Raw genomic sequence first — 72,089 nt, forward strand, 5'->3', positions numbered from 1 at the left:
CCTCTCTTTCTTGCTGTTACTGTGTATTAGTATAGTGATTTGTTGCACAGTCATTTCCAGCCGGTTGATAGTGACATTGCTCTTCCTATTGCTCTGGATGTAGAGCCCGAGTACTCTAATAGTATCGACTGTGGGTATGGGTAGTCCGTGCAGGCAGACTTTTATGTCTCCTTTGTTTTGCGTTTTCCTTCTGACTGCTAGTAGTTCAGACTTAGGTTGTGAGCATTTCAGCCCAATCTGGCTGGCATATGACTGGACTGCATTCACTGCTTCTTGAAGAGTTTCCTCTATGTGAGCGTCCGAACCCTTTGTTACCTACAACGTGACATCGTCAGCATATAGGGAGCAAGTGTCCACAGAGAAAATGTGACAGATACTGCGCCTTTCCTTTCCTGTGAACCAATTTATTGTTATTGCAATTATTATTATTATTATTATTATTATTATTATTATTATTATTATTATTATTATTATTATTATTATTATTAATACGCTCTGCATCTTGACTTTTCCGCTTGTCATGACGTTCTTCTCTTTGTTGGGGCGCCGCACGTCACTCGTAATGTAGCTGTGGTTTCGCGCATGCGCACTTGCGACCAAACTGACACACGGCAAAATGCGCTGCTGACTAGCGCAGTGTAGCTTTCGCTACAAAATCACTTGATAATATTCATTATTGCGTCCCTGTTATCGCTTGGTTCTTGATTACGTGCTACTAATCAAACATTTGGCTCAGTGGGATCGGTATATGACGCTGACGGCAAACAGCCAGCTGCAGTGCAGAAGCCACGTGAACGGGGGCGTCAGCGATATGGAACCACCCTTGCCTAAGGAGGCGTTGGGAGCCAAGTAGTAGACGTCTCCTTCATCGCAGGCGGAGTGCTTGACTTGGCAGTTGATGTACTGGAGCTCTCGGTTCAGGCAGAGCCGAATCTCAGCCAGGAGAGGCGCTGAATATTTCTGCGACAAGAGAAGACGTGCGCATTAATCCTGCTATGTTCTGCATATCACGTATGGAACTATGTGTGCAGAGGTTCTCTTAATTTCTCAATGAAGTCGGATTCTCGCCATATTATATAACCACATTTTCAAACGTGTTTTTATTAGCAGAATCGAACTATTGAAGCCAGTGGCGCAGACGACGTGGCTTCGAGGTCTCAGAGTCGTTGCAAAGGCCGGTCCTGGCGCGGAGCTGCCTAATGATGTAATAGGCGAATTGCTACAATTAAATAGCCTTGAATTGTGTTGTAAACGTACTGTACGTGATAGTGTGCGCGTGTACAGGTTTATCCTATTCGCTAGCATTTACTTAGGTTACACTTTTTCAGTGAATGAGTCTCCCAGTCTCTTTTTCACATACTTTTGCAACGTATGCGACACGTCAAAACGTCGGCCAGCAGCCTACACTTGGTTGTCTACTGTGGAAATACGTGAAAGTCATTCGCCAGCCGATCTAATATTGGAACATGGACCGCATTCCTTTCTTGCATGGGCACATTAAAAGGGAAGACTTTAAAAAAATTAAAGAGCACTGCAGAATCTGCATTGCAGTAATGCGAAAGCGCGGATGCTGCTGTTGTTTGCTTCTGGTTTGCTTCTAGTTGTTCAGTTCACTTCTCGTTTACCCATTTTAGTCTTTGTTACTTTCGAATTGCGCGCCAATCCCTTCCTATGCCCTTTTTAGGCTCTACTTCCGTTTGCGTGACGTTACGTCCTTGACGTCACCCTAATTGACTGATTTAATTAACCATTTTAGTATTTGATAAATACAAATGTGGCGCTAAGGCATTGGCTATTGGGCCCATTTTTGCCTTTACTTTTACATGTTTTGCCTCCAATTAATTACCTAATTAACACATTGGCTTAATTATTTTTCGGACGCAACATTACGTCATGCTCTATCGATTGACACCACTCATTAACCTCTAACACTTCTCAATTACAAAACTGCTGCGGTGACGGTTTTGCTTGTTTTGCCTGTAATAATTACCTAATTAACTTATTTGCCTAATTTTTTTTGGGCAAGCATTGCGTCACCCTCTACCGATTAGCACCACTCATTAACCTCCTATGGGGCTGAAACGTGGAGGCTAACCAAGAGAGTCCTACTTAAGTTGAGGACAACCCAGAGGGCTATGGAACGAAAAATGGTAGGGGTAACATTAAGAGATATAAAGCGTGCAGAGTTGGTCAGAGAAATAACTCAAGTTACCGACATTCTAGTAGAAATTAAGAAGAAGAAATGGACATGGGCAGGACATGTAGTGCGAAGAGAGGATAACCGATGGTCGCTGAGGGTAACAAACTGGATTCCAAGGGAAGGAAAGCGTAGCAGGGGGCGGCAGAAAGTTAGGTGGGCGGATGAGATTAAGAAGTTCGCAGGGGTCAAGTGGATGCAGCTAGCACAGAACCGGGTTAAGTGGAGAAATATTGGAGAGGCCTTCGCCCTGCAGTGGGTATAATCAGGCTGATGATGATGATGATGATTAACCTCCACCACTTCTCAATTACTCACAACTGCTGCGAACAGCTTTTGCATTTTTGCCTGTAATTGCCTAACTTGTTGGCCTAATTATGTTTGCGGACACAACATTACGTCACCCACTTACGATTGACACAACATTACGATAGACCCTAATCAGTAGCCTCTACCACTCCTCAATTACTCACAACTGCTGCAGACACGAGTTTGCTGACGCGGTCTGCGGACGTGGCCTGCGGACGCGGCCTGCGGACGTGGCCTGCGGACGTGGCCTGTGGACGCGGCCTGCGGACAGAAATCTGTGAACATAGCGACGGATCGCTTTCGCATTAATAACGCTGGGGTGCGCTGGGCAGCCGCTTGAGATTAGCTTGAGATAGCGTCATATTTGACCTCTAAGAAGAGACATGAGCTCTTCCCGTTACTCCTGTTTCCTCTCCATCATGATGGTCTTTAGTCCTCTCAGTTGGATGACCGCACCACCATGTGCTAGAGGACTGCCGTTCAGTATAACTTTTTTAGGGCAAGGCTCCGTTTATAACATCGGTTGGAGGAAATCCGTCTCTCTGACAGCAATATGGCTCTATAGGTCGTGGCGAGATTGAAATTTAGTTGTGGAGGACCCGTTAGGTGAGGTTAATGGTGGCCCTTTAGATGCCTGGTATAGTTACGCGGCCATATACAGCACGTAGCTTTTGCTTTTATTACCAGATTTTGAACACTTTGGCTCAGAGTTTGAACATACGCGAGAAATCTTCAGGTGCTCGCGCTCTGAAGCGTCACCTATGAGCGTTAGCTGCATGCCTCGAGCGGTAGTGACGTGCGCTTCAAAAGCAAAGCGGTGCAGGCGAAAGAAGCTTTTCAGCCACATATGTTACGGAAATCCAGCGTTATCTAGGCGAAGGTTTTTGCGACAGCACGCCTTCAGGGATGCAATGCTGGCAAGATTTATTAAGGGCAGCGCGGATGGCATTCATGTTGATAGCTCTCTTTACAACTTTACAAAGCATCGATTGATAGCTGAATATTTTGTTCAGTTTTCTGCTGATACAACCAGCAAACAGGTTCCCTTTCGAATTTTATGCATATAATAAGAAACTGCAGCCTATCATCCCCTGGCATTTCAATTGTTAAGGTTGAACCTATTGGAATTGAACATATCAAGCACATTCCCACCATATCTTCCCTTTTGACTAACTTCTGCTGGTTCATTACTACAAGGTAGTCGTCAATTCATATCTAAAGATGCATTTTACTTTGTCAGTGTTCATCCGCGCAACAATACGTTGGCCGGCAAGGCAGCCAATTTGTACTACAAACCACCAAACGCAGTTCGTTCCATGTAAAGTCAGTGTCGTTTGTGAAATCCCATTCACTTGTGGTATGTTATATTTGGATAATCAGGTGGATGCTTAAATACAAGGCTGAGCGAGCATCGCGTGGAAGCGGGATCCATATCAGCTATGGTGAATCTCGCTGATCAGTGCAAACCGTGTTTTATTAAAAGATACCCTGGCGACCCAAACCTGCACGCCGGCCTTTCAGAATACAAGCGTACTGGCAACATTGAAAACGCAAACATAACTCGATAGTTTCGAAGCACTGCGTATAGATAAAGAAGGACCAAACTGCGTCAGCACTTCGTCTGTGAATCTATTTAAAAAAAGAGAGATCGCACTTTAAGCTGGACCTCCCCACTGCGCATGTATGATTGCCAGCGTTTAGAGAAGACTTATGCTCCACGCGTTTCCATTAAACGACAATTGAAGACTATCGCCTGTCCTGTTCGCATGTGTTCTTTCTGTTCGTTGTGTCCTAATAAGCGCCAGCAAATGTGATTTCGAATGCTTTCCAACTCGCCTTAATGAATGGTTCGCTTGGTCATGTTGGAAACCGTGCTGAGTCAGGTCTGTTGCGTCTCGGCCGAGGTGTCCATTAAGAAGGAGAGACGGAACTCGCGTGTCAGCTGCCCATGTTGAGAAGCCCGTTTATTGACGACGTGCCTGATATTTATAGAACACAGTCTACGCCACAGATGAGGTCACTATCTATAGACGAAGACACAAGTACAGTCACAATGCATAGAGCAGAAACCGAAACCGGACGAAGGAACACAGCATAGGCGGCGATCGTGAACAATCCCGACGGACCACTACATATTTGAGGTTCTATTGCCTACAGCAGGTGCCTGCCTCAGCAGTTGCTTTACTTCCAACGTTTGAGCCAACCAGCGAAACACAGTTCAGGGATTTCGCATGTGGGGTTGCAAAAGAGCCCTAGAGGTCTTACCTGACTGTTGCGACACACAAAATTGGCCGCTTCTTTGATATCGCGATGGAGGGCGTCCTTGATTTGTTGTAGCTGAAAGAAAAAAAGATTTATTCAGGTGCTGTGCATATTTTCCTTTATTAATACTGGAATATTCTGAGTCGGCGTACCGTGTATGTTCTTTCAGAGGTAGGCAATATAGCGCCTCTTCGAAGGTATCTGAAACACGCACAAACGCCGTAATTATATTCCTCACGGAGAAATTTAGAAGGGCTTCTTTTGTGGCTGCTACCCTTCGTTTTTTTTTTCCTGTTCTTCCCCCTGATTACTTGTAAAGTAGAGAAAACTTCACCAAGTGTTAAATATGATTCGCAATAGTATATTCTGGAAGGTTCACAGCTTGTACCGAGAAGCGTTTTTCATCTTCGACCTCAAAATACTTCCTCTGACACGTAGCCACGTATCCAGGCTATGTGGATGTTCATAAATATTGCCTTAATCTCGTCTTCCTTGATTGGCAACCAGCTTTGCCGAGAACGATATCGGACACGTGCCGGGTGCTCTACCGCGAATCTAAATTGTATAAAACGTCCGAGCTGTCCCTGAAGCGTGCCCAAGTTTTGGAGACAATAGGTGAACGCTTAGAATTGCTTTCCGCATTGCGATCCGCTACGAAACTCGCTTTTTGGAGGCGTCAGTTGCGCATGCACAGATAGTACTGAGCGGAGCTGCTCAGACGCACCTTGGACGCTACGGAAGCGGATTATGACAGCGGTTCAACCTTTGGTTTTACTCTCTCTCTTCTCGGTAGATGCTTGGACGGCGCCGTAAGGAGTAAAGAAAGAAGACTTCGTAGGGGAGCTGCCGCGCCGAGTTGGAACCCGGCCACGGTGAACGCGTTTCGGTTTCGACGGAGACTCAAGCCGTGCCCAGCGGTGTCAGTGGACGCTAAAGATCCCCAAGTGGTCGAAATGGATCCGGAACTACGACACCTCTTGCTCTCTTTTTTTACAATCACCTTCCCCTTACGGTGTCCGGCGAGAAGTGCGACGCGAATTGGTGTACAAATTAACGAACCCTTCTTCTGAGAAAGTGTGTCCGCGCATTCCTTAAAGGGCCACTGTCCAGGGAAGGCCCTTTTAAAGGGCCACTGTCCAGGGAAGGCCCTTTTAAGAAAAGTAGCCCAGTGTTTCGATCAGGTACCCGAGATAGTCTGTGCAAAATTCTACAGCGACACGCGCGCCGCAAAGCATCGAAAATACAATTCAAAGCTCCCTCATGCTCTCCTTTGAGAAGCCAGCTTCACCGCTTCCTGCGCTGGCCCGACGGGCCCCGATAATGACGTACGTACCGGGAACGACGTCCATTGGTCCCTCTCGCTGACTGACGGGAGAAGGATGGGTGTCTACCGCTCGCAGCGCGCTTTTCCCTCGCCACGGCCAGACTGAATCCAGCGACGCGCGCTCCCTCGACCGCTTTTTTTTTTTCGCGCTCGCGGAGAGCCACGCCCCACCTCCCGCCAAACGCGGAGGAGGAAGGGGAATTTGTATTGCGGAGGCTAGACGACCTCGGGCAGGAGAGTGAAAAACCTTTGCGAGGGAACGGAAGGAGAGAGGCAGGATAGAATCGGGTGATTGCGGTGGCTGTAACTGCGTTATTAGTTACTCTTTTCAAAAACATTTTGCGGCCTTGCGTTCCAGGGGCGAAGTCTCATAGTCACCGGGGAAGAAAATATTTTCGACCGGAGGGTAGACAGTGGGCCTTTAACTCCCAATGTGGCGAGGTGACCCTTTCTTGGTCTATTCAGCGCGTAGCTATAGGGTGTGCAATAACGAGGGTATGCGAGACACTGTCTGTTTCTTGATTTGGCTCTGCGCCTTAGGTGGCCTGTTTGATACGTTCCAACTAAAAATTTCATTTCCGCGCTGACCTGTAAAAAGCCGAGCAGATTCGGGACTACAGCTGATTTCCACGCTATTAATATGAATATTTGTCAATACTGGGACACATGTATATTTGAAATATTTTGAGCTGCGTTCTGTACAGCAAAACTGAGACTTGTTTGCGGCCAAGGTTGCTGAACTTAGCAAAATGTTCATTCCACTGAGGCGTATTAGGAGCAATACTAGAGCCTCATGGTTTATTAGAACGCTCTCCCGAATTTCTAACAAATAAAAACGACTTTTTTGTCTAGCTAAAACTCGAAACACGCCTAAACCGTGGAAGGCCTACTTCTCATTTTCGAAAAAGTCCCCCGACGCGATCTTGAATTCCAAGGAACACTTCTTTAACACAACGTTGCCGAATATGTTAAAGGGGTCATGACACCAATTTTGGAACATAAACTGTTTATTGCATTGTCGCGACGCCGGACGAACAGGGCCGGCCGGAGCCGAGGGTTGACCGGTGAGGCGTCGAGGAATCGCGGCGCAGAGTACAAATAGTAGTTTATTTACATCTTTGGAGATTTCAGAAGGACGAGGTGACAGTTTGCGCACTGCATCACCGAGCCCCGCCCCGCACATTCTTGCACGTGTGCCACTACACTTTAACACACACGTCGCCAGTTCACAAGCGACCCCTCGTCGTTCTCTCCTCACCGCTGAGAGTCAAGTTGCCTCTGTTTTTGTCCGTTCGGTCCGGCGCCCTGGGGTTTCCCCCTCAGCGGCAAACACTTCAGCCAGCAGGCCAGACCTCGCGCGAAGCCGACGACGGCTTCTCCCTCCGCTTTTGTCCATCGTCGAGTACCGCAACCCGACACCGCGCGGCTCCGACGACGGTTTCTTGCTCCGCCGCCGTTCCTCTGTAGGTCATTAACAGGCCAGGCTCTTCTTGGGAAGTCAGGCCGTTTCTTCACAAAGCGACCAAATCGGTGCTTCAGAAAGGCCATGGGTTAGGGCAGCGGTTGTGGAGGCGTGCGCGCTGACCGGGTGGACATCTGCAGACGAAGCTTGCTGAGATGCCCGTGGAGCGAACGCAGACACACCGACGCCTTCTGAGCAATTAATTAGCTCGGACCCAACAGCTCCTCCGCCGACGAGAAGATCTCGGACAGCGAGGAGTTTCCGCTGCTCGACGTTAGAGATCAGCTTCTTCGTACGGTGGTTGGGCCACTCCTAAATCGAAAAGACTGGCGCCACAAACCAAGCAAGCGCCAGCAAAAGCTCTCGATATCCCAGGCTAATGTATGATAAACAAAACTCTCTGCCCAGTATCATACTTGCGGGCCCAGCTGCCACACTACTGTCATCCGTTTTCTGTCTCACTCCCTCTCTTCTGTTCACAAAAAGAACTACAAACTCACTCACTTTTGAAAACTGCTTAGAAACAATCAGTGCAACAATACCTAACCTAAATACTTAGTATAACAGTAAAGGATACATTTGTGCCTTCCTCGTTCACGGAAGCGGTAAAAGGATTAATATCCATCGACGTTAGCTTTTGTCTTTCCCTTTTGTACCGCACGCTAAAGCTGAAATCTTGAAGCGCAAGGCTACATCTCAATAGTCGGAAATTTTTCCCTGCCATTTGCGAAAGCCGTGTTAGTGGGCAGTGGTCTGTCACAAAGACGATCGGGGTTCCGTAGAGATAGCAAGCTAGTTTTTGGGATGCTCAAACCAGGCAAGCACACTCTTTTTCGCATGCGCTATAGGCCTCTCCTCTTGCTGTTAGCTTTCTGCTGGCGAATAGCACGGTATATTCATTTCCGTTCTCATCCACCTGACAGAGAACCACTCCCAATTCAAGGTTACTTGCGTCACATTGAACGACAAAGGGTATGTCATATCTCGGTGCACGCAGTACAGAGGAGCAAGACAGGGCTGCCTTGAGCGCCTGAAACGCACTGTGCATTTCTTCGCTCCAACGTACTCTCTCTGGCGCGTTTTTTTCTTGGGCGTCTGTAAAGGGAGCTGCAAGTTCTGAGTAGCGTTTTACCTCCTCCTTTAGTATCTCCTGCTGGTGCGGAGCCATTCTGCCGCAACCTGACCCGCGGTGGCCTGCTCAATATCATAAGTAACGAGCGCTGTCCGCCTCGGTTTTTCAGAGAATAGGCAGTCGTGCTCGGAGATGACGCTGTGCAAGTCAGCACACTGCGCTTCAGCCAGGCCCTCAGCCGGCGTTGCTACTCTCTCATCAGCCTCAATACTTTCTCTAGGACTGCCCAACTGAGGAATTTCCGTGATTAATTCCTCACTGACGTTAAAAGCCATGTTGACTGCCTGAATCTCGCCCTCATATCGTTTCATGAGGTGATAGATCATGACACCTCGGCACTTTCGTTTCCGCTCGATGGCGTCGTTCGTATCTCGGAACGGCCCATTGAACTTGGAGCTTATTCTCTCGCAATGGGCGCAGGACAAGGACTTGATACGACTGCAACTTTGCATTTCGGTCGTAGTAACTTCTCCCCCTAGTCTGTGCCTCAATGTTGGCTGTGTCCAACACAACTTTGAGACTTCCATCTTCTGTCTGCTCCTTAATGAGCGTTTCTCTGGTCACCTTCCGAGAATTCGATCGAGCGACACTAACGACGGAAGCACAAACAACCCCTTACAATCACTTTCCTCACTTTCCGATTGTCTTGTGTTGTCTGAACTAGCTTCCGTTTCTATCTCATCGGAGTGCGATGGGGCCTGCTTGTTTTCCATTTCATTGAACTGCCTGTATGACACCCCCTGACTGCTCTCTTGTTCACCGCTCCTCTGCAAGGTCGGAGACTGTGCACGCGCGTCATCTCCACCCTCCGGTCGTGAGTCAGCTTCTTTCATCTCTAGCTTGGCAGCAAGGGAACGCCCCTTAGCTCTTGTGAGCGCCTGAACGACTCCCCCTGTCAAGCTTTTACCTTGAGCTCTCAGAAGCTGGTACGTTCGGTTAGAAAACAAGTAAGGGTACTGCGGTGGCAACTTGTTTGAAACTGCAGCCTCAGTACGAACTTCACCGAAAGGCCCAGTGATCACGACTTCCGCTACTGGAAGGCAAACACTACATTCCTCCAGAATCAGCTTTATCCACGCGCATATTTCGCTGTACTGCTTTTCTTCCACGTAATCCGGATGTACAAGGTCGATTGTTGCCCCACTGTCCCTGAGCACTCGGATTTTTTTCCGTTGACAGTCAAATCAAACAAATAAGGACTGAGTAGTTCCTCATTCGTCGCCGAATCGCAAGTGTATGCGAACGTAACTTTCGGTTTCCGACATCTCGCTGCAATATGCCCAGATTCTTGGCAGTTATAGCAGATTGGCGGTTTGCGCGCTTCAAAAATCTTCGGTGACCGGGCATGTGCCCTCTTTTTTTCCAGGCTCACATTCTGACTTTTCAGCACTACTAAGTTTTTTCGTAGCGTCCATTGTACCATTTCTCAGCTGCTTAGATTCCGAACTCCACTGGCGCTTTCCCAGTCCTGGCCCTGTCAAGCTCTCCCTTATCAGTCGGCATATTGGGAGAAAACTCCTCTCGCACCCCTCGGCGAGACGTATTCGTCCGCAGGTTCTGCCGCTGCCTGAACCGAGCTGACAGTCGCCTTGTCCTAAATCCAAATTTTCGTCGCCTCTGGAACTTTACAAAGAAATTGCTCGATGGCAATGATTTCCAAAGCTTTGAGGTACTCATTATTGGCCTTGGCGCCTGCCATCCATTTCGTCAGGTTTGCCTTTAACTCATAGGCAAACTCTGCATAGCTAGCACCTTGCCTCTTTGTAATTCTCCGAAATCTCTGTCTGAAAGCGTCCGACGACAGATGAAATCTCTTGAGAAGGCTCTCCTTAACTTTATCGTAGATGTGAGAGTCCTCCGCAGAGGGTCGAGCAATTACATCCGCTGCCTCGCAAGGCAGTAAGCTTAACAAACGCCGCGGCCAAGAGCTGAGACCAAACTGCCTTTTCGCACGTTCTTTCGAAGTTCACAAGATAGAGGCCTATGCCCTGCCCAACCTTGAATGGCTGCAGTAGCTTTGATAGTTCATACAGATCTTGTCGGACCGCTGCCTCTACTCCTTGGACAACGTTCGTCTTTCTGAGCTCAACTTGCAGGCGGAGTTTCTCTACTTCAAGCTCTAATTGCTTTTTCTCTTCCGCCTGGGCTCTCTGAATCTCCATCCATGTCTCTTCTACTTGCCCTCTCTCAGCATCCGAACTTTCTATTGCCTCAATGATCTCATGCTTTGTCATTTCAGGGCCAACCTTGATGCCTATAGCTCCTCCCCCAGACTCACGAGTTGAGATTTGAGCAGGTTTTTTCAAATCCATGACAGCAGTGTGGCAATGCACTGGCCTCCACCCAGAGGTACTTTAATTTACGCTTCTGCGGCTGACCTCCAAAGAAATAAGATTACACCTCTATCTTATTAGCCTGGGAACTCAAAAGCAATGCCAGCACTCACCAGTCCGCAACTGCCAGTCTCCGTGATCTCGGTGTGCTCTTCTCCATCAGTCAGCCAGGTTCGATTCCACCACGCTGCCAATCAGTTGTCGCGATGCCGGATGAACAGGGCCGGAGCCGAGGGTTGACCGATGAGGCGTCGAGGAATCGCGGAAACGAAGAGCTTTCATTAGAGCAGAGTACAAGTAGTTCATTGACATCTTATTTATTAGCATCTTATTTCTGATGTGCCAAGAAACTAAACCTCAAAGTTTCAGCTGCATCGGAGCTGCAGATATTTTTAAAACTAGCATTTTCGTTTCTTCGGAAAAGCTTGCTGATCTGGCAACCGGCGCAGTCGGCGCAGTCAGAGTGCCAGAGGGGCCAGGTGAACAGGATCGCAAACGGAGTGCTTGCAGAGCCTGGAATGAAGGAGTCCGGCAGGCCTGCTCAGAACTGCGATCCAAGTGCGAGTTTATTAACCCCACAAGGCTGCTTCATGGGCGACTCCATGACCTCAGCTATGGAGCCAAGGGGGCCGAAGAGTTGGGGCAACGCTTAGGGCGACGATTGTGTGCTTTCTTCGGACTGCGCTCCCGCAAAAGATGGATGAAACTGAACCCAGCAGCACCAATCATGGAAGCTCTGGGTCAGGCAATCATGCAGATGTTGGGTTTTCAGAACGTTCCACAGGCAAGGGCGCCACAGAGGTCGTCGCCGGCAACACTGCGAGTCGCAAGACGCAAGCAAGGGGTCGTGCGGGACCCATCAATGCCCAGTGACCATGTGCTTCCTGAACATGCAGGGGGGTCGCAAGGAGCAGAAGTGGGAAGAGCTCCAGGAACAAATGCGCCAACTGGATATAGCAGCATTTGCAGTGGTAGAGACGCACCTCTGGGAAGAAGAAACCCCCCGCATGACCCACGATTTGTGTCGGAGGGCTGCAACCGAGCCAGGCACGAAATACGAGGAGGAATTGGGTGTTTGTGGGGCGTGGCTCAACAATGGGTGCGAGTGCGGCCACACTGTAGCGAACACAGGTGGATAATAATAATAACCACATGTGTTCACTACAGTGTGGCCGCACTCGCACCGATTGTTGAGTCACGCCCCACAAACACCCAATTCCTCCTCCTTGTCTTTCGTGCCTGGCTCGGTTGCAGCCCTCCCACACAAGTCGTGGGTCATGCGGAGGGGTTTCTTCTTCCCAGAGAGGAGCGAACACATGTGGATGACAGGACAGATTTTGGGACAACCTGTGGCACTAGCGATTGTGTATCTGTGGACTGGTGACCAAACAGCAAAGAACACTGAAATGTGTAGTTGCTTGGCTGCAGATGTGGAATTCTTCGCTCAAAACCACGAGGTGCTTATGTTGGGTGACTTTAATGCTCACCTGGATGACCTGGATGGTCGCACGGATGCAAGTGGGCGGCTCTTGCAAAAGCTGGCACGACAGGGTCACCTTATCATAGTGAACCTCTCACAGAAGTGTGAGGGGACGGTGACATGTGCAGTACGGGACCGGAAGTCGTGTATAGACTACTGTCTCATGACAGAGGGCCTGTATGCCAAATTAGAAATGATGATCATTGAGGAGGATGGCACAGGGAACCTTGTCAGTGACCACAATCGGTTGCGGTTGGTCTTTGGCCGGGGCAAGAGGCGAAGGACCATGCAACAGAGCAGCACAAGACGGCCCAGTGATCAAGAACTGCCGGAGCTGGCGGACGACCTGGAGACATCTGATGAGCTCTTACACTGAATTCGTAGAAGAGTGTATCGGGATGCTCAGAAAGGACCCAGGTTAGAAACGAAAGCACATTGCAAAGCCATGGTGGGATGCAGAAGTGGCAGCATCTATTAGACGCAGACGGGAGGCATGCAGGCGCCACAGGCAAATCATCAAGAATGGGGAGATGAAAGATGTGGCACAGGCGTGGGAGTCATATCGGGACTTGAAGCAAGAAGCTGCGCAACTGGTCCAGCAGAAGATACGCAGGATCAATGCACAGTTCATGCGCATGTTGAAAGTAGCTGGTCAGCAGGCTCCTCAACGGTTCTGGCAGCATGTCCAAAGGGGCCGAAAGAACACTACCCAGCTGACACTGCGGAGAGCCCCAGATGCAGAGGAACTGCACGGTGACGACTGCATTTTTTGTTAGAGGAATGGCTGCAGATCCCCCTACAGGCACAGGGCATGACAGCTCCCACTGAGAACGACCAGGGTCTTGTGTTCAAGGGCACATTGGCAGACACAGAAGAGGCTGGGCTCCGTCAAGCCCCAAGTGATAAGGAGAATGAGTGAGCCATGAAGAAGGTAGATGCGGGAACAGCTCAAGGATGTGACGGGGTGTCCATGAGCATGGTGAGGGCTTTGGGACCTCTGATCCAGGCTCGCCTGTGGGAGCTGCTGGCACTGGTGCTGACAGAAGCAGACATTCTAGATGACTGGAAGATCGTGAAGGTGAAGCTGCTGTACAAGGGTGCGGGGGACAGGAGGAATCTGGCTAACTACAGATCCATCACTGTCACCCCAGTACTGTACAGGGTGGCAATGCAGGTCATCAAGACCAGGCTCCAGAGGTAGGCTGAGAAACAAGGAGTCCTGGGCGAGCTGCAAATGGGTTTCCGCACCGGTCGCCGGATAGAGAACAATCTACTTGTCCTTACAGACTGTATAGAAATGGCTATGAGGTACAGTTTACCTCTCTATGTGAAATTTCTGGACATAGCAAAGGCGTATAACTGTGTAAAATGGGACCTCCTGTGGATCATGCTGCAGGAAATGGGGCTGGTGGCACAAGATGTCGAACTCCTCCCGGCCATTTATGCAGCTCCATCAGCAGAGGTGGAGTGAAGCAATATGGTGACGGCGCCCACGGGAATGCATCAAGGTCTGCGGCACGGATGCCCGCTCTCCCCACTGCTGTTCATGCTGTTGTGAGTGGGGTGACACGGAGGCCGGCAGAGTCGGGATGTGGCTACACCTTGGAGCACACCGAGGAAGCAGCGCAGGTAGTTCACCTGATCCCATCTTTAGCATACGCCGACGATTTCGCACTGTTGGCAAGATTCCCCGAGGAGTTGCAGCGGTTGCTGGACTTATGCGGGGTGGAAATGAAATGGCATGGTATGCGCTTTAGCTCAACCAAGTGTGTGGCTATGGTGCGGGGGCCTCACAACCATCAACCAGATCGAGTGTGGGATCTCCAGGGCAACGCAGTGCCGCAAACCAACGTGACCAAGTGCCTTGGCGTTCGACTGAGTGCGGGAGCAGATTATTTGACGCCACATGAGAGATTCCTCAGAGCGAAGGCCACTCGCACGAGAGGCATGTTAGGTCAACGGGCCTTGTGGACCTATAACCGATACGAGGTCACAAGGGCACCCTGGAAGATGGTGACGGTCATGGGCCTCACCTACGCCAATGCCGTGCTCTGTCTCTCGGCGCGTACGAGGGAATTCTTTAAGAGGCGCCGGAGGGAGGCCGGCCGAATGGCACTAGTGATACCCAAACACGTCCCTATCGAAACCATCCAGGGCGACATGGGTTGGTCGTCATTTTACAGCCGGGGAAGCAGTGGCGAAGGCGGCGTTTGAGAATTGCCTGTTCCGTCTTCCCGAGTCGAATGTGGCCCGTCAGACACTCATACACACCATTTTCGCCAGCCGAACGACGAGATGGACGCGCCGAGCACGAACTCTTCGGCAGAGGTACCGGCTCCCGACGGTATCGTTGGCCGCAAAAGCATCGGAGCTGGACAGTACAGCACAGAAGAAGATCGAGATCCAGGTACAGCTGGTCGAGACGGAGGAATGGAAGAAGACTTTCGAGGAAAAAGTGTCATTGGACCTTTACCGGGCGGAGAAGGACACCATCCGAAAGGAGCTGTGGTGTGATAACTCGCGCGGTAGTGGTTTGCTGGCAGAGGCGGGAAGGTATTTTTGCAGGTCGTGAAAGCGCAATCACATGACACAAAAGTGACGTACAGCTACGTCACTTTTGCGTGTCCTGTCGACGTTTTCTTTGTTTTTTTTTATTCTACTGGGACAGTGAGAAAAGCGCTTGGCCGTCGGAGCGCGGCTTCGAGCTGGTGGAGGGAGAGCATCTAGTCGTCCGCACTCAACAGCACGCACGCTTTCTTCTGTATTTCTTTTCCCTATTAGTGGGGAGAGGTTGAAAGGAGGGGCGGGTAAAGCCCCTCAATAAAGGGGCTTTAGGGGCGGTCAGGCTAGCCAACGTAGACAGTGTGGTTAGAGTGGTTTCAAACGAGTGACGGCTTGGAGCTGCCCTTGGTAAAGCTGTATGCACGCTTGCTTCCTTTCTTCTTTTTTCCTAGCTGTGAGGTATGGGCTGGTTTTGCTTGAGCGGCAGCGGAGGGAGTGCTGAAGATTTTCTGTGCCGTTTACTTGGCTCAATCAGCTGCTTTTGCACCTTAAAAGTTACGCCTCAATTATGTACATACAACTATAACTTTAATATATATATATATATATATGTAGTGACGTATCCGTAAGCTAAGTGACATCTTGTATAATTTCACAGCTTAATAACATTACGTTTGGGCGCAAGATGCTGTCATGCAGTGAAAAGTTATTTGCTTTTTGCCACTACAAAACTGCATGTTTGTGGGCGCGCGTGTGTGCAAATAACTCATGCGCAGGTACTCAATATATTTGCGACCACGCATAAGGTCGGTACTCTTGCACGTTTTCATTGTAGCGAGGAAGCAAACTTACAATACCTGCAGCGCGCTGCGAAGAAGCAGGCTCGCGACTCGAAGTCCCTGCGTCGCTTCGAATACCAGCTCTAACCCCGCCGGACTACCGGAAGAAAGAGAAGGAAAGCAAATTTAGACTGCGTACGCACAGAATCTGCACTCAATTCAACGGGGGGGGGGGGGGGGGGTGATTCTGTTTTTCTGCTGCCCATAGTCATGTCAGCACTAGGGAGAAGGCTGTGTTGGAGGAGGAGCCATGGCGTGGACAGAACAAACTGCCGCGAGCGCTTCCTCTTACAAGTAAAACAACAAAAACAAAAAGACTCCGCGAGATACGTGTACGTGACGTGTAGGCTACGTCACCCATGTGTCACATGATTGCGGATCGACGACCTGCAAAAACATTCTCCCCAGGCACGCTCGGGAGCGTTACGTACACGCAGGTGGAGAGTGAGATTCACGGCTGGCCTCCCGACTATGTGCGCTCTCTGCGGGGTGGCAGAGGAGTCAACAGACCACGTGGTACTCGAGTGTCCAGCTATCTCTCCGCCTGCCCGTCCGATGTCACTACCTACAGCACTCGGCTTTAGGCTTGCAAGTGGAGAGGCAGCCTCAGTGGATGCTATCGAGGCTACGAAGAGACGGTTGGAGCTTTGGTGGCGAGCAGCAGGGAGCAACACCCCTGTGACGTAGCCGCAACTAAAGTGATTTTTAAAGCGCAACTCTTTGGCCCCCGTTCCTGGGTATCGCGTCGTCGTCGACGTCGGCCGCGACGGCCACGTAACCAGCTCCGCCCCTCTTTCAGCCCCCCAGTTCGAGCCGGCGCTTCGGCAACCGGAGCCTCGCAGGAAGAGGGGGGCGGGGGGGGGGGCTACACTTAGCGGCGAACGATGGGGGCAGGAGCGCTCGCAGCAACCGGAGAACACGAGGAAAGGAGAGGGGGGCGCTGCCTGCGCGGCGAAGAGATAGCAGCGACCGCTGACGCCGCTAGCAAGTCAAGACAACGTGACTGCGTAGAACACCGTCGCCGCCATGCAGAAAGAGGAGGATGGGTCCCCCCTCTTCTTGCGTGGCGGCGAGGGTGCTCTCTGGTTGCTGAAACGCCGGCTCGCTATCAGCGGATCACGGTGCGTGCATCCCGTTCTTACTCGCTTCACTCGGTAGCGGCGTCAGCGGCATCAGTCAGTCGCTGCTCTGTTCGTCGCGCAACGTTCCTATGGGCCCACGCGATGCCTCCCGCAACCTCCCGATAACTCAATTACTCTCTTCATTTCTCCGACCACGAAGCTTCTTTCATGACAGCCAAGAACTGTTAGTGGAGTGTTTCTTTAAGGAATACGTGTGAAAAATTAAAAAAGTTGTTTGTAACTGTACATACGTGTCTTGCTCGAAATCTTTGCCTCAATAAAGGTGAAGCAGCTGATGAGCTGCGCTCAAATTTCGCATTAGGAAGTAACGTAATCGTGGACAATTTTTTTGTGTGCGTTTATTTCTTTTTTTTTTGGGGGGGGGGGCACGCCTTTAGCTTTATGAAGTTAAACCGGCGACTCGCTGTGAAGGGTAGGCCATCATCACCATCATCACCATAGGCCGCCGCCGCGTCGTCTGCTCCATGTTCTGTGCACGAGAAGCGCAAACCGCGGTTACGCGAAGCCGCGGTAATGTCAGCCAAATAGCAGTCATGCCGTTTATCGAGGTTACCGTAAACTGAGCTTTTCGTCGATCTTTGTTAGTGCTTTTAAACGAGGAAATAGCGGCATCTGCGGGCGGGATTCAGGTGCGCGTCGGCCCCCAGTATACGAAGAGCGCACGAGCTGATCCGGTCGAACAGGGACTGAAACACGCCTGAAAAGCAATACATAAAATGCGAAATGTATAGAGTGGCGTCGGATGGCGCTTTTCTACAATCTTCGGGTACCGCCCGACAGCGCAGCATCGTAACGTATTGGGCGCGGCGCACTACATCGATGCACCCAATATCTTGGCCGTCCTGTCTTAGCAGCATCGTTATACGCTGCTCGTTGACGAACCCTAAGTTAGGCTCTAACCGCCTCATGAAAGGAGACGATAAGCTCTTGAGGCTTACAGCACCGGATGCCGCACGCTTAGAGCAACGGCGCCCGTGAGCGTGAATGATACGAAGGACAACACCGCTGCTGTCTGCTTCTCACTAATCGTCGCTAGGCCTAAATTCGTATCGAAGCTACAGCAGACGGCAGTAGATCAGCGAGGCGTTCTAGTAAGTAGACCACTCGATCATGAAACTTTTTTACTCTCAACTCCACTGTTTCGTAGTAAAGGAAATGATTATTTTCGGCGACGCCTTCAGCGGAGCTAGCGCACAAGAACACGGGCACCGCACCGGCTGTGCAAGAGCTCCCACCGTATGGGTCGGCATTTCACAAGAAGCATTCATTTTTGAAATTCCCTTTTCTGTGGCCTGTTATTATTACGAGAAAAATAAATTTCAGCATGCTTTTCTGACGCTGATGCAAGGGATCTGCCGTATATATTGCTGGCGCGGACGACTTGAGCAGAAGGCACTGCCGGCTCAGCTGGCGCGGTTCTGTTTACAGCGGATAGGAGCAGTACTCGATGGCGGCGTTGCGTCGAAAATGGATGCCTGGCCATGAACTAAATCGCGCTTCGCTGCAGTCTGTGTTCTTTTTTTCAAAATCGTACTGAGTAAACTTATTGGGAGTCATGTTAGCAAGGGCGAACACAGTACAGTGTATCGGCAGCTTATCTACGCCGGCACAGCAGCAGACGATGCGGTGGCCGGCGTCGCTCTGTGACGTCACCAAGCGTTTCTACATGGCGACCGTTGCCGGTGGGAGGAGCTTCGCGGTGCCAACTTCAGCTACTTATTTCAAAATAAGGAATGCGTCTAGGGCGCTCAAGTTTCGGAAATAGGAAAATAAGGTCCAATATCATCTGTCAGACTACAAAACTGTGATATATTGGATGACCGTGGCATGACTCCTTTAATAAAGAATCCAAAAGAAGTTGCCCACTGTAAAACTGAAAGATGATGGGACATTTTCTCTGAACAATAATTCTGGAGAGCCAATTTCACCTGCTTAATCCCCCTCTGTCCTGAATGCTGTATTCTGAAATGTACTTCGTCCATGACTGTAGAATGCGTTCCGGATGAATTTGCAGCTTTCAAGTGTTCTCCGATGTTACCAGTGGCCATTGATCCTGGAGGGTATCGCGGGAATAATTGATTCTCTGAAAATCTCATCTTCCAGGCCTAACGACAAATTCAAAATTTCCAAAGCAAACTACCATATGGTTATCTATATTTTTGGTAATAGCAATCTTTTGAATGCGGTGCACTATAACACATCAATGGAAGACCGGGAAGGTGGTTCCGTTGGCCAAATCAGGTAACATACATTATCCTCTAAACTACAGACCCATTTCATTAATAAGCATTCCTTACAAATTGTTGGAGCACGTGCTGTATTCGCATACCTTTTACTTCTTAGTAGAGAACACATTTTTCACAAGTGCGCAACATAGCTTCAGACGTTTATATTCCTGTGATACGCAGTTATTGGTTTTTACGCATTGTTTGCGTACTACTCTTGATAAACACTCTGACACTGACGTCATTTTTCTTGACTTTTTCAAAGCATTTGATAAGGTTAACCATAAGTTATTAATGTATAAGCTGTCTCTTAAATTTAGATCCTAAACTTCTTACTTGGATTACTGACCGCTGCCAATACGTAACACTTGACGGCTATGACTCAAACCTAACAAAAGAAACGTCTGGTGTTCCTCAGGGTTCTGTTTTAGGTCCGTTGCTCTTCCCAATATTTGTTAATGACCTTCCTAATCACGTGACATCTTCGATGCATCTTTACGTTGACGACTGCGTTGTTTATCGGGAAATTTCCAATGAAAATGACGCGAGCATTTTGCAGTGAGACAATAACAGCATTGTTAACTGGTGCAAGACGTGAAAAACGGAGCTCAGTGCTAGCAAATGCAAGAAAATGCGGGTTTCCCGTCGCGGCACGTATCCACCAAAGTACCATCTGAATAATACGGAACTGGAAGCCATATCATCGTATCGGTATTTAGGTCTAATCATAACCTCAACGCTGTTGTGGCAATCGCACATTGATTCAATAATTTTCAACTCTAACCGCATGCTCCGGTATATACGACGTAATTTCAGCAAGGCCTTTTTTCACTAAAAACGACTTTTTGTAAGACACTCGTGCGGTCCAAACTCGAATATGCTGTTTCCATATGGGACCCTAACCAAGTTAACTTATGTCAGTCGCTCGAACTTGTGAAGACAGCATGTGAAGACAGAACTTGTGAAGACAGGCAGAACAAGCATGAAGTCCAGTCAGTCTTTAGTTACCCTGTCTCTGCGTGGAATTTTTTTTTTCGTTTATGACTCTTTTACAAAATATACCATCATTCATATTTAAGGGCGCAGCTCATTCCAGAACATTGTTATCGCTCATCACGAGTAGACCCCAGACACAAAGTAGGATACATTCATTGCAACTCGTACAGATTCTCTTACTCATTTTTACCACATAAATGAATGACGACTGGAACCATCTCCCGGCTGATATCGCATGCATCAACGATTACGTCCTTTAAAGGAAGGCTTTATCAGCCTTTACGTTTGTCGATGCTGCAGACTAATCGGTGAAGTGCCTGGCTCTGTGTGTGTTCGTACTTTTGGATCGAAGTGATCACATTTAGGTGTTGCTTACGAGTTCTGCTATGCCATAAAACGATCTGCTTATGTAGTTGGTTTTCTGTTTTACTCTTTTTTCATTGGCTGTGTACCATTTTGTATTTTGCGCGTGTTAAATAGCCTGTCCGAAATTTACGTAATGTTCAGTTGTTTTTTTTTCATACTGAGGTGTAATTACTTAAAAAAAAATGGTTTGCTATTTCTTGTTCCAAAATTGTTGTAATTTGGTTATTAATACTGATTTGTGTAATGTGCTCTGTATCAAATGTTCACTGTTCTAGCAGATGTCACCGCGTATTAATTTTATTTGTATCACCCCGGTATCCCACACCCCCCCTCTTCAATGCTTCGGCGATTGATGGTATGCAAAATAATAAATAAATAAACAAATAAATAAATAAATAAATAAATAAACAAATAAATAAATAAATAAATAAATAAATAAATAAATAAATAAATAAATAAATAAATAAATAAATAAATAAATAAATAAATAAATAAATAAATAAATAAATAAATAAATAAATAAGAGTGTGCGTGCTGTCTTATAGCACATGGATTACGAGGCTGTTTTTGAGCGCTACTTACTGCGTGATGTTGTGCCGCAGGTAGATGTTCAGCGTCGTGTTGAAAAAGTTGTAGAGTCCTGTCAACTTGGGCACCACGGTGGCACATGTTCCGTGCTTAAGCCATTCATGTTTCCTGCCCGAGACGCAAAAGACTCTAGTTTGATTGAAGACAAATTATCTTTTAATCTAGTCTCCTGCATCTCTTGGCTATCCGAATATGCGTTACATGATGCTTATTATTTTGTTTTCTGTGTCTCGATGTGGTCGCGAACGCGTCCTCTCGCTGTATAGGAAAAGTGGTCCTTTAAACCTGCCTGATCGGAAAGAACACACGAACGACTTAAACTCTCAAAAGGTGCCCCGAGAAATTCGACGATACCTCGAACAGGCGTGCAATACTTCTTACACGGGTCATTCGACGCCCATCGGGACCGTCGAAATTCTTGAGGGCCATCCAGATGCGCTGCTGGCAGACGTCAAATTTCGATAGCTATAGAGTTGTGAGAAACGTCTTATTCTGAAGCAATTAAGTGTGGTATTTAATGAAATATGCGCCCGAGAAAAGTATTAAAATGCTATACAGTTGGCCACAATGCATTGACAGCAACGGCACGGCGCAGGTGTCCAATAATACGGATTCTGTTTCATCGCCCGGGAAGCTGCAGCAGATCAGTGATAGTTTTTTACCTGATCACTGTCGTCGTTGGAGCTCTTGTGAGGTAAAGCGCCAAGACGGGTGGCGCAGAAACAAAAGCGGCGTCAGTTACATGACAGTATGCGGAGCTGTAACTTTGGTGGTGCCTAGAAAAACTTAGTTTATGAACTAGTTAACATCGAATATCTGGCAGTTAGGTGTAGGAATTGTTATCGGCTGTCACGCGCTCGGTAATCACCGGAGGTTATCATCGAAACATGACAAAAGGGGGGTGGTCGTTCGATGTCCGGCGTAGCCGGTAAGCAAACGTGGAGAATGAGACGAAGACGTGTTGATTTGAAACAACAAGACCGATGATTACACAAAACATTTAGTAGACCGCAATTAACGTACTAAAGGACATCGAAATGAGTGAAGAAAACAGTCTATTTAAACACTCCGAATTACGTATACATAGTTAAACATGCTTTTTCGGAATGAAAGTAACAGTCCAAGTAACAGCAAAGGAAAGAAAGTTTAGAGCAGGGTAGAACATACAATTGACCGGGGAACGCGGCGACAGTCCATCACTGGGACGACGCAGACGGGTGGCCCTCGAAGGCGATGATCATTCCGAGGCAGCAGCTTGAGTGCCGTAGATGCGGTGCCGGCGGCCGCGGTTCGGGAACCCCCCTCGGGAGTACGCGGCAGCTCGGGTTTCCTTCCGAGGAGCGGACTAGGCGGACTGACTTTGGGACCTCGGCGGCTCCTTGTTAAACCTTCTGAAGGGACACTCGTGGACGATGACACGTGCGCAGGGTCAGAGTCCGAAACAAAACACACACTTAGGGCGCACAAAAGTTGTTCACTCATAGAGGAAGGCTCATGTAGACACACCACATTTTAGCACTGCTTGGCCGCCATCTTAGGTTTGAAAAAAGTAACATGCAACAAAAACAACAGTTATGTACGCCACAACTTCCGTTCTTCTGGGGGTCACATTGACAGGAAAAAATATACAGGTATAGAAAGGAAGCTCTATACTTTGGACGTAGTAGGGGTGACTTTTAGTGGGGAAACAAGCAGCGCGTAACTCTTCCGCTCGAGCATGGAGAGAGTTCGAGCTAACCGAAAGAAGGCTATATCGTTTGAGGCAACGTACACGTGCGCGTTCTTGCACGCCCGACCACCGGTTACAGGTCCCGTGAACATATGAGGTTTACAGAACAACAATTCAGTGTTGCAATAAATACGACATGGGCAAATTAATGGACGCCGCCTATTGTGTGGCATCATCGTTTCTCGAGTTTTTTTGCTCTTACGAGCCTGTTCGGCGGTAGAGCCGTGTCGTCGTTGTTGTCGGTGTCACCCAGCTAAAGAAAGTCCCGACACAGTCACGGGCCAAGAAGAAGAAGAGAAAGAAGGGCCACACTCTACGCCGCTAGGTTGGGGCTTCGCTTCTGAAATGAAAAATTATTTGCCAAAACTGCAGAACCAACCTGTACATTCCACCCATGCCAAGAAACATGAGCCCCATTCACAACAAAGAGAGAAGAGAAGACAGAGCCAAATCAATCAGACAGAGCCAAATCAATCGAAAAGGAGATGAGCAAGCTTGACCCGAAGTCCGTGGCGTACACTGACGCAGCCACCGGGAAATCGGGAGCTGCAATCGCAGCAGTGGTGGACGGAGCCGGAGCCCCTCTAATCACGGCGTCTATAAAAACAAGAAATGTAGTCATCGCTGAAGCGGTAGCAATTGCGCTAGCCTGCGTCGGCACAAAAGCTAAAGTGATTATAAGCGACAGCAAAACAGCCATTTGGAAGTTGACAAAAGGAAGAGTGTCATCCGCGGCTAAAAAAATTCTCGAATCCAGTGAGATCTCACGGAGGATTACAATAAAATGGACCCCAGGCCACGAATCGGTGTCTGGAAACGAAGCCGCTCACGCGCTCGCCCGAGATATCTACCACCGGACGAACGTCGAGCAGGTCGACAACCCAGAACCCGAGGAGAGGTTAAACACCTACCACGAGATCTGTGAATACTACAAACTAAACAGAAAAACATTCTCCACTCCACATAAAGAGCTAAACAATGAAGAGGGAGGCCAAAAGTCTTCGCAGACTACAGGCAGGAAATTACACCAACCCGGTATGGCTGCACCATTTAAACGTAGATGACAGAAAACACAAAAACTGTAAACACTGCGGACAGAGAGGTACTCTAGATCACATAATCTGGCAATGCCCCTTTTCGCCTGGGGCAGTGGCCAACATTCATGACACGGAAGCTTGGGAATCCCTTCTCCAAAGCGAAACCCTTGAGACCCAAAAAGAAGTCGTCCGCCTGGCGGCTTATGCCGCGAAGAATCAATGTATCCTTGCGCGCTTCTACTCGCGGAGTCCCAGCCCCCTATTCGGGTTTGCGTACCTGGGTGGGGGAGTAGGGGAACCTCCTGTATTGACGGCAATAAAGTTTTAAATAATAAATTGGCTGTGGAGAAAAACAGTGCTTTGACGGCGTAGCAGTTGTTTTCTACGTGACCGAGCGAGAGTCATGAGCAACGGGAGAGCCAGAGAATTTCCCAGAACAAAGCCACGATCCTCTTTGCCTCGTGAGAGAAATAGAGGGCTTTGTGACTGCACATACATACATACATACATACATACATACATACATACATACATACATACATACATACATACATACATACATACATACATACATACATACATACATACATACATACATACATACATACATACATACATACATACATACATACATACATACATACATACATACATACATACATACATACATACATACATACATACATACATACATACACACACACACACACACACACACATACATACATACATACATACATACATACATACATACATACATACATACATACATACATACATACATACATACATACATACATACATACATACATACATACATACATACAAGCTTCATTTCAAATTCATTGTCTCGATATGTCTCAGAAACACTTAAATAGGTGCTCTCAAATTTCGTTTTAGGGAGTATCGCAATCGCCCTTATACTTTTTTCTTCTGTTTTCTTAATATTCATTGAATTAGCGGCTGACCTCAAGGGCCCTTTAGATTCAGCGGTCGCTCGTGAACCTTCCCTGTCGAACTCGCGGTTGTAAACTGCTGCATGGCACCGACCCATTTCCATTGAGTTCGAGGATCATTGAATCAGTGGACACTGAAATTGCCAAGGTGAAAAGATATGCTACTTTTTGATTTTATTGCAGCTCTGCTGTAGCTGAAATGTGTGAATACGAGCGCAGACGCAGGGCCGAGAGAAGAATTTTGTCTCTCCTGTTTTTGCGTCTCTCTTCGCGCAGTGGGGACTTTTAGCCGTTTCAACTATTCGAATGGGCTAAGTAAAATGTGCAATCGAATATTTAAACCACAGTAACGGATTCCTTCCTGGTCACTTGCATTTTATACAAGAAATTCGCACTCACCAGAACTTATTGTTGTCTTCGCTCATGGAAGGCCAGTACTGGTCAAGCTGTGTTAATATGGGCTGAAAATGTGTGAACATCAGAGGTGAGCCTCAAAAGCGCAGACTACAGAAATACGCGCTCACCGATAGGACCGTGACATTGTATTGAAGAGTGCGGTTGCAGAACTCGGGATCAGACGTGTTCGACGAAGGCCTGTGTTGAAGACGAACGGCAGTGTTCCGTGCATCATAGGCAGAGAAGAATGCGTTTGCAGGATGAGATGTCGGCAATTTTTTTACACGAAGGAAAAAGTCTGTTCACAATTAAAGAGCTGTCTGTCTCACACACTGCTATATACAGTTCACGCTCTATGCTTGGCGTATTGAAACTCGCGTACGCCTGTTTTTATTTTTTTTTTGTCAAGCCGTAATGGAAATTCTTATTTCTGACTCCATTCACAATTTGTACATCATGTTACGAATAACAAATTAAAAGAATGAATGAAAACCAGGTTACGCCTTACTGTGTGATGTTTTTGCCATAAAGACAAAATAATTATGCACTTTGACACGTTTACGCCCCACGCTCACTCTTATAAGTGCTTCCAATGGAAGCGTGATCTTTCCTTTATTATGTTTCGATATTAACCTAAACTTCTGTGTCAGTATAAAGAAAGAAGAAATACCTAATTCATTTTATTTGAGATTTTTGCTGCGCATTCATTCGAAGCGGGCAAACAGTTATGGCGGGGCATGAGCATTCTTACCAGAGCCCGTGTATTGTCCAGAAGTTCCTCTCCTTTGATTTCAAGCACTACGGAAGTGGGCGGAGAGAGATAACGGAAAGCGTGATTAGATAAGATGTTATTAGAAGAAAAAGCGGCGCCTCTTATCTAGGCAGCCTTGTTCTTTCCGCACAATGTATCGGAGATGTGACCTCTATCCCACTATATCAGCAGACTTCTACCGTCTTTTCTTCTTATTTTATAAAGCCCCTTCGTGCACACGACGCTTAGGTGCGTAAAAAAGAGAGCTATTGACTCTGAGCGGTCGATAATATATTATCGTGCTGATGGAAGCTCTAGACGAAATTGGCACATGTGTAAGTGCGTTGTAGTGGCACAGTCGCTATTGCGTTCTTCTTTTTCTGTATGAACTGGAAGGGGACAAAGACGGCAATTCCAGTCATGTGAATGCGTACAAAACAAAATAATAAAAAAGCAAATTCTTCCTTATATATAGTTTTGGTATATGACCACTGGTGTCGCTAGGTTGTGCTTCTGAAAATTGAACATTTTCAGTGCAGCTACAAAGCTTGCAATGCAGTAGAATCAGCGCCACGCGGGATAGCGAGCGTTTCTTGCCGCACGGCGATGCGTGCGTTAACCTTTGACACACTGACAATTTCGGACAAGTGGCTTACCTATCTGACCGAAATCTGACCGAAATCAAACTGACCTTTTCGTGGCCCGCGCTGCAAACGCCCGGGCTCCACTGCTGACTGAACATGAAGTATGTGACGGTCAGCTCGCTCCGAGACCTTTTTGCATCAATACATCTGCAAGGTCAAAGAAAAGTTGAAGGGAGAGGGAGGCATCGCCATGAACACTACACTATCTGCAGCCATCGGGCGATCTGCGAGTCAACGAGCAGTGGATGCTGGGATTCATGGCCACTCATTTCCCGACTTTATTAGATCCCGCACTTTTAAGGCGAAAGCCTTTAATGGCTCATGCTGTCGTGGACGAAATGTGTCCCGCTTTTGCGGTGGCTCTCATCGGCCGAGGCGGGATGACGTCATAGAGGTCTCGACCAATCACAGAGCACCAATGCGCGAATGCGTGCCTTATATGGCCATATGGCAATCAATGATCAATCCCTGATTATTGACTAATTAATAAATTAGTAATTGATAACTAATTAAGTAGTTCATGAATTAACAACAATGACCAAGTAATAAATAATTAAGTAATTATTTTTTGTGTACTTAATGAATAATTAACTAATTCACAACTAATTCACAATATATACCTGATGCAAGCATCAGGTATATATATACCTGATGCTTGCAATACCTGATGCTTGCAAAGGCGCCATGGCATTTTTTTTCTAAGCCATGCTTATTAAGAAAGGAGTGGATAATTTAGTATTTAAAAAGAGCCGCCGGGATGGCGCAATGATTGGTGCGCTCGTCTACAGTGCCCAAGGACGCGGGATCGAATCCCGGCCTCGGCGGCCGCTTTTTCCTGGGGGCGAAAAGCTAGGCGCCCATGTGCTGTGCGATGTCAGTACATATATATACCTGATGCTTGCAAAGGCGCCATGGCATTTTTTTTCTAAGCCATGCTTATTAAGAAACGAGTGGCTAATTTAGTATTTAAAAAGAGCCGCCGGGATGGCGCAATGATTGGTGCGCTCGTCTACAGTGCCCAAGGACGCGGGATCGAATCCCGGCCTCGGCGGCCGCTTTTTCCTGGGGGCGAAAAGCTAGGCGCCCATGTGCTGTGCGATGTCAGTACATATATATACCTGATGCTTGCAAAGGCGCCATGGCATTTTTTTTCTAAGCCATGCTTATTAAGAAACGAGTGGCTAATTTAGTATTTAAAAAGAGCCGCCGGGATGGCGCAATGATTGGTGCGCTCGTCTACAGTGCCCTAGGACGCGGGATCGAATCCCGGCCTCGGCGGCCGCTTTTTCCTGGGGGCGAAAAGCTAGGCGCCCATGTGCTGTGCGATGTCAGTACATATATATACCTGATGCTTGCAAAGGCGCCATGGCATTTTTTTCTAAGCCATGCTTATTAAGAAACGAGTGGCTAATTTAGTATTTAAAAAGAGCCGCCGGGATGGCGCAATGATTGGTGCGCTCGTCTACAGTGCCCAAGGACGCGGGATCGAATCCCGGCCTCGGCGGCCGCTTTTTCCTGGGGGCGAAAAGCTAGGCGCCCATGTGCTGTGCGATGTCAGTACATATATATACCTGATGCTTGCAAAGGCGCCATGGCATTTTTTTCTAAGCCATGCTTATTAAGAAACGAGTGGCTAATTTAGTATTTAAAAAGAGCCGCCGGGATGGCGCAATGATTGGTGCGCTCGTCTACAGTGCCCAAGGACGCGGGATCGAATCCCGGCCTCGGCGGCCGCTTTTTCCTGGGGGCGAAAAGCTAGGCGCCCATGTGCTGTGCGATGTCAGTACATATATATACCTGATGCTTGCAAAGGCGCCATGGCATTTTTTTTCTAAGCCATGCTTATTAAGAAACGAGTGGCTAATTTAGTATTTAAAAAGAGCCGCCGGGATGGCGCAATGATTGGTGCGCTCGTCTACAGTGCCCAAGGACGCGGGATCGAATCCCGGCCTCGGCGGCCGCTTTTTCCTGGGGGCGAAAAGCTAGGCGCCCATGTGCTGTGCGATGTCAGTACACGTTAAAGAACCCCAGGTGGCCGAAATATATATATATATATATATATATATATATATATATATATATATAGGTACGAATTCGTCGTTATCCGTAGCTCTACCCGTGACGTCATTTTAGGAAGTAGATTTTTTTTTTCTGAAGCTGTGCGGGGCGACGGTCGAGGTTTATTTTGAACGTATACGAATGTGCCCAACCACATGGAAAGTGCTTTTGATGCAAAACCGGTGTTTTGTGTGATCTCAAGATACTATCGTACCATCGCGGCTGCAGCGTGTGTCCGGTGTTTGCTGCTATTGGCAAAGGTGAAATGTTTGAAGTGGAACCAGTGCATTTGTCCTGTTGCAGAGTTATAATGCCACACTGTCTGGTGGTTAACGGCAGCGCGTGGTTATGGACCGTTAATTGATCATCTCAACCCGTCGTTTTGCCAAGTGGCTTAAAACGTGCTTTATGTGAACCCCATGCGCCTCCAGCTCTGGCATCGGTCACTGCTGCCCTGGTTAACTTGCGCTGAACGCACAATTGAGGGCATGGTCAACAAAACACTCAGCACCCCTCAACGCCACTCACTTGTAGACATTGTGCTGCAGTATTTAGCTGTCTTCGACTTCTCACACCTTCGCGGACCACCCTCTATTCCCAAGTTTCGTATCCACCACACTATCAATACCGGTTCGTCTCGCCCGATTAGTCAAAAGCCTTATCGTGTGTCGCCGTCGGAGCACAAAGTAATCCACGAGCAAGTCACAGAAGTGCTTGAGAGGAAGGTCATTCAGAAATCGTCCCTGGGCTGCTCCCGTGATTCTTGTCCGTAAGACGGCACGTGGCGATTTTGCGTGGACTACCGCCGGTTAAATTCCATCACCAAAAAGGATGTATACCCTTTGCCTCGCATTGATGACGCCATAGACTGCCTCTCTGGCGCTTTTTATTTTTCTCGCGTCGATCTGCAATCCGGTTACTGGCAAATCCCGGCGCATTTGCCGGACAAAGAAAAAATGGCGTTTGTAACGCCGGATGGACTTTTGAATTTAATCTGATGCCGTTTGACTTTGCAATGCGCCTGCGGCGTTTGAGAGATTTATGGACACGGTATTGCGCGGCTTGAAATGGGACATATGTCTGTGCTATCTTGATGACGTCGTATGTTTTGGTAAAACGTTCGACGAGCATAAGGACCGCTTAGCGCACGTATTAGACTGTTTGCATAACGCCGGATTAGTCCTCAATTCCAAGAAGTGCCGCTTTGGCGAGCGTCAAGCGTTGGTGCTCGGCCATCTCGTTGATGAGGAGGGCGTGAGACCAGACCCCGAGAAAACAGCAGCTGTGGAGTCATTTCAAGCACCACGGATAGTCAAAGAGGTCTGCAGTTTTGGGGGGTTATGTTCCTATTTCGGGCATTTTATTTACCACTTTGCAGATATCGCCTACCCGCTCACGTGCCTTCTTCACAAAGGAGCTTTATTGGAATGAACTGCCGAGTGCGATGCCTCATTCCCCCAGCTGAAGTTTCTACTAATCTCACATCCCGTTCTCCGGCATTTCGACTCCTCTGCCCAAACAGATACTGTTGCTAGTGGTGTTGGCATCTTTGCTGTTATGGTTCAGTGCAGAGATGATCAGGAACACGTTATTGCATATGCGAGCCGCTCCCTGAGCAAGCCTGAACGCAACTAAACCGTCAGTGAACAAGAATGCCTTGCTGTGATCCTCGTTGTGCAGTGGTCGTACTTGTATGGTCACCCTTTCGCGATTGTAACTGGCCCTCTGCTGGCTCGTCAATCTTCGATGCGGTATACAAGAGCGGGCGCCGACACGCAGACTGTCTCTCGCGAATGGCGCTGCTGTCTTGTGACAATTTCGACCACTATATTTCAGCCATTGTTCCCGACTTTCCTGACGTTGAGCTTTTTAAAACTGAGCAACGCGAAGATCCATTTCTACAGCCTCTGTTTGCTACCGCACGTAGCCAGGGAGTTAAAGGCCGTTTCTGTATCTGCCACGGTCTCATGTGGAAAAAGAACTCCTGTGGGCCCACGATACCTGCTCGTAGTTACAAAGGCTCTGTGCTCCTCTATTTTACGTGTGATGCATGACGACCCCGCATCCGGATATCTGGGATCGGTTCGGACACTCCGCCGAGTTCAAGAGTGGTTTTACTGGCCGAGAATGCGTTCCGCAACAGAACAATATGTGGCCAGCTGCACGCAGTGTCAGCGTTCATAAACGCCCCATATCCGCTCCACCTGCCCTATACTTAACTCTGTTGCGCCTCCCAGCAGTCCGTTCGAGCAGGTTGGAATTGTCCTTCTTGAGCCTTTTTCAAATCTCCAAACGGCAATCGGTGGATATGTGCCGACTACCTTACTCGCTATTGGGAAACAGCTGCTCTACCATCGCGCATCAAGTGTCGCTGTTCCTTTTGAACGATCGCTCCTCTTGTGGCATGGACGAGTAGTGACAGAGGCCGCCAATTCACTGCCGATATCGTCGAGGAGCTGCTACGTCTATGTACAGCACACGCACAGACAAACGGTTTGACGGAACGCATCAACAGGACACTGACCTACATGCTTGCCATGTATGCGGACTCGAAGCAGAAGAGCTGAGACACCATACTGCCCTACATTACTTTTAATACTCATGAAACTACCGGCTATTCTACCTCTTATACGATCGCCCGCCACCCTCGACACAAACCTGCCGTTTTCTACCAGTGAAAATCTGGATGTCGCAGAGATGTTGTTCTTGGCTGAAGAAGCTCGTCGGATTGCCTGCTTGCATCAAAACAGCGTTTCAAGAACCGCTACGATGGTCACCGCCGGCATGCGATCTACGCTCCGGGCGATATGGTGTGACTCTGGCGTCCAGTCCGGCGCCGCGGCTTGCGTCAAAAGCTACTGGCCCACTGTGATGGCCCTTATGTGGCCGTGACTAGGATAAGTGACATAAAAACGGGTTCTAGGTCCAATTGCTGCTAGAGAACGTGAGACAGCATCGCTTTTTTTTTCATACAGACGCGGAGCACGCGGCTTCCACCTCTGCCGAGAGGGCAGCAAGGGTAGCCTCCACCTGCGCTTTAATTTTTTTTCTTGCATGAGAAAAGAAAAAGAAAGTGCTGACGCAGATTCACGTGGAAACAGGCTCCGCGCGAACAGGTTTGAAGGCGTCCGGCGCCCCGTTATGCTTGAACACCGCACCGCTTCATCCGTCGTGTGGTTTCCCCGCCGCTGCCGCCGCGACGGAGTGGAGCACTGGCTGTGAGAATGAGGCCTGTGAGAAGTCGGTGTGACCATAGTGGTGCAATACGCCCCAGAAACAACGCCAGTGCTTTCGTGCCTGTAGACCTAACGATCTATCATTCCCGTTATGTCCATTGTTTCTCCGGTGTACCAGCCGCTCGGCAGGTGCATACGAACGGCCATATGCGACTTTGGGGAGAAAACAATGACGTATGCGTCCGCCGCTTGAGGTCCCGCGAAACGAACTGCTTTCTTTTTTTTTTTCTGGTACTTGCACTGACGTAGTGTGAACACTCGGCGAAAAAGGAGAGCTCTGTGGCTCGGCAGTAAATTTCCAGAGTGAGGGTGAAGGACGGTGAGGTGACGTACGAGATTCAGAAAACACTCATTGGTAAAATAAAGTGGCAGATAAGCCGACGCTGCAGCACTGTATATGTAGTACACAGATGGCTAAATGTAAAATTGAGGGATACGCCGTCTTTGACACTTTTAAGCTTCAGTTTGTCAAGACTAGGGCTCTGGCTTGAGGTCGAAATGCTACCACTGAAAATGGGGCGCCATATGTAAGATTGAACGATATTGATAGAGCGAATAAGCACTTTCTAGAGGCCTGGAACTATTTGAGACCTGGTTAGCAAGCAGTTTGTAGTCAGTTTTAAGAATGTAGAAATGAATAATAAGGGAACCTAATAAAACATGGTGCTGGGCTAGTTGGTAAGAAAACAGCGCAAAAAAAGACAACCACAGGAGAGGACACGACACAAAGGAACACACACAAAGACACAAAGTGTCGTGTCCTATCCTGTGGCTGTCTTTTTTGCGCTGTTTTCTTACAAAATAAGAATAGAATGTCGGCAAACCGGTAAGAGCCGATAGTTAAACCAAGTGCCAGGTAGAAAAAAATTCTGCAGGTTTCCGCAGGACAGACGCCAGGAGTTACGCCTGTTATCAGAGTGACAGCTGCCAACAGGTCAAGAGCGTGTCTCACCAATCGGCCACGTCGCTGCAGCTCTACGTGACAGGAAGTTCCTCACGCTTCCCTTTTCAGCTCGAAGTTTAATTTCTTATCACATTATCGTTGTCATCCTTCATTCAGCTCACCAGAAAGCCTGGCCACGTTACGGGCCATACAGAGCCACGAATTGTAGGCCAGTTGGTGAAGAGAACCTTTTAGACGTGAACGTGAGATGTAACAATAGCTTACCCGACAGTAGCCAGCAGAAAAAGAGGCAACGCCAGACAATGCATTTTCACGGAGCTCCGGTTGTGTTCGCCGAGATGCTTTTCTGTTGTTTTTTTTTTTTTTTTTTTTGCCGTTCGCGGACGGCGATTTAAACGAGCGCTGTATTGCCGTTAGATGAGCTAGGAGAGACTGCCACTGTTCGTCAGTGGGAGAGAATCCCGTGACTTTTAGTCGTGTTTTCACTGCTACGCGGTCGTCCCTTGCATTACGTCGAAGAACATCGATAAGCGCTTTGATAAGATACCGGTCGAAGTATAGTGATAAGCAGGTTTGACACATGTTGTCTGGCCGTCTTGCGACACTCGACATGCTTCACTATACATGGATACTACAGGAAGAAGTCTGGGAGTAGTGTTTAATTTCTGACTGTTAGTGCCGAATTACATGTATGGCAGGAAAGACGGATACGAGGTCCCGCCTGCTTCGTTTCTGTTGTCCTTGCCATTCCGCGCTAGCAGTCCGGCAAAAAAAGTCGCCTTTTGAAGAACTGTGTAAAAACAGCGTTGCTGGTAAGCAGCCTCAAAGCTGGCTACCCTGTCTTGCATTTCAGCGTTTTCACCCGACGGCTGGAAAGCCCGCTTGCTCTTAGGCTTCACCATGACATTATTTGCACATTCTGCCTTGTTTGGTTTGTTCTGATGTAGGGGTTTAACGGTCCTAACGAGACAAGGAATGCTGCTCTAGAGGGCTCCGAAAGCAATTTCGACCACATCGAGTTGTTTACCGCGCATTGACATCGCAGAGTATACACGGGTTCCTTGCGTTTCGCTTCCATTAAAACACGGCCATGCCACGGCCGGGATCGCGTGCATTTAAATCAATGTGTATCTTCGATCATCGGTACATGTTTGCAAAAGCGTGAGCTGAGAATGCGGAAAAAACGACACTGTGCAATTGCCGTTCTATCCACGGCTGCAAAACTTTTTTTTTTTTTTTTGGATTCATGGGAGCACCTAGACGTCAGGATTATATCTATATTAACGCTGATAACCTGAACACCTGCTGGTGTCTGACGAAAACACGAAAGGTCTAATATCGCTTTGCTTTAGACTTGCCGCTGTATATGGCGATGCGTGACAGAGTACTTCGATTGTGTCAGCAATTAAGATGCGAGGCTATGACTCTCAAAACGGTAGTTCGTATCGTGAGAAGTCGGCACGATGTAGGCATGCCAAGACGTTTCCAGCTAAACGACCTAAATGAATTCGCGCTTACCTTTGTATGAGAGAAGCCGTAGAGAGCAGCCGGCTATGAGAGAAGCCTCCAGAGATTTCGACCGCCTACCGTGCGCGGTCGTGTCACTGCACACTTAGCTTTTCGCCTCCATCAAAAAGCGGCCACCGCAGTCAAGGGATTGCTAACCAGTAGAGCAGCAATCGAAAAAAAAAAAAAGAAACAGAAAGGAAATGACAGTGTTTACATTTCTCAGTATCGATGAGTACACAGAGACGCCATAAAATGGACTACACAGCTGAACTTAACTGTTGCATGGTTTCCACTTCTACCTTGATAAATGCACATATATATACCCATGAAGGGGCATTGGCGAGGGTTCAATGTGGACTGCCAAATGTCCTACAAATACTGAATTAGTACATTAAATTAATTATCAACTAAACAGAAAACCTAATATTTAAGATCACGGAAATGAATGAAAGGAAAAAAAAATGAGCAAAAATTTGGAAGTTTGTGAATTTGGAATACAATTAGCAAAGGAGTCTCTCCGTAGCTGTGATGTAGTTATGGAAATACGAACAAAATTGAGGCAACGCAAATCCTTTCGCACTCGCACAGAAGGAGAGTAGAAGCGGGGCCGACAACGTAAATCACAGTTGTGCTATTGGAATTTCTAAATGCGCTCTCCTCTGATGTGAAAACCTTCGGCAAGCGAGAAGGAAATGTTCAATATTTTCAATCTCACCGCAAGCCTCACAGATGTTTGTGGGGCTGAACCCGCATCTACATAAGTAAAGATTTATGCGGGGAATCCTGCATCTAATGAGAGTTAGCGTTACCTCCGTGATTTACATGAACGAACTTTCCATGAGATGTTGGTATTGTGCTGTAGATAGCAAGGGATAATAGCGAAGGGCGGCTATGCAATGATAACGCTGACAACGAGACTTCCCAAAAATGATGATGTTAGGAATGGTACATGGAACAGGTGCATCAAGAGCTGATTTAGCCAAGAAGACTGCCGCATCGTTCTGGAAAATACCGCAGTGACCAGGGACCCAGATGAAGCGTGTTTCTTTCACCCATCTCGGTATGAAATACTTTAGTGAGGGGCTCAAAAGAGCATCCCGTGCTGACTCCAGTGACAATAAAACAGAAAGAGAGTCTGATAGAAAAATTATTTTTGACTTATTGCACGGAACATTTAATAGTGCTAGCCCAGTTGCCATAAACTCTGATAAAAAGATCGGTGTGTAATCCGGGACGCGCACCGAAAATCTCCAGGAAAGAGACTGAAAAAATTCTAATCGCTGCTTTCTGTGCAGTCACAGACACATCAGTGGCAATTAGAGTGTGATCAGGGAACTTTTCAAGGTGATCAGATAGGAGACTAGATATTACACTTGAAGGTAAGTGCTTCACATTAGGTGGAAATACAGAATAAAAATTGATATCCACAATGAACGTTGAGCAACGAATACGACTTATAGAACCGAGGTCCACACCAATGCTTACTAAAATGCTGTGCGTGGAAACAACCTGGGGCATGCTGAACCTTGGCCACTGGTGAGTGAAAAAGAGGGCCGGGTTTGACACAAAAATAGGTATAGCCACATCGGGAGTAGCCTCAAATGATAGCAAGATTGGTCTGACAGATAGAAGGCGGAAACGAGAGTTAAGGTTCGGAATTTCGGCATCCAAATACAGAACAGTGGTGGAGACTGACTGTGGAAGACCTAGGCAGAGTCGCTCTAAAAGCAGCAAAGGATGCAGCTTATATTTTGGACAACCAGAAAAAAGAATGCTGCCAAATTCCAGAGTCGGCCTCACATAGGCTTTGTACAGAAGTAGAATAGCATCTCGACGCATTCCAAATTTTATTCTTATCCTGGATCTGGTCAATGATTCGTTGACCAGATCCAGGAGATTCTGACTGAACTCGTTTACTAAAATTTTGAGCATACCTACCGTAACCCCGTTCCAACCAGGTGCCGAAGACTGCATGGAAGAAATCATAGATAGGAGGTCTGACCTTTCAACCTCAACATGGTCGGAACAGGGAACGGGGGCGTGCAAAGGAGCTCTGCACTGCTCCTGGAAATGTAATGCTAGCCCTTGTGCAATTTGTTCCAGGTCATCGTTTGCTTCCGATGGAGACAAAACTACTGAACTTAATAACTGAGAAACGCGCAAGTTCCTATTTCGTTCCATGAAACGATACAAAGCCTTCCTGTGTTTTGGGTTTGACAAATAAGTATTTAAATTTAGGTTGTACTCATCCTTTGCCTCGCTATAGCTCTTTCAAATGACGCCGAACAAAATTTGTAGTTTATCCAATTTACTGGGCTCTGGTTATAAGAAAGGCTTCTCCATGTTGCTTTCCTACGGCGGAAGGCTGTCTCACACGCATCATTCCAACGTGGGGATGGCGACTAATTGCTTACAGCAGACTGCACAGTGAACTGGGAATTTTCAGTAGTGTTCCAAATTGAGGAAAATACCTGCTGTTCTTTGTCGGTCCTACATGAAGAAAGGTTAGATGGGAGGGAGGAGCGTAGCGATGCTGCATAAGTGACGTTGTTTACTAGTTGCGAGCAAAAATGCTATCTCGTGTTGGGCTTATCATGATTGTAAATGCTATTGGAAAGTGGTCACTAGATGTACCACAGTCTACTGTTGACCATACCCCTATACCTATCCCTCCTGCTGCCAGGGATAAATCGATGACAGACCGCGAATTTCCACGCATGAGGGTTATAGCCCGAGAATTGAAGCAGCGCACCGCATTTGCCAACATCCACGTCTATAACAATTGTCCACATGAGTCAGAGTAGATGCCCCAAAGATATGGTGCGAGTTGAAATCTCCTGCAATGACGACCCTAGTCAAAACAGTCTATGCTACGTACACCTATGGGACAGTAGACGTTAGCGACAGTGACAGGGGCACTGCGGCAAAGTGATATCTACAGCCAAGAGCTCACAGTCTGGATTCATTATTGTTTTGCTTATTCTTTCCCGGTGACATAATTTTGAAGATATCAAAGTCAATAAGCCACCGCCCCTACCGCTTACACAATCGGCGCTGAAAACTAGAAATTTGTTTGAGGTAAATGACTTTACGGGGGAGAATCAAGTATTATGTTACAGCACAATGTCTGTCTTATGTGTTGAAAGGAGGAGATATAAATCGGGAAGTGAAGATAGAATAGAGCGACAATTCCACTGAAGAACTTCTACACCTGCCATGAATACTTTCCTAAAATAGAGGCCGCAACAGCACATTGGATCGCGGCATAACTTTGGAAGGCCTTTTTTTGGTTTTGGTCTGGGGAGGACTTCGAGGGGGACGTAGAAGCACAGCGCTTTTGAGTAGGGCCATTTCAACATCATTAGGGCAAACACTTTTGCGAGAAATGCTTACAGGGACACTGTCGATAGGCTGCACTTGAGCCGGCACTAGAGGTGAAGAAGCTGCATTTAAACTTTCAGCCCAGGTTTGAAGTGAAATAGATGCTGGAGTCAACACAGGCTGAGGTGGGCAATATGACTGGCTAGCAACAATACCAGACAACGCTTCAGTAAAGCTGCTAAGCATACGGTCAACCACAACAGAAAGGGCTTTTTCAACAATTATTACAATTGCGGTAGGCAACGTGGTCTCAAAGTCATGAGTAGAAGAGCGCACAAAGTTGCATAAGTGCGCCTTTTGCGACCAAGGAGAGCATAAGCATCTGCTCGAGAGCAACCATTCTGTTGAATTAATTGTATGCTTACTCCTGAGAACGTTTCTCATAACTGGCGTCATCAGCGGAGTGCTCGTTACTACATAGGCAACAGCTAGGCTTTGAAGCGGTATAGCTATGAGAAGAGTGGCCCATGCATCTAGTCGCAAATCGAGAACAGTTGATACATTGAAGGGGGCGAGGACGTAGCGGGTGAATGCGATAGACAATTGGCCAAATTTTCGACTCATATGGATACATCAGACAGGCAAAAGTTATCACAGACTCTGTAGCAACACGCATCCCAGCCACCACGCGAAAGCAGCGATACACAGGAAGGACACCAGCTCCTGCGTCCTGAAATTCCTCCAAAATTTCTTGAGCAGTGGATGAAGGATCCACTCCACGCACAATACCCTTAGTGCATGCCAGCTGTTCCAGAATGAAGGCTTTGACAGGAATCGAGGTAAAAGAACTGCAACGTAGCAGATCTGACACACAATTAATGTTTACAGATTTGTAAACACTCCCTCGTCCCCCGAAAGGTCGTACCTCAGAGATATCAAGATAGTCAGACAGTTGCTGCTTGATAGTTTTTGGATTTTTCATTTTCAGCGTTCCATCGCCAATCGGTACGAGTGCGACAGGAATCACATCGACACTATTTTTAGCAAATAAATCCAAAGACAAGCTTTCAATCGGCAGGCTGGGGAACTAATCTGCCGAGCCCCCTCCTGGGGAGGTGAAAGACATCATTATTATCATCATCAGCCGGATTATACCCACTGCAGGACGAAGGCCGCTCCCATATTTCTTCACTTAATCCGGTTCTGTGCTAGCTGCATCCACTTGACCCCTGCGAACTTCTTAATCTCACCCGCCCACCTAACTTTCTGCCGCCCCCTGCTACGCTTTCCTTCCCTTGGAATCCAGTTTGTTACCCTCAGCGACCATCGGTTATCCTCTCTTCGCACTACATGTCCTGCCCATGTCCATTTCTTCTTCTTAATTTCTACTAGAATGTCGGGAACTTGAGTTATTTCTCTGACCTACTCTGCACGCTTTCTATCTCGTAATGTTACCCCTACCATTTTTCGTTCCATAGCCCTCTGGGTTGTCCTCAACTTAAGTAGAACTCTGTTGGTTAGCCTCCACGTTTCAGCCCCATAGGTGAGTACAGGCAAGATGCAACTGCTGTATACTTTTCTCTTGAGCGATACCGGTAAGCTGCTAGTCATAATCTGCGAGTGTTTGCCAAATGCGCTCCATCCCAATCTTATTCTTCTTGTTATTTCCTTTTCATGGTCCGGATCTGCGGTTACTACCTGTCCTAAGTAGACATATTCGCCTACTACTTCCAGTATTTCGCTACCTAATGTACACTGCTGTTCCTTCCCGAGGCTGTTGAACATTACCTTAGTCTTCTGCATATTGACTTTCAAGCCTACCTTTCTACTTTTCCTGTCTAGGTCATCAATCATTATTTGCAGTTCATGCCTGTGCATAGACATGCCTGTGCACAAGTAATGAAACCTTTACATTACGAAATCCTATAAAGCTAGCCTGAAACCTGACGAAAACCCCCCGAACGTGGAAAGGCCTCACCACGAAGAAGCAACAGACACCGAACACCTTGAGTGAACCACAGGATAGGATTTCTTGCCTGCAGCTTCTAACGGTGGCTTTCTCCGTTTTTGTTCGACTCTCGCTCCACTGTGCAGCCACTGTAGTTTACACTGTGAAGTAATTTCTTTTTATGATTTATTACGTTGACTGCTGCCTGCGCTCGCGCCTGTCGCGCCTATAATCGTCCTCGCGCTACGCGCTCGTTCATGCAATCTCGCGGAGCATCGAACGTTGCCTGACGCGACGAATTCCAGTTCGTGCACATTTCGCCCCTGAAGGTCTCGCCGCTGCTAATTTTCCGCAGCGAAACATTCGCGCCTGTGGTCTTCGCTCTGACACCTCGGTCCTGTCTTCGTTCTTGAATTCACAGCGTAGAAAGGGTGGTATCTCAGGACTACCAGCACTGAAGCAAGCAGCCACCTCCCGTGGTTCTTCATCGCCGCAAGCCAGGCAGCAAGCCATGGATACTTCTGAGTGGTACCGGTACTCGCCTACCCGGGACGAAGACTTCGACCTGAGCCAGCCAGAGAAGGGAAAACGCCGCAGGAAGCGCCGCAGGGCTTCTACCGCTGTTCGACGGCGCTCTAGACCAGGCTCACGGGCGGGCTCACGGGCGGGCTCACGGGCGGTCTCACGAGAGGGATCGCGGCCGGGCTCGCTCGTACCTTCCTTGGCTGGCTCTCCTCTGGTGCCGCAACCTCCGCCTCCTCGCCAGCAACATAATGCAGTATCAGGGGTAATGTGCAAACCGTCTACGTTTTCACCTCTGTTAGACGGGTAGACGGGGGGTCCGAGCTGAAATGGATCAATGTTTAAAAGAAGGCTAAAGGGCTCTACCGAAATGAAATCAAGGGAGTGATGCTGAGATTTATGTGAAATACGGTTATTGCTTTCTTGTTTTCCTTAATTTAATGATGAGTCGGCATTCATTAACTGCCGTTTTAATTATTGCATTAAACGCTCACGTATGAATAGGAAAGATATCACGCGCCATGAAAATGATGCGCCCCAGGAGCGGTTGACGGGATAGCTTTAGCGTATAGCCCTGTAGACAAAAAATAAAAAGAGAGCCCACGCAAATTTAAAATACCGCGTGACAGCCCGGCTAATGCATCGCGATTGCAGCGCTCTCATCCGCGACATGGGAACGCGCTACTGGATTAGAGTATGAAAGGCCACTCCTTAAAAACATGTGGTTTAGAAATTCCAGGGGACACTAAAGTGCTAGCTTATGACGCTATAGCGTAGACGCTTAGCCGCATGAACGTGCCTGAGCTGTCCTGGGAGAAGCGCGCCTGAATAGGCATTCAGGAGCACTGGTAGGTTGGTTCTTATTCCACCTTCCCCTCCGGTAATGAGGAGTTGAGGGCTCCTTCGTTCTAATCTCATGTGGTCTCATTAAGTCGCACAAATGTCGCTCACCATGCCGAGCAAGGATTTTCTGTTTAATTGGACCTTAAACGCAAGTTACGTTAAAATGCGCGGATGTTTGTTTAAGAACAATAAGCGGACTTCGTTTTGTGTTCGCACTTCGTGTTCGGTTTGTAGCAAGCTTTGTAGTTCAACACAAATGGTGGCATTTTGGCTGAAATTTTCTAAGAAGTGTCCATTACGCTGGCTTGGGGCAAATTTAAGTTTGGCAGTGTTGACTTGTATTCGCTTCACGTTGACTGGTTATAAGACTGCCTCAGATATCACTGTGTTACTGAGCGCCATGTTTTACCTATAGGCAGTCCCCGAGATGCCCGAACAGGGAAGGTGTGCATCACGGCTGTGGCACGCATAATATCGGCCGAAATGACGCAAGGCCATTAGGCTACTATTCTGTGCTGCACGAGAAGATCCGCCAGAATCTCTCATGACACAACATGCCTTCTTAATCCTGACAGGGATACCTCGCGTTGCCAGCACAGCACGGTCACGCGCCCCAGAAGTTGCGGCAGACGACGGTAGAAGGCTACCAGCACGCCCAGGCGCTGTGCCCAGCCCCTGGGCAGACTTTGGAGGCTGGTTATGAGTACTGGCCAATACTTCCGTATCCTCCTGCCATCAGCCCGACTGCATACCAGGATCCGCAAGAAATTCTCGTCACAGTATGTGAGCGCCGCTTGCCTTTAGTGTAATGCAGCCAAATCCAGCCCAAATTAACTTATGGAACGATGAGGGAGAGGTGCACACTGCGTATGGAAATAATTTCCGCGAGGAATCAGTGTAGCAGCGGATAAATAATCGGATATACACAGGGAAGCTGTGATACGCCAGCTCACACAAAGTGCAGAGGACTGCTGCAGTACGTGTCGTATTCTTGTCGTTCGGGCTGCCGTGCCGTTAGCGAAGTTCTTTTAGGCTCAGCTGTATTATCCCGCTGAAATATATAGCCGCCTTAAGACACGATGCATGGAATAAATGTGTGACGTGATCTGATACTGTGTCTTGTGTTTCGGGTGGACGCGGTACGCAGGGCGAGATGTATCCTCTTCAAACTCAGATGGGCTACGCGGATGGCGGGCCGTGGCCGCGGCCGATGATCCAGGACGGTCGCAAGGTCGTGGGAGGCCGGCTCGTCGAGCGGGAGAGCCTAGTCACTGTTCCGTGCCTGCTGTGGGCCATCTTGCTTTCATGCGTGTTCATGGCGGGTCTGGTTATCATGTTCTTCTTTGATTACATGTATCCCGTGAGGACGGCGACAGAGGAAACGATTCCATTCGAGTTAGACGACTTGACGACGGAAAGTACAACGTTATCCGTAAACGTGCAACCACGCACGAGACGCTACAGGACGCAATGGTCGGCAGCCCGGTTCCAGGTACGTAGGAACAGGCTCTGGTGTTTGGAGGAATATTGCACTCAGGAGAGCGATGGCGCTTATATAACCACCCGCGCGCAGCCGTATGGTAGAAGGAAAGGCTTCACTTTTTTTTTTCCTTCTACCTTTCCTTTCATTCTGATAGGTAGTTAATCTTGTGGCTGAAATTGCTCGAAACATGAACGATATCCTACCATGCACAGCACTAACATTGTTGCCACGAAGACTGGTTGATCAATTCGGCCTTGCCCTGCTAGCCGTCCTTGTTGGACGGCAGAACGGCAATACAGGACATGCACGGGGGGCTTTGAGCCGTCTTGGAGGCTAAATTTTATTTCATCTGTAAAGTTTATGTAACAACCGCACAGCTCCACTTTCTGCTCACATGGAATCGCTGAGGGGGATACTGAAGAGTAATTGTTGATTCACAGCGCTCAGCGCATTCATAAGTAGGTTTGCTGGGCGCTCCATAACGCTATACACACACGAATAACCTAAGAGAATTAAAAGGGAATATCATGGTGTGCAGCGGTTGGGTAGTGGTCGAACATCCACCTCGCATGCAAGAGGACCGGGGCTCAAATCCCGGTGCCGCGCAATTCTCAACCGGATAAAAAAAAACAAAACCGCGTGTCAATGGAATTGCATAAACAGGTTTGGGGTGCGACCTGATACCGGTGAACACCTCCGGCAACGCACTCCCTCACCAGAACAGGAGTTGGCCACCCTGGTGCAGTAATTGGCCGCAACCTCTCATGATTAGTTCCATAAAACCCCGGCCCTCAGTCACCAGCGGCTGCGGAACAACTGACCACGGCGGCGGTCAGACCTGTGACGCAGCAGGGGTGCTGAGACCTCCTGGCTCCGCTGGACAGGCCGCCATTGGAAACTGACCCTACAAACGTTTAACGCTAGAACCCTAGCTAGTGAAGCTAGTTTAGCATTGCTGTTAGAGGAACTAGAGGGTATGAAATGCGATGTCATAGGGCTTAGTGAGGTTAGGAGGCCGATTGAGGCACATACTGTACTGAAGGATGGGCATGTACTGTGTTATCGAGGCTTACCGGAGAGGCGACAACTAGGAGTAGGTTTCCTTGTCAATAAGTACATAGCGGGTAATAGATGAATTCTATACTATTAACGAGAGGGTGGCAGGCATCGCAATTAGGCCTAATAAGCGGTATAAACTGAATGTTGTACAGGCCTATGCACCTATACATGTAGTTATGATGACCAGGCAGTTGAAACCTTCTACGAAGACGTAGAATCAGCAATGCGAAAAGTAAAGATGCAGTATACTGTACTAATGGGCGACCTCAATGCCAAGGTAGGGAAAATGCAGGCAGGAGACCAGGCAGTAGGTGACTATGGCATTGGTTCTAGGAATAGCAGGGGGGAGTTACTAGTTCAGTTTGCAGAGCGCAATAACTTACCAATCATGAATACCTTCTTCAGCAAACGGAAGAACCGGAAATGGACATGGAAAAGTCCTAACGGGGAGACTAAAAATGAAATTGACTTCATACTGTGTTCAACCTCCGCCATTATTCAAGATGTAGAGGTAATCGGGAAAGTGCGATGCAGTGACCACAGGATGGTGAGGTCACGAATTAGCCTAAATCTGAACAAGGAACGCAACAGATTAGTAAGAAAGAAACCCATAAACGAATTAGCGGTGAGGGGAATGGCAGAAGAGTTCAGTATCTCGCTACAGAATAGATATTCTGCTCTAACCGAGGATGGCGACATTACTCTAGAAGCAATGAACAATAACTTCAAAGATATCATTACTGAGTGCGCTGTATAAGTAGGCGGTAGGATAGTTAGAGAGGATACCGGTAAGCTGTCTAAGGAGACGAAATATTTGATTAAGAAACGCCAGAGTATGAAAGCTTCCAATGCAACAGACCAGATACAATTGGCCGAGATATCAAAGTTAATCAATAAGCGCAAGATGGCGGATATAAGGAAGTATAACATGGATAAAATTGAGCATGCTGTAAAGAACGGGGAAGCCTTAAATTGGTAAAGAAGAAATTGGGCATGGGAAAAAACCAGATGTATGCGATAAGGGACAAGGCGGGCAACGTCATCACGAATATGGAGAAAATAGTCAAAGTAGCCGAGGAGTTCTATACAGATCACTACATTAGCCAAAATAGTCAGGACCGTAATGAGATTGGCTTTAGGTAAATACAGTCACACGTTCCACCAGTGACGAAGGACGAGGTCAAGAAAGCGCTCGAAACTATGAAAAGGGGGAAATTAACTGGAGAAGATCAGATAGAAATCGTTGAAGGACGGGGGGGATGTCGTGCTAGGAAAATCTGGCCACCCTGTATACGCAGTGCCTGGTGTCATCGACGGTACCGGAACCATGGAAGAATGCAAGCATTATCCTCATTCACAAGAAAGGGGACTCTAAGGACATTAAAAATTACAGACCAATCAGCTTACTGTCTGTTACGTAAAATGTATTTACTAAGGTAATCGCTAATAGAAGCAGGACAACCTTAGACTGCAATGAAGCAAAGGATCAAGCAGGTTTTCGGAAACGGTACTCTGCTATCGATCATATCCATACCATCAACTAGGTGATAGAAAAATGTTCAGAATATAATCAGCCCTTATACATAGCATTCATTGATTACGAAAAAGCATTTGACTCAGTTGAAACCTCGGCGGTGATGCAGGCATTGCGAAATCAGGAGGTAGACGAGCCGTACGTGAAATTGCTGGAAGATATATATAGTGGCTGCACAGCAACCATAGTTCTGCATAAAGAAAGTAACAGAATTCCCACAAAGAAACGAGTTAGGCAAGGAGACACAATCTCCCCAGTACTATTCACAGCTTGCTTAGAGGAAGTATTCAGTAACTTGGGATGACAGCAGTTAGGGATAAGGGTAGATGGAGAAAACCTCAGTAATCTGCGATTTGCTGATGACATTGCCTTGCTAAGCAACTCGGGGGATGAACTGCAAATAATGATTGATGACTTAGACAGGAAAAGTAGAAAGGTAGGCTTGAAAATCAATATGCAGAAGACTAAGGTAATGTTCAACAGCCTCGGGAAGGAACAGCAGTTTACATTAGGTAGCGAAGTACTGGAAGTAGTAGGCGAATATGTCTACTTAGGACAGGTAGTAACCGCAGATCCGGACCATGAAAAAGAAATAACAAGAAGAATAAGATTGGGATGGAGCGCATTTGGCAAGCACTCGCAGATTATGAGTAGCAACTTACCGGTATCGCTTAAGAGGAAAGTATACAACAGTTGCATCTTACCTGTACTCATCTGTAGGGCTGAAACATGGAGGCTAACCAAGAGGGTTCTATTTAAGTTTAGGACAACCCAGAGGGCTATGGAACGAAAAATGGTAGGAGTAACATTAAGAGATAGGAAGCGTGCAGAGTGGGTCAGAGAAATAACTAAGTTACCGACATTCTAGCGGAAATTAAGAAGAAATGGACATGGGCAGAACATGTAGTGCGCAGAGAGGATAACCGATGGTCGCTTAGAGTAACAAACTGGATTCCAAGGGAAGGAAATCGTAGCAGGGGGCGGCAGAAAGTTAGGGGGGTGGACGAGGTTAAGAAGTTTGCACGGGTCAAGTGGACGCAGCTAGCACAGAACCGGGTTAATTGGAGAAATAGAGGCCTTCGCCCTGCAGTGGGTATAGTAAGGCTGATGATGATGATGATGATCGTCTTTTGTCGCACTCCCTAATGAACATGCAGTGTTACCTCCAAGGTCTGGGGTAGGTTTTCGTTGCTAGAAATACCGAATACCTATGGTCGGCAACGGAAGCTGATTTTCACTACAAAGCATGCGAACATGTAGCAGTTACCAAGATTTAACCGGGGTTTTAATCGTCTTGCAATTGTATACCTAAAGATTCCATGTGCAGCCAATTAGTCTTCTACCATTGTTAATTGCACAAAATGAATATGATTTCAGGAAGGAATAGGTCTATGTTGCCAATAGTATATATTAGTGGATGAAACTACCCAGGGCTTGGAGAGAATACCAGAAGAGAGAGTGCCAGAGGACATCATCTCTACTCCCTTATATGATGACTGGTGTTTACAGTGAGCGAGGCATGTGCAGCGTTATGCTCCCAAAGTCAAATATAAAGGAAAGAGCCATGTACACCCCGCCGTAGGCACAGCGAGCTTAGTGTTAGGATAAATAACATACAAATGCACAAATGCTGAAGAAAGCAAATAATTCCAGCGTCATTCCCAAAAGTCGAAGCAAGAATGCTTTTAAACTACACTGCCATTGGGTAAAAGGGACGTAGTTCGGCGCCATTTGACGCGGCAGAGTTTTCAGGAGCATACCTTCAAAGCGAGAGCACATGAGTGACGCAAAAGCAGCACCAGCATTAGTGTTTAGATTTTTTTCTTGCCCTATGCCTATATGCGTTATTCCTTGCCAGGGCAGCGAGTCATTTACCCAGGTGAACCGTTATGGTGCGCTAGTATATATGCTTTTTCTTGTGGGGACATTCTTTGGGAAGAGAACTGTGTGGGAGATGTACGCTGGGAGGCACATTTCCTGTCCTGTTTTCCCTTGTGCTATTTTGCGCGTCGAAGTTTCCGGTGCAGTTTACAACTGACCAAATATAAAGCTCTATGGTCATGTATGTGCAACTCTAACGTGTTGCTTAATTAAGTCAAGCAGAGCCTTGTATTTTCTGGGACCAAGTTTGCTTTACAAAATGTACCAAACGACAGAATAAAGGTTCAATATTTGCAAAAATTTTGAGTGCTGCGAAAAAAAATAATAGTGTGTCGATAATTTGTAATCAGTTACCCTCGGTGTGACTCTAAATGTATTCTAATCGATTGTTGGTCATGTATAAGGAATACAGACCGTTGTCTTGGCTTCTGAGCACTTGCTCGTATGTGGTATCGATAGTAGGTCTACCTCTGGCCGTTGTCAGAGCGATTTCAATGCAACGAAGGATAATTGGGAGCAAACATTGCGAGATAGGTGGGCCGGAGGAAAGTCTGTTCGGTCTCTGCACACAGTGGTGTTTCTATAGGATCTCATCATCATCATCATCATCATCATCAGCCTGATTATACCCACTGCAGGGCGAAGGCCTCTCCCATATCTCTCCACTTAACCCGGTTCTGTGCTAGCTGCATCCACTTGACCCCTACGAACTTCTTAATCTCATCCGCCCACCTAACTTTCTGCCGCCCCCTGCTACGCTTTCCTTCCCTTGGAATCCAGTTTGTTACCCTCAGCGACCATCGGTTATCCTCTCTTCGCACTACATGTCCTGCCCATGTCCATTTCTTCTTCTTAATTTCCACTAGAATGTCGTTAACTTGAGTTATTTCTCTGACCCACTCTGCACGCTTTCTATCTCTTAATGTTACCCCTACCATTTTTCGTTCCATAGCCCTCTGGGTTGTCCTCAACTTAAGTAGAACTCTCTTGGTTAGCCTCCACGTTTCAGCCCCATAGGTGAGTACAGGCAAGATGCAACTGTTGTATACTTTCCTCTTGAGCGATACCGGTAAGCTGCTAGTCATAATCTGCGAGTGCTTGCCAAATGCGCTCCATCCCAATCTTATTCTTCTTGTTATTTCCTTTTCATGGTCCGGATCTGCGGTTACTACCTGTCCTAAGTAGATATATTCGCCTACTAATTCCAGTATTTCGCTACCTAATGTAAACTCCTGTTCCTTCCCGAGGCTGTTGAACATTACCTTAGTCTTCTGCATATTGATTTTCAAGCCTACCTTTCTACTTTTCCTGTCTAGGTCATCAATCATTATTTGCAGTTCATCTCCCGAGTTGCTTAGCAAGGCAATGTCATCAGCAAATCGCAGATTATTGAGGTATTCTCCATCTAGCCTTATCCCTAACTGCTCCCATTCCAAGTCTCTGAATACTTCCTCTAAACAAGCTGTGAATAGTACTGGGGAGATTGTGTCTCCTTGCCTAACACCTTTCTTTATGGGAATTTTGTTACTTTCTTTATGCAGAACTATGGTTGCTGTGCAGCCACTATATATATCTTCCAGCACTTTCACGTACGGCTCGTCTACCCCCTGATTTCGCAATGCCTGCATCACCGCCGAGGTTTCAACTGAGTCAAATGCTTTTTCGTAATCAATGAATGCTATGTATAACGGCTGGTTATATTCCGCGCATTTTTCTATCACCTGATTGATGGTATGGATATGGATAGGATCTCGCCTGGTCACAATACCTTCAGGATTAAGCCAATCCAGTGAAGTTGCGAGGTGCGGCGGAATGAATTCGAAGGCTGACTGCACCAAGCCGATGAAGGGAGTTGTCCACAAAGTCCGTGAGCCTGATGCGGGAGTATCAGAAACGATATACAACTTTGCGATAACTCTGTTGCTATGAGCCGACGATGGCTCAAAGCCTTGGAGCTACGCACGATCTCATTTTGAGCTTTCATGCCTTTCGCCCGTTGCGAGGGCGAAACTTAGTGTTTGAAGTCACAGGCATTGATGAGGCAGTCACAGGCGCTTAAGAGTATACCAACCTGTTATGGAACGCGCATATTGTTAACATATTATAGAACACTTGCTTGCGGGGTTACGTTGAATGGCGAACATCCCATGATATCTTCGCAAATGAACATGGCATTGCTATACGTATAATGGAGATCTTATATACAAGTTTGCATACATAACAATATACCCAATGTACTGCATATACCTTTTGGATGACAGACGTCATAGTTGTCGCCGTTATGACGGGACAAGATCACGGTGTAAATGAGCGCTTACCTCCTATCGCCATCTTGTCTGAAGTGAACTCCATTCAGGAACCCAAGTATGGTGTCCGTGACGTCACGCAGAGACCACGTAATAATTATAGCTTCAAGCTCTCCTTGCTTAACCCTAAGCTACAAGTGACGCCCTCTTTGACGGGCGCAGATTGCGAACGCTACTGACCCCCGGTACATGGACCGATACCACCGGACCGCCTGCGTTTTCCACGCAAGCGCCGACGGCCTGGAGGCCGTTTCCACTGGCGGCCGGACGCGCTTCGGACTGTCGCTGTTCCCGTTCGCCCTGTGCCGCGTGGCGCTCTTCTGCTGCCCATCGCTGGCGGCTAACGTGGAGCCCGACGCCGAGCAGTCTGTCCAAATGATGGCCGAGTTCGCCTCGCGGGCTCGGAGAACCGGCTTCGTAGAGCCCTTGATGATGCTGGGAGACGGCTCGCAGTCCAGCCGCACGCCGTTCGAGCAGCTTCTGAACCACTTGGAAGCGAATAGTATCTCAGACACCGTGGGATCCTGGTACAAGGTACGAATTAGCTTGCAGCAGTTGGTCCCTACGCTGACCGCCTACTCAGAAATCCTACAATACTATAGGCTAGGCCAGAAGGGAATACGCGCCACCTGATAAACACCTAGACAAAGAACAAGAAAACACGTGAGATTTCAAACAAACGCGTACTCAAACGTGGTAATCTACCCACGCGACGATGAGCCACAATACGTACACTGTGACATGGAGGCGGACCTACACCACATGGTGTGGACATTACAGCGCCGCAGTAAAAAAGATAAATTTAAGACCCGACAATTGGGCAGGAAATGCTGTCAGCTCGGTCCCAAAAGTGCAGCTGACTTTAAAAGCAAGACCGCTGCCAAATCCAACGGAATAGGGCGGCCGACCAAGTTTTATATCGATAAAGAGTGTTTTTATCGTCATCATTGAGGCTGCTTAAAAAAAAAATGGCATCATTGTAATTTAGTGTTTGATGATTCATTGGTGTGTGATAGGCGATGAGGAATCAGTGAATTAGCTTTAATGAAGTGATTAATTAAAGAAATCACCGGAAATCATCAGTATCACCGGAATTTTTCGCCCACTTCCACCCTTCCTTGATTGCACCTAACAACATTATCAAGTCGCCGGCAAGTTGAATCCTTGAAATTTCTTTACTGCATCGTACATGGTCATTATTGGCTGTCGTCTGCCAGTTATATTAATCCAGCGCATCGCACATCCACAAGAAATTATCATGAACTAAACCTTAGCACCTATTTTGCCAGAAGCGATACATTTAAACACAGTTTTTTCCCTCGTACGATCGAAGCATGGAGCAGAATACCTGGATCACATCGTTCCCACCCATTGCTTGAATTTGTTTGGGCAATCAGCCACTGTTAATCACTGTCTTTGTAACCTGAATTCAATGATTAGTTGATATTGTACTGTATGATTACCTTACATTTTTTTCTTGTCTTTTTGTCATTTCTTAAAATATGCACTCCCCCTCCCCACTCCTGCTATAGCTCCAGATTGAGCTGCAGTATGTATAAATAAATAAGTAAATAAATAAATAAATAAATAAATAAATAAATAAATAAATAAATAAATAAATAAATAAATAAATAAATAAATAAATAAATAAATAAAATGAAAAAAGGGTTAAAGGCGTCAAAATGCCCATAATGAAAATACAATGCTGGATGATGCTAATCAAGGAAATGCAAAATGTGTAATTGATCAGTTAAGTGCAATATTTAAAAGAAGGCTGTGGTTTAGCTTCGGTTAAACAAAGTGTGAAGCGATAGCTCCGGCCGAGGCGTCATCGATCATGTGTCTCGACACGCAGCAGCTCACCATTAAACTACTTCCCACCAAAGTTGACCTTTGACCTTGACTTTGACCTAGAGCTTTTGTGGGTACTCGAAATGATTGCAGCTCCAACGTGAGCTCGAATCTGTTTGAAGGTGATCGGAAGCACCTCGCTTAGTGAGGCTATCGCTTCAAAATAAAACATGCCTTCAAAAACGTCAAAATGCTTACAATGGATTGCTGAAAGCTAAGTATCGGTATATAAAAGCAAATGAAAATACAACATCGTTCGTGTGTGAAACGCTATCACGCCATGTTATTATTAATAATAATATTAACATTAATAATTAGTTCACAGGAAGGGAAAGGTATATATCTGTCACACTTTTCTCTGTGGGCACATGAACCGCGCCGTAAGGGAGGGGAGGAAGGTGGGAGAGAAAGCGGAATGAGAGAGGAGCCTTAGAGGAGGGCTGCGGAGTTTTTTGACCACCTGGGGATCTTTAACGTGCACTGACATCGCACAGCACACGGACGCCTCTTCGTTTCGCCTCCATCGAAACGCGGCCGCCGGCGGTCGTGTTCGAACCCGGGTACTCAGTCACAGTAATCGGGTATCTTAACCACTGCGCCACCGCGGCAGAGCAACATATCCTTAAAGGCAGAGCTAATTTTTGGCATATGCTTGAAATACCGAACGCTTTATAAACACTACGAAGCGAAGCACTCGATGCCCCGCTCGATCGATGTTCTATGTTGTCGATTATGAAGATCACGCTTCATTTGTTTTTATGTGGCATATTCTACACGAAGACATGCCCATCCTAGCAGATCAGATTCTATCAAGCACCCCAATACAATATTCCATTGCCACCTATGGCAGTGAGACCTACTTCGAGTCGAGTGAGAGGTCGACTTACAGCGCGCAGATCGGCAGCGTGGCAAGCAACGAGAAACGGCTTGAAGAACCGCAAAGAACACTCCCATACCTCCTAACTCCAGAATTACCCAAACAGCAGTCGAGAGCCACCCCTTCATTCAAATAAAGGCTTCATTCATTCATATGGCATCCGTGCAGAAGTAAACGTGTTCTCTGAAGAATGAAATTCAACGGCGCGCAAAAAAACATTTTTCTATTACTGTCGTACCCACTGAAAAGCCTTGGAAGGCAAGCGACACGTGTTCTCTATCCATTGAAATATCTCCCACTGAATTGTTCGCGGGGCAGCGCAAGTCTTACAGGCTCTGAAAAGCTGGACTAGGCTAGAAGCTAATCTCATGTATTTAAATTCTCACATCATGTTTGTACTTGAGTTTTGTCATAATATAGGTTTCTAGGCGCACGACTGGCTGTGCAAATGCAGTGTTCAGTACCAGTGGCGGCAAAGCCAGTGCACGCGACGCGACGCGTAAATATCTAGAGCGCAAACACAGGCGATATTGTCACGGGACCAGGTCTTAGCAGAAGTCCTCGAGCAGGAGTCACACAGCGGCAGCGAGCTAGGTCAGGCCAGCGGCTCAACACCAAAACTTCGGCTTCTTCGTCTCGAGGAGCCCAAACGCTCGCGAAAGCCCAAAGCGACAACGAGGAATGCGCCGTGTCATTGCCCCCCCCCCCCCCCCCCCCCCTTTGCTGGTTTTGAATTCGCAGCCTGGCTAGCTGACGGGCCTCTTCGGCGAGGTGTAGAAAGGTATGAACATCATCGTGCTGATTGTTGTCGTCCAGATGTGGCAACATGGCGTCTATCATTGTGGTCACCTCGCGGCCGTGGACTAGGCAGAAAAGGGACATGTTCGTTGTTTTCTGGACCGCCGTATTGTAAGCGAAAGTGACGTACGGTAGCACTTCATCCCATGTTTTGTGCTCCGCGTCGACGTACAGTGAGAGCATGTCAGCGATTGTCTTGTTAAGCCGTTAGGTCAAGCCGTTCATTTGAGGATGGTATGGTGTCGTCTTCCTGTGTTCTGTATGACTTTGAATCACAATATACTGCAGCAATTTGGCTGTGAATGCGGCACCTCTGTCAGTGATCAAAACCTCCGGTGCGCCATGACGCAGGACAACGAAATGGATGAAAAACTTTTCAACCTCTAGGGCAGTATACCGTTGGGTAGAGCGGTGGTTTCTACGCATCGTGTGAGGTAATCAGTAGCAATGATGACCCACCGGCTACCGGAGAGGGGAAATGGTCCCAGCATGCCCATGCTAATCTACTGGAAGGGCCTCGATGGCGGGTCTATTGGCTTCAAGAATCCGGTGGGTTTGGTCGGCGGCACCTTACGACGCTGACAGCTGCGAGACGTTTTGACGTAGTGTGAAACGTCTGAATTAAGACGAGGCCAGTAGTACTTTTTCTTGAGCCTTGCAAGTGTGCGGGTGACTCCCAAATGTCCAGACGTTGGTTCATCATGGCAAGCTTGTAAAATTTCACCACGTAGACACATAGGTACAATAATCAGGTATGGCGTTTGGCTGGCGGAAAAGTTTTTCTTCATGAGAACACCATCGCGAGCACGCAACTATGACAGAAAACGCTTGAAAGCTCTCGGAGCAGTTGTACATGCACCATTTAGATAGTCAATTATCTGACGAAGTTCGGGATCTGCAAGTTGTCTTTCAGCGAGGCACTCTGCGTTGATGGCATTTAACAGTATGGCGTCATCAGGAATTTCATCTGTGGGGGGATCTACAGGGGCACGCGAGAGGCAGTAGGCGTCCGAATGCTGGCGGCCAGACTTGTACGTGACAGTGATGTCGAATTCCTGTAGTCGGAGACTCCATCTTACAAGGCGAGCTGACAGGACCTTTAGGTTCGCGAGCCAACATAAGGCATGGGGGTCAGTTACTACTTTGAACGGTTTTCCATAAAGATATGGCCAGAATTGCGACGTCGCCCACACAATGACTAGACATTCTTTCTCTGTTGCAGAATAGTTCGATTCCGCTTTAGACAGACAGCGACTGGCGTAAGCGATCACACGTTCTTGGCCGTCCTGGATTTGAACTAGAACGGCGCCCAGGCCTACGTTGCTTGCATTGGTGTGAAGCGCCGTGTCGGCGTTTTCGTCGAAGTGAGCCAATATGGGAGGTGTTTGTAGGCGGCGTTGAAGCTATTAGAATGCTTGTCCCGTGGTGTGTCCCAAGTGAAAGACGTGTCTGTATTCGTCAGGCGTGTTAGGGCTCGTCGAGTCGAGAGAAATCTTTGAAGTAGCGCCGGTAGTGAGCACATAAGCCAAGAAATCGTCCGTCGAACAGCTTTCTGGTCTAGGGGCGGAGGGAAGTTGGCAATAGTGGTCGTTTTCTCGGGGTCCGGCAGGACACCAGCGTGGCTTACGACGCGCCCCAAGAACTTGAGCTCGGTGTAAGCAAAATGACACTTCTCGTGCTTTAAAGTAAGGCCAGAGGATGGCATGTCTTGCGAAACAGTTTCAAGGCGCCGAAGATGCGAACGTTGGAGCGAAGACCACAACGTCGTCAAGGTAAACGAGACACGTCTGCCACTTGATATCTGCAAGTACGGTGTCCATAAGCCGTTGGAAAGTAGCCGGTGCAGAGCAGACCAAAGGGTATAGCCACAAACTCGTAGAGCCCATCCGGAATAATAAACGCCGTTTTCTTTCGGTCCCTTTTATCTATCTCTATTTGCCAGTATCTGGATTTCAGGTCCACTGTAGAGAAATATTTTGCTAAGCAGAGACGATCCAGAGTATCGTAGATACGTGGCAGGGGATAGACGTCTTTATTCGTAACTTTCTTTAGCCGGCGGTAATCCACGCAAAACCTCAGCGTACCATCCCTTTTCTTTAAAAGAACGACAGGTGCAGCCCGCGGACTCCGCGAGCGCTGGAGGACATAATCTCGAAGCCTCTCTTCCACTTGGCGGATGATAGCGGCGCGTTCAGTCGGAGACACTCGGTAAGGTGACTGTCTGAGAAGTGGCACGGTATCATCCGTAATAATGCGGTATTTGACGAGATCGGTTCTGCCAACACGTGAAGAATTGGAGAATGTCGCCCGATAGCGCTGGAGGAGCTCGTTCACTTTGCGATGCTGCATTTGGGAGAGCGCAGGGTTAATATCGAAGTGCAAGTCGGGGTTAGGTTTTTCCACCTCGGTCAATGACAGCGTCGCAAGTTCAGAGGCGTTTCGAACGTGCTTGATACCGCAAATGTGATCCACAGTCCCAACGCTTAAATGCTGGTACTTACCTCCGAAATTCGTCAGTAGAACATCTGCCTTGCCGTCTTCGAGGCGAACAACTCCCCTGGCGACAGCAAGACTTCGCTCAAAAAGCAGAATCGTTTTGCTTTCCACGATACCTTCAAAGTTTCGTAATGTCTTCGCGGCGACAGACGTCATCACGCTGGAACAAACAAATGTTGCAGCATACCTTACCGACCCTTCTGAACCAGTTGTACTGCTCCGAAAATATAGATTTAACCAATATTTCTTTGAAAGGATTGCCCCAAATGTTCATGTAGTTTTGTATTGTACAAGTACTATGCACTGCTTACTAAAAGTACGTCTCTTTCTTTGTACCGACGATGTTTTTTTATTGTTTTCCTCACATCTTGTTTGATGTATTGTACTCAGCCGCCGTCAATGCTGCTCTGTAAGAGGAAGCCAGGACCTCTCAAGCTGTTTATACAGTTTTTTCCCTGGCTGTCCTCGCAACACCTGTTGCGGAAATAAACCTTCAACCAACCAACATGATCATCAAGAATGTACAATGCCGTCGGGCGGTCGGATGCACTGTCTATTGCGTTCTCCGTCGATAAGGTCACTAACTTTGACTGAAGGTCAATAACTGCTCCGTTTTCTGTTAAGAAATCCATGCCAAGTATTACGTCGCGGGAACACTAAAGCAAGGACGACTAAGGTAGCTATATACGTTTTTTCTTGCACAGTTACTCTAGACGTGCATGTACCAGTAGGTGTGATCAAGTGGCCACCGGCAGTACGAAATTGCGGGCCTGTCTACGGTGTAGTCACCTTTTTTAGAGTAACCGCGAATGACTCACTGAGTACAAAATAATCGGCGCCGGTATCAATGGGCGCTGTGACCTCGGTTCCGTCCACTGAAATGTTCAGGTTGGCGGTTACAGCTGTGCTTGTACAGGAACGTCGCGGGGTCCGGTCACGGCTGCGGCGCGACACAATTGCTTTCGTGTCATCGGAGAACAGGGGCGTCGAAGAAGCGGATCAGAATGGAACATGTCGTGTCGTAAAACGGCGTGACTATTGTGCTGCAGCACTGGAGGATCTTGACCATTTTGCTGATTAGCAACCTTCCCCCCAAAGGTTGCCGCTTCTAGTTTTCCCGACGGGGACTAGGCGAGCGGACCCGCGTCTGGCTGACGTTTGGACGTGTGTACGAAGAATACTGGCGACGAGAAGGCGACCGAGAATAGTTGTAGGGCATCCCGGACGCTTCAGTCAGGTACGCGTCAACGGCGGGGGGCCGTTCACCACGCTGCGGTTTTCGTGCGTCGGCACTAAATCCCGGCAGGCTCATTCGACGATAATAGCAGGTTCGGTACATGTGACCAGCCACGCCACAGTGGTAGCACAGCGGGCGACGATCCCGAGTGCGCCAAACGTCGCTTTTGCGTAGACGCACCTGAGATGTACGAGCGGGAGGTGGTGGTCGGACGTGCGCCTCCTGGTGCTGACTTGGAGGTAGACAGGCACGACTAGCGACTGCGACGTAGGTCATGGCTTATGGTGGCACCGTTTGGTGAGGGTCGGTTAGAGTGAGCGCCTGGTTGACCTCTTCCCGAATCATCTGTGATAAGGAGGAGACTTGTGGCTCTGGCATAGACGAAAACAGTTTTTGGAGCTCCTCGCGTACTACTGCCATAATGGTCTCGCGGAGCACGTCAACGCTACCAGTGTCGACGATAGCCGCAGCCGTCGGGACGGACGGCCGCTCGTAGTGTTTAGCTCGCATTTCGAGCGTCTTCTCTATGGTAGTGGCCTCGGGCACAAATTCCGTAATGGTCTTGGGGGGACATCTCACTAGACTAACGAAGATCTCCTCTTTTATTCCCCTAATCAAATAACGGATTTTTTTCTCCTCGGACATGTTGGGATCAGCCCGACGGAATAACTTCGTCATGTCATCGAAATAAATAAGGACGCTCTCGTTGGAGAGCTGAACTCTTGCCTACAGGAGCAGCTCGGCGCGTTCCTTTCGAAGAATGGTGGTAAAAGTTTTCAGGAATTGGTCTTTGAAAGTACTCCACGTTGTCCGAGTGGACTCGTGATTTTAAAACCAGGTGCGAGCTGCACCGTCCAAAGAAAAAACTACATGTTCCAGCTTCTGGACGCCGGCCCAGCGATTGTACTGAGCTACGCGCTCAAATTTCTCCAACCGGTCCTCCGGGTCGTCAACTGGGGAGCCTTGGAAGGTCAGTAGATGCCGCGGCTGCTGCAACACGAAGGACAGCGCAGAAGTATCTGCCTGCAAGATCAAGGGTGATTGCATGGTCGCAGAAGGTGGTGTAGGAGCAGGAGGTGATGTCCTCACAGCCTGGTGGAATTGCAGAGGGGAAAACTCCGGCTGAAGACCGAAGCCTTCGGCTAACCTGATGGGTTGGCGCAACCTCGATGCTAGGAGATCCCTGACGGCTGGTGTCTCGGCTACCTGAGGGGCTCTGGAGCATGGGTTGCTTTACCCAGCACACCATCACCAGATGTCACGGGACCAGGTCTGAGCAGAAGTCCCCGAGCAGGAGTCACAGCGGCAGCGAGCTTGGTCAAGCCAGCGGCTTAACACCAAAACTTCGGCTTCTTCGTCTCGAGGAGCCCAAGCGCTTGCGAAAGCCCAAAGCGACGACGAGGAATGCGCCGCGTCAATATGATAAGCAACTCTGAAAGGAGTTTTAGTGCTTTACTGTTGCTTTGTATCCGCTACCAGATTATTGGGCAGGGATGCAAACAAGGTTACCATTTGCTGAGGAAAAATGGGGAAGCTAATAGCACATTTAAGGCAGCTGTAAATGTTTTCTCTAGCTAACATTTGTTTATTTCATAGCAGGCGTGATTATGCCATGAAAAGATGAAAAGTGAGCGCTTTTCATTCAAGACAGCTGATGCCGCTGCAAAGCTGGAGCTTAGGCTCACTGTAAAAACGAATCTGCGGTGGCCTTCCTGTTAATTATTACGAAGCAAATTCGTGTATCAGAGGAGCGATAGCCAATTATTCGATCTTTTCGCCCGCGAGTTGGAAAAGCATTCATGCTGAATATTGCAGTGCTTTAGTAAAATGAATGGATCAATTCTGAACCCACTAGAAATGCTTTGCGGCAAAAAACAGTTCATTTTAGTTTCGGCAGCTTCCACTTTTTTAATGAACCGTTACCCTGTTCACCTCAGCAGGCAGTTGTATTGGAAAACATTTATTTCGTCAAAATGCAGATGCAGACGGTCCGCTCTAGGTGGCCCATGGCTGGCGGCGACCTTAGTGGCCCACTCGGTGGCCATGGCTTGAATGCCCGGGTCCGAGCTGACCAGAACGGGCTCCCATCGTTCAAGAGAAGGAATTTGTACTAGATCTTCCGGTGGTGGTTCTTCTTTACATTGCCATAGTATGTGATCATACGTGGCTGTTTCGCCTCAGAACCTGCACGCGGGGTTAAAGTCATCCGGGTACATTTTTGTTAATAGGTAAGGATTAAGAAAGGGTCTCGTCTGGAGTCTCCTCCAAGCGGTCTCCTGTGCCTTAACCAACGTTTTGTTAGGTGGTGGAAATTTGTGCCGTTCCAATCTGTAATGACTTGTGATATCGTGAAAAGATGCCAGCCCCTCCTTGGAGTAACCCATGGATACGAAAGACCCACCGACTCGGTTGACGAAACCTCGAGCCATGTTGTGGGCCGCTTCATTTCCCGGATTCCCCGAGTGAGCCGGCATCCATATCACCTCAATCTCTCTGTATGGTTGCCTGGTCAGTTTCAGTATTTTCTGCGCTGCAGTTGAGACTCTGCCCCCCACAAAGCTACGGACAGCAAATTTAGAATCAGAGAAGATTGTATCCGTGTCGGTGCTAGCTATGGCTAGTGCCACAGCTGCCTCTTCCGCGGTTTCCGAAGATTTTGTCACTACCGACCCTGATGCCTGCAGCCGTCCGTGCACGTCCACCACCGCCAGTGCGAACGCTCCTCTTGTTGCGTATTCTGCCGCGTCAACATAGACAGTCAACATAGACAGAGCTATTGCCCTAGCTTTCCTCCTTCCTTCGTCGTAAGAAGGGTGCATATTCTTTGGTATTGGTTTGATCGTCAGTCGCTTACGAAGGAGTTTGGGTAGCCGTGTTTTCGTGTCCTCGGGTGTACGTTCCACGCCTATACCTAGGCGCTCCAGTATGACTCTGCCTGCCTTAGTGCGCTTAAGCCGTTCTTTTTGCATTCTGAGGTGAGCCTCCTTGAGCTCCTCTAGTGTATTATGTATTCCCAGTCCCATGAGTCTTTCTGTCGATGTGTAGTTCGGCAGCCCCAGGGCTGCTTTGTATGCTTGCCTAATTATTGTCTCGGCTTTGCCTTTCTCCGCAGCATCTAGTTTTAGGTATGGTAGCGCATACGCCACCCTGTTCAGGACAAATGCCTGCACTATCCTACAAAGGTCTTTTTCTTTGACTCCTCTCCTACGGTTGGCAATTCTTCTGATTAGCCTAATTGACATATTAACTGATGTTTTCAGCTTTTGCATTGTTTCTTTGTTTTTCCTGTTAGCTTGTAGATACAGCCCTAAGGTCCTTATTGACTGCACCTCCTTGATTGGAAGTCCCCCACGCACACGTTAAGTGGGGTTGGGGTGCTTGGCTCCTGGAACCGGGACCCCTGGGTTTGGGTCTGATGATCAGCAGCTCTGATTTTGGGTGTGAGCATGATAGGAGACTAGCAGTCGTGAGTGAAAACATAATCAAATCTTTTCGTACAAATTTGGCATCGTCTAGGAGAGCGCGCGCGCCCGGCGCTGCTCTCCTTCCTGCTCGGACTAAAGGGCGCGTACGCGCGCGTGCCACTGGTGCCACCGCCGTTGTTTGCCCATGTAGATATACACTATGGCTTTTGCGTTTGTATCTGTAGTGTTTGTAATCGGCATCTAGCCGAATGTTACCACTCTGTTGGCCACTATGGAATAAACACATGGCGGCTTTCAACAGGTGTGAGCGCTCTACTTGCATAGGCTATCACTGCAACGTGTTCACTGACACGTTGTGCGAGGATAGCACCCAGCCCATGTGGAGTTGCATCTACTACCAGTTCCGTCGGCTTGGATGGGTCAAAGTAAGCAAGGGTGGATGCCTCAGACATGGCTTGCTTTAAGCTCTCAAAAGCATTCTGCTGTCGTTCTGTCCACTCCCATGCAACGTTCTTCAATGTCAGTTCACGTAATGGCTGTGGAGGTCGGCTAGATTTCTCAGGAATCTGCCTGAATAGTTGATCATGCCTAGCAGGCTCTTTACTTCTTGCGGTGACTCTGGTGTTTTGATTTGCAGGAAGGCTGCTATATTCTTGGGATCAGGACGAACGCCGTCAGCTGAGAAAATAAGTCCAAAGAAGTTCAGTTCTCGTTGATGAAAGTCACACTTTTTTCCGTTGAGTGTCAGTCCAGCGTCTTGGAGTCGCTGCAGAACGGCTTTCAATGAGGCGTCATGCTCCAGTTCTGTTTGTCCCAAAACAAGGATGTCACTAACATGCAGGACATTGGGGATGCCATTGAGCACTTGGCGGATGGTGTTTTGAAAGATTTCAGCCGCACTGCTGATGCCAAAGTTGAGACGTTTGTAGCGAAACAAGCCAACATGTGTCGAGAAAGTTGTGAGCTGCCTTCAAGAAGTGTCAAGTTCCAACTGGTGATATTCTTCAGGTCAAGGTTGGAGAATACTGTTGCTCCATTTAAGGCAACAATGATGCCACCCACTGTCGGACACAAATGTCGTTCACGTTGAATGGTACTGTTCACAACACGCATGTCAATGCAGATTGGAATTTCATCAGGCTGATGTGGTTTGGGCACAATAACCACAGGGGACACCCACGGTGTAGGTCTGATGGCTGGCTCTATGATGTCTTCTGACAGGAGGCGTTCAAGTTCTTGTTCTGTGGCATCACGTAAGGCAAACGGAATACATCTGTGTGGTTGTGCAACAGGCGGGACTGAGTCGTTCACAAAAAGGTAGATGTGCTGGTTTTTGAGTTTTCCAAATCCACTAAACAATTTGGGGAATGCTTCCACGACTGACTTGTCACCTGGATTGTCAGAAAATTGGAACGTGATTTGGACAGGCCCCAGGTTGGTTGCTGCTGTGAAGCTTAAGAGTGGTGCACAGTTTCCTGGAATGACAAAAATGTCTTCTTCAATGCACTTATCTTTGTATCTTATTGTAACAGACTTTGCCCAAAAGTCATTGTCACAGTCCATTGCGTGTACTGTTCTCCTGGTTGAACGACAGAATCGTGCAAAATGACCAACCTTGATTTGTATTGGAACACTCTGATGGATGTTTCTTGGAGATTCACAATTAGGCGACAGCTCTTGAAGTCATTTTCGCCAATAATGACACTGTAGCACCCGTGTCTATTACGAAAGTGACTGCACATTGTTCACAGTGACAATAGCCTTTGGAGATGAACTTGCTTGAGGGGAAGTCATGGCAGCAAAAACGTGCTCTTCGCTGCTTGGACTGGTGTCACAGGTGGCTGCAGGCTCTCTAGTACTCGAACTCTTCTTACTGCAGGCTAACTGTGTGTTCGAGTCATTGTCACAGTCCACTGCGTGTACTGTTCTCCTGGTTGAGCGACAGAATCGTGCAAAATGACCAACATTGTTACATGCCTTGCAAGTCTTGCCCTATGCAGCCCAACTGGATCGACCGCCTTGGTGAGCCATTTGCCGCCACAGTTGCGACAATCTGCTCACAAGACACGAGGTCGCTGCGGTGTGTAGGCCTGCCGTGGCATCTGTCGTTCATTTCTTGGGTGTTGGCCATGGTGTTCTTTCCTTGTGTACTGCGAACACCACCGCATTGTTATCGACGTGCTTTTCGATTTCGGACACATCCCGTTCGACATCCTCGAGCATTCTTCCTTGCTTAAGTAAGTCCGGTAACGTGAGGGAATGAGGCATGGCATACTTTCGGAGGCGAGACGACGTAGTGGCGAGAATGATTTGGCTCTTGAGTTCAGAGTCGACGTTTTCGAAGTTACAGTGGCGAGAAAGCTGCCGGAGGTGCGCGTAGAAGGCGTCCAGTCACTCACCAACGTTTTGCTGAGCTTCACGAAATTTATAGATAACAAATGTTGAGTTCACTCGCGCGCAAAATATGCATTCAGTTTCGCTCGAGCGACATCGTATTCTGGCGTTGATGTACTCTGCGTGGTTTGGGTCGTGCTTGTAGCCGTCGCACCTTGCGCAGCACTCTCGGGGAGCGAGCGATATATGTCGTAGACTTCTTCACCGATGTAGTGCAGGAGGAGCGCTTTTTTGCGTGCATCTGCCGAGATATCGCAAGCTAAAAGAAAGTTTTCGAGTCTTTCTATCCACTTCGTCCATTCGTGACCAATATTGTTGTCTTCGGTAGCACGCAGGTCAAAACTTGGGAAGGAAGGGAGCACATGTGCCATGGCGACGATTGCCGGTAGCCGCTTGTTGCTGATGGGTGATTGGACGGACTGACTCTTGATGTAGTAGTACTCACATGAGATAAAAGAGCACTTCTGAGACCATCTTAGCGTTCCCGGAGACTGTGATGGGGTCCGATTGATTAGATTGGGCGAGACACTGATGAAGCAAGTCTGTTAGTTAAGCCGCCATGTGTTTACTTCATAGTGGCCAACAGAGTGGTAACATTCGGCTAGATGCCAATTACAAACACTACAGTATCGTGAACACTTTCAAAAAAGTTTCCACTTCAACCGCTGGCTCGTGTGCGGTGAAACTGCACACGGAGCTTGCGTATAACGTAACTTTTGCATGGTCGCAAGTTTAAAACGATAATTACTCGGTTGAGCTGTGCATGATGCAAAACTGTAATCACCTGCGTAGACATCAACGCACCACAACCTGCAAAAACGATATTCTCGCTGAAGAGCATTGGTGGCGCCATCTCTTTACAGCAGTCACGACAAGGCGCTGATGGGGGCGTTGCAAGGTACGCGGGCCGTGTGAATACGCCGTTTCAAGCGTTTCGTCTGCTTCAACTGAAGCGCTTTGAACTTTGCGTCCATCTTAGCGAATAAATATCAGATAAGACTGATTTAATGCGGTGTTACCAATAAAACGCATTTTTTCAACTCTTCTGCTTTGTCCGGTGATTTTATCAAATTCAGCTGATTAGTCTGCTTTAGGGAAGACATCGCGCAGTCCTGAGCAGCTTAGGACGACATCGTTCTTAAATTAATTTTTCTCGCTTATTTCCTATAGTGCAGCGATTTTATTCACAAATGACGCAACAGCGTATTCAAATCGGCCGCGTACCTTGCAAAGCCTTCATCAGCCCCTTGTCGTGACGCTTTCAAATGCAGTAGAGATAGCGCTACCAACGCTCTCCAGAGAGAAGATGGCTTTTTAGGTTTTGGTGCGTCAATTTCTACGTGGACGATTACAGCTTTGCATCATTCACGGCTCAACCGAGTAAGTATCTTTGTAAAACTTGCCACGATACAAAAGTTACCGTTATACACAAATTCTGTGCGCAGTTTCACCGCAAACAAACCAGCGGTTGAAACGGAAAATTTTTTGAAAGTGTTCAAGATAAAAACGCTAAATACTGTATAAACGGTGGTTTGACCGGCAGCGCCTGCCGCGTTTCTCCCCAGTGGCATCGACGGCTCTCCGCCAGGAGAGGCGTGGCGCTGGCGTCGCACGCCGAAACTTGAGCTTGGGTTCTCTATTCATTGCATGAATGGATAAAAAACAATTGAAAATTCAGATGCGGAACTACGCGGGAGTGGTTCTCCGCTTCCCGGAGGCAGTCCCTGCGGACACCTGGCTGCGCGCACCTCGCCTGCTGGGACAACTGGCCCAGAAACTGTCTGCTTCACCGGGTCTCAGCGTGCGCTTAGGCGCTGCCTTGCGCCAGGATGCCCATGGGGCGGACATCAGGGGCCTTGCGGCCATGTTGGGCCACGTCTCTGTGTTTCTGCTGCCGCCGGCCATGCCGCTTGGGCGGTACAGTGGAAACACGTTTAGGTACGCACAGGCAAGATATTAAGTGAAGTCTTAAAGTTAGACATATCTCCGTGCACCACCATATGGCGAAAAATGGCTGCACCTACAAGCTGGAAACTTACTGCTGCTGAAATGTATTCACACCGGTATGCCCTCGTAATTTTCGATCGTCTTTTACTGTGACAGTGGCATAGAATCAAAACGCTCTCAATTTCCGTATTTCGGCAATGAGCACCTCTAGTGAAGCCAAGAAAAGAGGGCAAGTGCGCGACGACGGCTAATGACGACCAGCTCTGCGCAAGGTGTCAAGTTCTTGGTGGGAAGGAGCGTTAATGATGGTGAAGAGGAAGAGGAGCGGAAGCAGTAATTATATAAATGGAGGTTTGGATGACTATTGGACAGTTAGCATAAGAAAATGGGAATTGCACGACCTTGTAACTGCCACCGTAATATATTGAGCGTTAAAGCGGGTGCGGTTGCAATGGGTAGCGAAGAAAGGGCTTAAATGTGTAGTTTAAGTTGTAGGTAAACAGTAGATTAAATTCTGGCACGACCTTGGTGGGGGAGCTATGTGGTTTACGGCACCGCTGCAGCTACAGACATGCGCAGAACCGTACATGGCTATGTCATGCCTGAGCATACATATAGAACGAGATGAAGAAGATGGCTTACACAATATAAAAGAGCACTGAACAAGGATAGATGGCGGGAAGCCTCAGTTCGCAGGTCGAGGCAACGTTTTGACAAGTGGACTTGTCTTGTCTGGACAGAGCGATCATCATTAGCAGAGGTTTAATACGCTTTTGGTTCCGAAAAAAAGCTGGGGAGGGGGAGAGCGGGTAAGTAGAAAGTAGGTCAAGGAGTGTGGAGGGAGAGGATGGGCGGGAAGAAAATAGGTCGAAGAGTGAAAAAAATACAAAAAAAATGTTTATTCAGTATGTATTTATCAGCCTGGAACCGGTGATCATGTGGCCTGAAAAAGAAATAGAAGCGGCAGTACCATGAAAAACTACAATGCGGGGTGGATGATTAGTCACCACATAAAGCACGTTGGGTAGTGCTACACCTTTCTTAAAAGAAACCATACTCCCCCTCCACGCTCCTTGACCTACTTTCTTCTTCCCACTCTCCCTCTCCCCAGCGTTTCTTCTTCGGAAGGAAAAGTGTATTTAAATCCCTGTCAGTGATGATCGCTCTACCCAGACGAATACAAGTCCACTTGACGAAAGCTGGCTCGACCTGCGAACTGAGGCTTCCCCCCTCTATCCTTCATGCTGAGCATACATAGCCCAATCTTAGAGTAGCTCTACCGCAGATGTGCATACACGACGCGCGCTTATTGCTTGCACTACTGCGGATATGCTAGTTCGGCTGGCTGCCTACACACAGTCGACTCGGAGACTAAGCATTCTCTGCTTGGGAACGGCCACCGATGACCCTGAAGGGAGCCCAGCTAAGATACGGGCGTCCGGACGATGACCCGTCCCATTCTCTGTATTCAGTCGTGCAGTGTGACACAGAATGGAAGTGCTCACCCCAGACCCACTAGATTCACGAGTCACGACTACACGTATGCTTTGAGAAAATAGGGAAAAATGCAACCTCGTCACTTGATTTTCTTGACGAATGGCTAATCGCGGAGTTTAGCACCCCCACCTGAGGGTACATTCCAGTATTCCATGATGAGGTTCCCTTCAAGGACTGAAGATTCGACAATGAAGGTAGCCCCAAGCGAATTCGGAAGATGTTGCTGCAAGGCAGATTCCCCGAAGAACTAGGCCCGAGGACAGCGAGAATGTATATTGTCTCCTAAGAATTGATGGTTGCACCGAACCAGATAGTCCGAAAGAAATCGAATGGACGATTATGGGGGTCCCAGTAGTGGCCATAAAATTCGATTAAGTTGTCGCAATGCCTTCAGCCCTGAAGAGCCTAACCTGATGGCTGTAACAATGCGTTTTGTCATTGACCGTTGCATTGCGGACAGTGGCCAATAACTGGGTCTAATGGTTGCAGAAATTCATAGTAGCCAAATAACTGGAACATAACAGTTGCGATTGTCGCAGATGGAGTTAGCGCCTAAGTGCTGGAGCAATGCACATAGCCCACATAAAAGCGGAACTGACGTTTGTGATAAAGGAGAGTCACAGAGGCACTAAACCCTTTTGCAGTTCGCCATTCTTGTTTACCTCCGTGTTTAGAAGAATCTAGCACGTTGGTGCAGAATTTGAATACGAGTGCAGTTACTAATTAGCATTCTCTCAAGCATCTTCAAACGGCTACAGGGGAGGCTACGCAGCTTTCTCAGATACTCCAAGTCAAAGGTTGAGCTGTCTGTAGTGCACTGTCTGTAGTGGGCAGTCGCCCTATAAGCCAAGGCTACTGCTATGTTGCATATGAGGCCGAATCGATAAATAGCTCGAAAATGGAATGGGGTTGATCCAACGCTGGGACGTTAGAGGGACCGCACCAAGAGGCAGTGGATGTGCGGTGGATTAGTAATTGCTGATTAGCATTAACCTAAGCGCAGCCATATGGCTGCTAATGAAAGGACTTGTTCTGTGCGACATACCCTTGTTTTCATTGGCTGGTAAGTGGCTATGCAGGGGCCTATTCGTCACTGTATGCTGCATTGTCGTTCATGCGGTCATCGGCGTGAATAATCTAGAGCACAGAATTCGACACGAGATGAAGGGTGCAGTTTCCCCGCTTTCCCTCTTTATCACCATTGCTATCAACGTGTCAACTTGGAAGTTTTACTGCCTTAAGCCATCTGGGAAAACTCACTGTTCCCAGAAAAATTTGAGCTGATGTCTTCATCAGATTTTTATCACCTTTTTGTCATTTTTGATCACGTTTTCTTCGTATATCTGTGCTGTCACTATAAAAGCCGCGTGATATTCACCTCTTGCAGCTATTTCAGCGAATCAACATTGACCTCTCTGTCTCAGCTCTACAGCACCAACTTCATGCCTGACCAGGCCCAAAGCGCCTGTTACCTACTTCCAGCGGACACCTATACCTTTCAGGTAACAGTATTTCATTGACATACTAGATGAAATTTGGTTCATCGCAATCTAATCGTCAGAGTGAGATATTCAGACAACTGAGTCATCATGGTTGAGGACCGTATTTGCTCCCTTGTGAGGAACTGCTCCCCGCGTATTAGGCCGGTGACTCTTGCCTGTCTTTCAGGTATAAATGAGCAGTTTCACCTTGAAACTGTGAAGGTTAGCTGTAACGCCGTATGCGATGGCCCCACGCTCAGATTCCGGCTGCTGTTGAAGCCAAATCGAAATCTCACAATCCCCCCCTTCCCGACCTCATTACCTTGTTGAATATGCGCCACATATACGCTTTGCCCAGTTGAACATATGATCAGTTAAATGTCAGACGAAGTAGGCTTGTTGGAAATATTTCCCGATGACTACGACATGCGATTTAGCGCCCTCCCTCCACCTGATAGCATGCCTCCACCTCATGCATTGCCTGTAATTATTGCGGTGCCAGGCCGTGGCAAAGCTGTTTATGGATCTACAGCTTGTATGTTTAGCTATATTGTCTCCTCAAAAGAGCACTGTTTGGTGAAATACCTGTATATCGGCGTATAATATACAAAGAAGTGGTAATGCTCAGGTTTGGAGGTCATAGCAGCTCATATGTGCGAGTCAGGCAGCCGTCGCATAGTCAAAGCTCCCGAATCTGTCGAAATCGGTTTGTGAAAAATCTCCAGCGTTTGAATAATTGGAGTTTTGGCTTCTGCTGTTAAGGTATGCAGTGTTCCGTTTTCTAAATCTGTCAGACAGCTAGTTACTGAAATGATTTAGCAATGAGATCACATGACCATGATGATCAATGTTTATGTGATGGCATATAACACTGGGCTAGGAGGGATCGATTTCCTGCGAACGCCGCTACATTGTGGCTGGGACGGCACAAAACACAGTTTGCCAGGTTCTTCGCAGACAACGTTGCCGACCAGCCAGGTGCCGTTGCCTGAGCAGCGCTCTCTAGGGGCAGGCATAAAGGGCCCGGTGACCCTGCAGTCCGGTCGCATGGCCTATTTTGAGTCGTGCCGCGTCGTCACCGACCAGTGGTATGTCACGGCAGACCTGAAGTACGGCGTGGTGGCCTCACGTGGAGACTCGTGGCTGTCCTACACCAAGCCGAAGCTCCTAGGGCGCTTCGCGGACGCCCTGCACGATAACGCATCGGCTACCTGCGTGGGCCTCTGGAACCCGCACTGGGATGACTTCGCCTCGATTTGCGGCCGAGGCATCTATCCTTACATGCGCTCCCTCTTCAGACACTACGCCGACGTCCATCCCTAGCTGCAGAGGCGGCGCCAGTGCTGAGCATGAAAGTGCGGGCAGTGCGCTCACAGAGCATCGCGACTCGAATCTGTCATGTCCTTGAGCAATTCATAATTTGCTTTTTTTATCACTGAAAATACATCAAAGAAATCTATTTATGGTGGTCTGTTTTAGCAGTCAGAAATTGCATACATTTACGTTAATAGCAGCTATGTAAGACCACTGCTTTTATCTCTTGTAAATCGGTTTTACGTTGCTAGTTGTGGGTGATGCAGTTAGCATTCAGAGCAGGAAACGCTGGGATGCATGGAAGGACTGTCAACCTGCGCCACTATCCGCTCTGTTCAACTTGTTTCAGTTTTTGTTTGTTTCTGCCCTAGGTTCGAGGCTGTGCCCAACCCCAGGGCGGGTATGAGAAGTGTGGTTGGCTTTTCTTTTCTTTTTTTTTTTTTTTTGAAGCCTGGGGTAGGTCTTATGGATTGACCGGGCCCAACCGGGCAAGAAAAAGCGTGAGTGGGGAGAGCCCGACTAGGCCGAAGGCGGTCACTTGCTAGTTGTTGAGTATTGGTGGCGCAAGGCGCATGCTGAGGCGTGGAGTCCCTGGCTGAACTTTAGGCGGTCCCCTAAGCCGACCACGGCTTTTCCAACCTTCTCAAAGTTGTAAATACGTTGTGTAAATAGTTGTATATATTCTTCGATCTTCCTACGAAACAGTATCCAGCCTGCGGTTGTTACCACCACCACCGAACACGACAGTGCTGGCGCTGTCAAGACAGGATGCGTGCTCAGTAAGGCAAGACAGAAGACGAAGTTCCGAAGACTCGTGGATCGATCTGCAGGCATCATCGGAAGACTGCTCGCAGAAGCGGCAAAACCCGAGACGCCTGCCTTCTACAATCGTATCGATCAATTAATTTTCACTATTCCAGTCTGCTGTGCGCAATGTACACCAACACAAAACACCCTTAGCTACCGTACGAGTGTTATGTTTTTTAGATAAAAGCCTCTGCTTACTTATGTTCACGTTTATATAAGTGCCCTTTTTCACTTTGTACCATTTAATGTCACTGCACTATCATAATTTCATTACTAATGTTTTTATAAATTGTAGAATGTACACTAATTATTGCATAACTAATTTTTACTTGTTTACATTACGTCAGCTTTAGAGCTGTACGTGATAATTCCCTTTTACTTCATCTACTCCTGTTTGTAATGTTCTGCCTTTAGGGCACCAATAACAGCCAACAACACCACATTGCCTTGCTAAGTAACTCGGGGGATGAACTTCAAATAATGATTCAGGACTTAGACAGGAAAAGTAGAAAGGTAGGCTTGAAAATCATTATGCAGAAGACTAAGGCAATGTTGAACCGCCTCGGGAAGGAACAGCAGTTAACGTTAGGTAGCGAAGCACTGGAAGTAGTAGGCGAATATGTCTACTTAGGACAGGTAGTAACCGCAGATCCGGACAATGAAAAGGAAATTACAAGGATAAGACTGAGATGGAGCGCATTTGGCAAGCACTCGCAGATTGACTAGCAGCCTACCGGTATCGCTCAAGAGGAAAGTATACAACAGTTACATTTTACCTGTACTCACCTATAGGGCTGAAACGTGGAGGCTAACCAATTGAGAGGGTTCTGCTTAAGTTCAAGACAACGCAGAGGGGTATGGAACAAAAAAGGGTAACATTAAGGGATAGGAAGCTAGCAGATTGGGTCAGATAAATAACCCATGCTTGTTTGCGCCGCCGACTGTGAACTCCAAGGGTCGCTTTCCTTTACTGTACGGGTTACAGTGTTCCAGGCGGGCGAGGTCAAAGTTCTTCCTAGCGGCGGGTTTCGGCCAAGTGGCTAGAATGATCATGCGTGAATTTAGAATGCCCCAAAGGCAGTAAATCAGAGTCATTCAGATCATGCTCAGGACCAAGAAGAATGGCCGCTGTTGACCGGTTCAGCGTGGTCCTTATGGCAAAGGAAATCTCCTGGACACGAGCGTCCTTGTACCGCTCCGTGAATGCCACCATCATAGTCTCGAAATTTCGATTCGCTCGCTCTGTAATGTTTGCTTGAGGGTGGTAGGGCGTTGGCCTTTTGTGCATCACGCCAAGGTCTGCAGGTGTCACTAAATATCCTACCCGTGAAATACGTGGCATTGTCAGTGATAAGGTGAGCTGGGACGCCAAAGTGGGTGAATGTTTCTAGTTGCTTATTCTAAATTATCTAGTCTAGTCTACGCAGGGGGTACAATTCTACCCATTTCGAGAAATGATCAGTGATTACTGACAAGTAACGATTTCCTTTCACTGATCTGGGATAAGGACCCATTACGTCGCAGGCAACGATTTCCCCTGGGTATCGGCTCTCTACAGGTAGCACGAGGCCGGCTGGTATCCCTCCCCTCGGCTTCGCGGTCTGGCAAGTATTACAAGTGATTAAAAATTGACATCCTTTTTCATGCGGGGCCATGTCACGACGCGACACAATTTTTCATGTTTTCTTGCCATCGCTGTAGCTTGTGAGGCATGTTAGTGAAAGTACTCTAGAAAATGCTTGCGGAGGCTTTTAGGAACGACCACATGAAGTGCGGACTCACCACTGTCTGTGTCGGCAGCAGGTGTATACAGCAGGAGCAATATCTTTTGCTTCCAAGCAGCAGTCGTGGTTTCCGTTAGGCGTCCGGCTCCCTGCAGGGTTGGCGCTGTTCAGGCTTTGGCGTATCTGGTTGCACTGGTCGTCTGAGAGCTGAGCGTTGAGCAGCTGTTGACGAGAAACCAGTGCCCCCAGGAGTCCGTAGGCGCTGTCACAGCGTGGACAGTGGAGCTCGGGAGAAGGTGTCGGCTACTTTGTTGAAAGCGCCTCTTCTGTATTTCACCCGGTAATTGTAAGTGGACCAGCGGGCTAAACGGCCAGTGAGTTTTGCAGCCCTGAAAGCCACGATAGGGGCTGGTGACCCAAATACATTTCAAACTGTTTCAGTTCGAGTACAATCGCAAGACGCTCTTTTTCTGTCATACTATAATTCCTTTCCGGTCCCGTCAGGGTATGACCAGCAAACGCCAATGGGCAAAGCTTTCTTTGATGCTCTGGAAGCAATACCGCGCCAATACCGTGCTCACTTGTATCTGTTTGCTCTGTGAATGGCCGGTTAAGATCTCGGAGCCTCAGGCGTGCATTATCCGCGATGGCTGCAGAGAGCGAACGGAATGATTCCTGCTCTGCGTCTGTCCATGCCCAACGGGCACCTTTCCGGAGGAGCTGATGGATGGGTCGCGCTAGGTCAGCGCAGTTCGGGATGAAGGTGTGGTAGAATCCCACCATGCCCAAGAAACGCTGGAAACTTAGCGGTGGGAGCTGCACAATGGCCTAGAGTTTTTCTTATCCGGGCGAACTGTGCCCTGCCCCACAATGAAACCAAGAAGGTTGATTCTACTTCTCATCAAATTAACCTTTCCGGGATTAATTGTGATGTCCGCATTCTGCATTCATTGAAGGAAATTGGTTA

General features: G+C 47.9%; 1 protein-coding gene across 1 annotated transcript; it reads right to left on the reverse strand.

Moving 5' to 3' along the window:
• Positions 1–405: 405 nt before the first annotated feature.
• Positions 406–33,252, reverse strand: LOC146175399 (ribonuclease Oy-like). Its single transcript, XM_084581746.1, has 9 exons — positions 33,133–33,252; positions 26,718–26,817; positions 26,027–26,073; positions 25,404–25,473; positions 25,279–25,340; positions 21,152–21,265; positions 4,921–4,969; positions 4,772–4,843; positions 406–960 (listed from the first exon to the last, which is right to left on the reverse strand). The coding sequence occupies exons 1-9, from the start codon at positions 33,174–33,176 to the stop codon at positions 733–735; spliced, it is 786 nt and encodes a 261-aa protein (XP_084437872.1). The 5' UTR covers positions 33,177–33,252; the 3' UTR covers positions 406–732.
• Between the last annotated feature and the right edge of the window lie 38,837 nt (positions 33,253–72,089).

The sequence above is a fragment of the Amblyomma maculatum genome, chromosome 10, assembly GCF_055883805.1.
Source record: "Amblyomma maculatum isolate TAMU_Amacu chromosome 10, ASM5588380v1, whole genome shotgun sequence".
Classification (NCBI taxonomy): Eukaryota; Metazoa; Arthropoda; class Arachnida; order Ixodida; family Ixodidae; genus Amblyomma; species Amblyomma maculatum.

What these genes read in the sequence shown, in the direction of transcription:
- LOC146175399 (XM_084581746.1), bottom strand. Translation starts at nt 33,176, where the DNA reads ATGCATTGTCTGGCGTTGCCTCTTTTTCTGCTGGCTACTGTCGG. An exon ending in TTTCTGCTGGCTACTGTCGG is followed by an intron (nt 26,818 to 33,132) that starts GTAAGCTATTGT and finishes TTGACCTTGCAG; the next exon opens with ATGTATTGATGCAAAAAGGT. An exon ending in ACAATGTCACGGTCCTATCG is followed by an intron (nt 25,341 to 25,403) that starts GTGAGCGCGTAT and finishes ACACATTTTCAG; the next exon opens with CCCATATTAACACAGCTTGA.